General features: G+C 47.4%; 3 protein-coding genes across 9 annotated transcripts in view; 1 reads left to right on the top strand and 2 right to left on the bottom strand.

Moving 5' to 3' along the window:
• Nucleotides 1–29,642, top strand: part of LOC129384359 (uncharacterized) — a 30,752-nt gene extending 1,110 nt beyond the window's left edge. The window contains exons 2-7 of the mRNA XM_055069744.1: nt 465–497; nt 903–932; nt 2,357–2,551; nt 5,363–5,381; nt 6,371–6,468; nt 29,333–29,642. Coding sequence (XP_054925719.1) covers nt 465–497; nt 903–932; nt 2,357–2,551; nt 5,363–5,381; nt 6,371–6,468; nt 29,333–29,514 — 557 coding nt within the window. The 3' untranslated portion in view covers nt 29,515–29,642. The remainder of the gene's footprint in view (nt 1–464; nt 498–902; nt 933–2,356; nt 2,552–5,362; nt 5,382–6,370; nt 6,469–29,332) is intronic.
• Nucleotides 29,643–35,086: 5,444 nt separating this feature from the next.
• LOC126529291 (sulfotransferase ssu-1-like) lies at nt 35,087–71,337 on the bottom strand. Of its 7 annotated transcripts, XR_011896095.1 has the most exons (4): nt 70,112–70,315; nt 69,309–69,533; nt 67,057–67,140; nt 59,157–60,006 (listed from the first exon to the last, which is right to left on the bottom strand). XR_011896095.1 is itself a non-coding variant. In XM_055069743.2 (3 exons), exons 2-3 carry the CDS (start codon nt 36,868–36,870, stop codon nt 35,923–35,925), a joined length of 876 nt encoding a protein of 291 aa, XP_054925718.1. In that variant the 5' UTR covers nt 36,871–36,891; nt 70,112–70,315; the 3' UTR covers nt 35,087–35,922. The 7 variants fall into 7 exon arrangements, 2 of the variants coding, with proteins under 2 accessions (XP_054925718.1, XP_054925717.1); XM_055069743.2 differs by lacking the exons at nt 59,157–60,006; nt 67,057–67,140; nt 69,309–69,533 and adding exons at nt 35,087–36,123; nt 36,196–36,891; XR_008612093.2 differs by lacking the exon at nt 59,157–60,006 and having other exon boundaries at nt 66,274–67,140.
• On the bottom strand, nt 45,605–46,339 carry LOC126528885 (amine sulfotransferase-like). The gene has a single exon (XM_050176476.2). It carries the CDS (start codon nt 46,337–46,339, stop codon nt 45,605–45,607), a length of 735 nt encoding a protein of 244 aa, XP_050032433.2.
• Nucleotides 71,338–72,089: the final 752 nt, after the last annotated feature.

Raw genomic sequence — 72,089 nt, 5'->3', positions numbered from 1 at the left:
GCCCGCACTCATAGAATCACGATTATCGTTTTGCTAATGAAGTGTGAAAATGCTGAGTCAGACGTTGCGCAAGTTGGGCCAGTTTCTTAGACCAATTCTACAGGTTAGAACGCAGCCCAGGCTAAAATTTCGTTTTGAAGGCTTATCTGCGAAGGCACTAAAAAAGAAACAACAGCTTTTAGACAGAGTTATAGTGCACGTTAAAATATATCACGGTAATATGTGGGACATGGGCGAAGTTTGATTAATTCAGGATTTATTTATTCAGCTTAATGTATAAATTCAGGTAACAAAACCATAGGAGAAGCGGTAATGCAGGATTCTAGATTACGTTTCTTTAACCTCTATTTCTTTAAAGTGCAAACTCATACCGGTAGGCGAGCAGTTGCAGAGTTGTCGCAGCTGTGCGTAGGATGTCCTCGTGTGTTTAGCGTTTGATGCATTTCGTCCTTGTTTTCTTCCAGCTGAACTGAGCGAGATGTACCAAGCATCCCTTCGTAAGTATTTTCTTCACAACGGTCCTTGTGCAAATGCGACTGGCTCAGTGTAGGGCCAGCTACAAACTGAATTGGAAGAAGTTGTGAAAAGCCCTAAGTGCTTTAAAAAAGGCAACGTCAATATTGGCGTCTTTTACGTGACGCCCGTTATTAGGCGTATGAAATAACGCATGTTATTGTTGAACATGCAACTTTAACCCCTAGGTCTAAATTATCATTCGTGTTTTTTATGAAGCAGCCTTTCCTTAAAAAAAAAATAAAGTGGGATTTCGCAGCGTAGCGGCATTTATGTCGAGGGCTTTCAAGAAGCCTTGTGCTACTATTTGCCCTCAGCCTCTACTTTGTGGTGTGGAAATAAATTCGTACTATGCTCGCAAGTATGCATTTTCTCTATTTGTTTTGCAGGGCCACATCCTCCGTATAAACCTTTGCCAGGTGAGCTCTTTGTTCACATGAGCTTTTGCGTGTGTTCGTATTTTGGGAAGCATGTGGGCTAACGGAAGTACTACCTAAGATAATTAGACTGAACTTTATGTTGCCCCGAATAATTGGGAAGCTCTCATTTTTTTCCTCTTTCTCACACTCTGCGACCTTCCACTAGCGCACGGTGTAGAAATCCGGTCTTCTGTCCATTTGACTTTGTTTTATACCTTTTTTTTGTCGCGGATAGAAAACCAATTGTCTCGCTGACTTGTAATTTGACTTCTATATTTTTGCATACAGTAGTGTCTCTATGAACAACATCGGTCAACGAGACTTTTTGTTTGTACATTTAGGTAAAAATACTGATTCTAACGGGCTGTATTCATTTACCTTTATTTATTGCACCTAAAAATCTCTGCAAACCTTCAATAAATGAGGGGGCGGGAAAAGCCGCACAGTAGTACATGTAGATGAGCAGAATAAACACTATTTGCTGGGATGTGCCGAAATACACTTCTAACTCTGGCACGAACACGATTAGTATACTTATAGTGTGGAACTGGACAATCAAGTGTCGTTTGTAGGAAGTCTATGAGACACTTTTAACAAAAAGTAAATGTTGTAAGTTAAGGTCAGATATCTATTAGCCGGCGTACACATTATATATTTCTCAGGAACGTGTAGGCTGTATACAGACTGTCTAAATAGATTCCGGTGATGGTGCATGCCTTACCCTGCTTGCTGTTGAGCCTCACCGACCGAACATGGCCCTATGGTATTTTAGGCAAAGGTTTATGCTATCACCGCTACAGCGTGGAGAGCTCGCACTATGTGATCTGATAAGACGTGGGGCAGTGCGTGTCAGCTGGCATGGGCGCTCTTCAGGGGAGGAACGCTTCAACTGTTTTGTTCGTTTCCCTATACCTTTGTCTTCGCAATAAACGTTCATTTGATAGCCAGCGCTTACGTTGTGTGGTTCTAACCTTCGTTCAATGTGTATCTTTTGCTCTGGAAATTTTACCGATGCTTTAAGAGATCCCGCAGCACGAAGGGCTTAATCACTGGGCCTCACGTGACGTCATCGCCGACGCGCACATCGCGGGCTCTAGTGCCGAGCACGGTAGAACGCACCGTCACTCACCTCGCCTCGCCCAGAAGTTGAAGAAGTGCTTGAAGGAAGGGAATGCCCCAGCACTTTCTATTATCGTCGTTATCGGAGGATGGCGGTTTATGGGGCAGCACTTGAAGTGTCCTTCCGGGGAGATTCGAATTCATTGGATTATCTGTGAACGCTTTTCATTGCTGCTATACACACACCCTAATAATAACCAGCAAACTCCATTCCCGGGTGAACGCGCGACCAAAGATTTCAATCGTCAATGAACCGGTCAATGGTCGGTGTCCGTTCGCCCTCACTTTGTCCTCTTCTCCCCCAGATGAGACCGGCTTCGTGGACTACTTTTCGCCGCCGCCCGTTCCGCCCGACGAGCAGGGCAACTATGGGCCCTACTACTACTACCCTCCACTGTTCGCTCAGCCTCCTCCTCCCCCTCCTCCTCCACCACCTGCTCCCTCGGCTTCGCCAGTTCCCTACGGGTATACTGGAAAAAGCCGCGCCAGTAAGACTCAAGGTAAGCGATCGGAATGTTTTTTTTATTTTATTTAGCTACAAGAACTTTAGGCAGCACTGGTGGCCCGTACAATAGATGGTTCGTCATAAATGCGTTAGGACACAGTTCATTCGTAATCATGTAGAGAAAAGGGGGTGAATAATTTACCATCATTGTCCGCATTAGCAGACAATTAGTTGCTTACAAATAAAGTAGGACGCAAAGCTTTATGAAGAACAACGGGCCTGTGACGAATGCGTTCACGCAATAATCTATTCGTAATCACATAGAACGAAGTGCAAGATAATCAGCTCGGAAACCAACAACAAGAAATGCGTTACGAGAGGTTCCGGCCATGTGGAGGGTGTGATATTTGAACGATTTCTGTAATAAAACCGGGTTTCTAGCTACATAAAGGCTGAGCTTGAGAAATTCTCTGTGGCTAACCAATTCAGTTATCTGGAACCTAATAAATTATATATTTATATATATACACGTACAACATGCTGCCCTTGTAAGTGTCCTAATCGTGAGTGCACACTAGAGATGGGTTTCTCGGAGAAAGCGAAATTGTACCCGCGTTGGTCTAAGTGAACAACGAAGACAAGTTGACCACCTGTGCGGAGGTGAACTTTGCCCTCGACGACTGAAGAAGGGCAGCGCGTCTCTCCTGCTATTTCGACATCTTGCAGGTGGTGAAAATTTCCTCGCCTGGAGGGGACGCGTACCGCGGATTTTTGTGGAGACGCAATAGAGATGCACCTGTAAGAGCGGACGCTGTGCTTTTTGCTGCGAAGTTTCTCTCATCTACTTTTATTGGTAACCGGAATATAAGTCCTCTGTATTTCTTCCTCTCTTAATATCGAACCCCGTGTTTTAAATCTCTCACACAGCCCTCGGTCTCCCCCAAAAATTCGTTTGCGTAAAAGCAATTAGTTTGCAGAAAGTTAAAGAAAACATTTTGCAGTAATAATACAGGCTCGATAAACAATAGGAGAATGCAAAACGAGCTTAAGGTCATCTGCTCAACAGACGCAATGTAGTTCAAGTTATTGTGTTCCAGCAAAGCAAAGCTGTTTGGTTTAGAATGATTTGTACGCGAAGAATCAAACTATACTACAATTCAAATAATACTTTCCCATTCAAGATAAAGGATGTTGTTTATTAAAGTTTCATTGCCTGAATGTGTGTGTGTGCGTCGGAGAGAGAGATAAAAAGGAAAGGCAATGGGGTTAACCAGGCCTGAATGTGAAGAAGGTATGTGAAGAAGAAGGAATGTAATGAGTATTGGGATGGCGCATTCAGACGACTTGAAGTTGCTGAACATTTGCAAAATAGGAAAGACTGTTAGATATGAAAGAAGCTATATGGACGGGTGCATCAGTTATTAGGTAACCACACTACTCTTTGGAATGAAGGGCTGAATGGTGGAAATTTCCTCGAAGTTAGTTCTTGTTAACTCTTGCTGCAGTTTGCCCTCACTCTTCAGCAGGGAGCTGATAAGGTCGCGCCACCCGGCGTCAGTGAAAGGAGACAAACGAATTCAGACATAGCTTCCGAGATTTACATGCGCTGTGCTGTGGTTTTAGATCTTGAAGGCGGTGAATGATTGCGAAAATGGCCACAAAAGCGTAAGCATCAAATGTTTTGTGATTAGGTGGCTTGTTCTGCGCGTCCTTTGTCCATGTCTATTCAATCGCATAACAATGTTCGCATAGAAAAGGCTACCATCGCATGCTTTTGTCGTGCGTAATAATCGTGTATCTACATGGAGCTACGTCAGCTGGGACCACTTTACAAAGCACGTTTCGAAATGATTACGTATACATGAGGCTCGACTTTGTCGTCATCTTGCCTCCGAGCAACTTTGGCGCCCAAGTCAATGGCTTAATCATTTGTCCAGTAATTTCTTTTACTACGTTTGTGTTTGTCCCTATATCACGCTGCATTTGCGCAGTAGCAGCAACCACAGCTGCATTATTTCGATAGGCATCTTCTTTTTTTTTCGTCTCCAACGTTGCCAAATATCCGAGGCTAAAGACGATTAAAGATCAAATGAGTGTATACTCAATTTTTATAAACATTGCTGAGCAAGAAAGTGCAAGAATCGCACTATGAGCATACTCTAAATCACTAGGACCATGTGTCAGCAAATCTGTGTAGCATAAATTATTACTATGCCAACCATACCTAGATGCTTGTGACGCACGTAGACATAATTGCCAGGTTTCGCCGTAGCGATACAATATTACGAAAAGCACTGATTCCTTTTGGATGCGCATTTGATGCACATACATTGAAAGCATTGAATTGATGGTACTGAATGCATTTAATAAAGAGGCATTAGAGGTGGCGTTAAGAGAGATTGCATAGAAGATGGTTGGATGTGCGTAAGAAGGGTGGGCAGAAGGATCTTGGTATGCGTGCCCGTGATCGACGTGAGCTCTTCGCATGAAATGTCGCGTGGGACGCGGCCAGAAGCCGGGCCCCTGGTCAACCATCTTTGAAGTGCATTCAATTCCGACTTTAACACGGCCCTTTACAGTATTGAGATATTGCAAAAGCAGATTGGGTGGGCTATGTGCCCTGGTACACAGCACATAGTATCCCACTTTGCATGGTGGCGACTTCTATCCGGCATTGGCTTGATGATGCTGAGGACTGGAACGCCTTATGCGGCATGCCAATTAATTTTTCGTTACGCACAGCGAACACGTCCTATAGCGAGTGCTAAGCGCCCGTAATATTTGAGAGTTCAAAGGTTGCTAACTGCTGTCGTTGCCTTGCTTGGCCGTGCCACCTAAGCTGCTTATTTACTTTGTCGTTTTTCAGGCCGCCCCTCCACTGCCTCGTGAGTACCGGCGTGTTTGTGTCATATCTCGCATACCACCAGCAAGCGCTAGATTAGTGCTCCACGTTCAGAAATATCCGACGTCTGACATTCGGAACACGAAACTACGTGGATGACGCTTTGGGGTGCTTACGCGCGTAAGCATTGCGGCGTTAAACTTAATGGTGAGGTTTCTGTACGCGAAACTCGGATGCATAAGTCCGCCTCCATAGCATTCGACACTCTGAAAAAAGAAAACGTACATAAAAAACGAATTCAGCCGCATAGACCCAGGCGGCGCTCAGAGATTGCTTAAACGAATATTTTGCTTCAGATTGCCGCCACAAATTAAATCTTTCGACTCAAATAGTTATTTTTACAGCACTCCTTGCTTGTGTACAGTTGTAAGGTCCCACGCCACCAGAGAAGCTATCCCAGAATATTTTTTCAGTCGCCAGATGTAGACATCACTGTTAAATTCCTACCACCATATTCAGTAGACTGAGTAAGATTCGCCGCTAGGCCAGCTACCACAATGGAAACACCGCGTAATTTGTCCCGCGGGCTAAATAGAGAGCGCCGTTGCAAAATATAACCAAGGAGGCGAACCTGCAACTTGACTCCAGTCTATCGCCCCCATAAGCCATCCTTGCTGTTAATGCCTCCGTACTGCTTTTCTCATATGACTCGCGCACAATTTTTCACCCCAAGTCTAACTTTTATTGTTTGAAGATGCGTGCGACGCACATATAGCATCAATAATTTTCATAATTGCTTCATATTCCAGAGTTTTATCTTAGTATGCGCGACCGTATAGACAAAGTGCCATCAGGAGTAAATACACATTACAGCTGGTTTATTCAATATCGGATGTCGCCTGTAGCCTTGTCAGGATTGCACGAATTTGCCAGCGTGGTCCTTTAGGTAGCAAAGTGTACCTTAAGGCTTAGTTTGATTGGCAATGTGCTCGTGTTTTACTACTTTGCCCAAATACTTCCTAACCCTTTCAGTAATCAAGCCATGGAGAACTTCATGGTGTACGCCACGCTGGTCATCATCCTCCTGTTTCTCTTCTCCCTGGTTATCATGCTTGGGTTCGCGATGGCAGGTGAGCTGAAGAGCCGCGGTGCACTAAGTTGCACTGACACTGCAGCACTATTGCGATTGATCCGCATTTCTGTTCTCCACAGTCTCGGAGCGGCTATGAGGTATACCACTGCTGAAAATGTGGCTGTAGGCCCAATTTCTACCCCCCTGTGGCCTCATATACTGTGGGGGGCTACAAGTGTTTTTTGGCGGTTTCAGGAGCACGTGAAGAACACTACACTGTTCAGATTCCTCGCGAACGCAGCTTCCCGGTGTCCGTCAAAGCTTGTGTTGCCTATGGAGCGATACACCATCCAAAATTTTGAATGTGTACGTGCTGATGTGAAATAATTTTTTTCTAAGCTTCTAATTTTTTTTTTCGTTTAGTCGTGTTTAACTTTCCGCTCCGTGAAGCCAGAGGCTATAGGTGCAGCTTTTTGTCTTTAATAGCTGTCAACCGCTGGCCGATTGCTTGGTACGTACCTGACCTAACAATTAGTTGTAGCATTATAATTGTGTCCCTGTGTGTGTGTGTGGGGGGGGGGGGGGGGGGCGTGGCGTGTATTAGTGTGTTTGTGACTGAAATGCAGGGCTTGCGTGCGGGTGGTAGGGGCGCTGCAGCCGCGCGCATTACATTCTTCTGCTCCTCGAAAGCAAGCGCTCTTGAGCGCTCTTCACAGCGGCGCACATTCGACTGGATGCTTTGGAACGCTCTAGAGCACTCTAGCAGCGCCCAATACATTCAGCTGTAGTCGAAATGGACCGCACCCAGCACATTCGCTTGAGGCGTTCAGAGTGCCCCGCTCCAGCTCAGAGGCACCTTCGACCCGGGAGCGAGACAGAAATGACTTGTAGTTCCGGCACCTGCAGGAAGTGTATGTACCCCTGTGGTGCTGCCGGCATCGCACATTGATGGGTGCACGAGCTGATAACGACGGAAAACCACCCGCGATTGTAAGCCCCAAACGAGAGGATGAGGTATAACTCTGAGGCTGCAACATTGCTGTCGTTCCCGCTCAGACCAATGCATATGTGCATGAAAACATTAGCTCGACGGAAAATCTAATGTTTTCTGCGCACAACGCTCGTGCCATCAGAGTGTGGCCGAAGGCAGCCCTGGCTCCGGTAGGGCCGACTTAGCGGCAAGGGACTCCGTGTTCCGACTTCTCTTTTGTCTTTTTCTTTTTTTGTCGCCAAACGCACTGCCTGTCCATGGAGGCAGCCTAACCTTGCACAAAATTGGGGCGTGCACACACCCTCGATAGCTTTACATAACTATGGTGGCGCTGACTACACCTGGAGCGACACTGCGTCTGTTATCACAACAAATGCTTAAGAGTTTCCTACACTATAATTACCAGAAGGAACTTTGGCGATGCGATCGTTCACCCATCATGGGAATCGTGAATAGCACACGGATTAAATTCGTCTGATCTTCGTGCTTGGGGCTTCACAAGTTCTAGTGGCTTCGTTTGTTGCGCATTATCTGTGCCTAAATCGGCCTAAATCTCAAAGCAATTTTTTTAATGCACATGGTAATGAGCCTCTGCAAGTACGCACAATCGCTGCTAATTGCAGTGGTTCCGCTTGTCCATGCGTCCATAGCGTAATGGTTACAATGTCGGGCTTCTTTGCTAGAAGTCCTGGGTTCGAATGCAGCCGTCGGACAGTTTTAACTGTTTCTTAACTTAAAACACAGTACAAAGTCACCAAGCCATTTAAAGCCAGAAGGAAATAGTATAGGCAAATCCGTGTAATATCCAACATTCCGATGCTGCCTTATCTGCCCTGCTTGCGACTCCCGTAAACACTGGAGCCACAGATCCCTCTAGCCAATGTATGAAACTCTATGCTTCTCAGGGCCTGAAATACCTACCTAAGATAGCCTTAAAGTTCTGCGTAGAAACGCGCTTAAAGGCATGTCAACCGAGGCCCTATAGAGTAGTGCTTGATGGGAGCACTAGGCTTTTGGCGACTGCATGACCCAATACTTACTAAAGTTGGTAAGAAAAGAGCCGCACATTTTGTACTTCTAATATAGTACTATGTCTTGCGTACACTCTTCAATAAGCTCTAGAAGTAATACATATAGACAGACCACAGCAAACAGGCAACGGCAATCGAAATCGCGAGACATCGAAACCTGCGACCTTCCAATTGGTTCAAGACGAGGGAATGACCTGCTGCATTTGTCCTCGAGTTGTGTTAGAAGTTATGTCCAGATTTCTTCTTATTCCATGTGTTTATTCATTTGAATAAATGTATAAATGTACGCCGGCTTTGACTATAAGCATGCGCAGTGCTCGATGTCCCATGGAGTCGGGAATCAGTGCGGTGATGTCGTGGCATGAAGGCCCACTGTTTGGTACATACAGTTGATGACGCCAAAAAATACTGCCATTGTGGGTGGCTAGGGCGCGGCAGACGTCCAGGGTCAACGGCGTCCTGGACTGATGACGCCGACCACCTAGGCTGAAGACGTCGCCTGCTCGTTTGATAAACAAAGTCTATTACTGTTACTACTCGCAAACGACGAGGCGTTCAAAGCAATAGCAAGGATTAGCGTTGCACTCGCGGCGTCGTTCCAACGCGAGGGCGACGTATATGCTCGACGTAGCGTGAAGGTAGCTGCAGGTGTGCAGCGCGAACAGCTCCCGTCCCAAATATCAGGCGTCTCAGAATGCTTACAGCGGCGTTGCGAGCATCATACCTGGATGGTTGACGTCATCAGGCCGACGGGAAGCTGCCAGCGTTTGTCGGCTCACACTGCAACAATCAAGTAGATTTAATCGAGCGATTACCATCCGTTCCGCTTAGACCGATGTATGTGCCACTGTATCGTATGCACATAGCTGCTTAGTAGAAAAGATAACCCTCTTGCGGAAACCTTCATTCTGAGTGGTATGTTGCGCAGGTTGTGCTGCAGAAACGATTGAGCGGAACCAGACGGTGCGTCCACTTGGCATCGTAGTTTCAAGGCGTCTGCCTCGTTTAGCTCGTTCCTCAGTTTCGCGTTGCCGCTGTCCGCTTATCACTCTTATCTCGCGGAACTCCTCCTCTCTCAATGGTGGAAGCGTACTCGATGGCGCGTGCGCTAATCTAACAGATAGTGTCGCCCTCCAAGAATCACAGGCGGCGGAAAATGCAGATTTTGACTGCAGAATCGTCAAAGCTTTACCGCGGCTCAGTCACGCCTCGTCTTGCACTCGCGAGTCGGTGGCAGCGCGGGCGTTTACCGCAGTGTCGCGTTAAACACGTGTTTAAGACTACGGTATGGTTATTGTTCTGGGGGGGGGGGGGGGGGGGGGAGGGTATCGGCGCCATTGGCAGGCTCGGCGAGCTTCTGTGTGTGGCCGGCTGTGCCAGTCCATAGGGTGTCGCAGCCAACTTTAGCAAAGCTGTTCATCGAGAAATAGCGCAGACTTAAAAAAAAAATTGTGTGAAGTACAATTATAAAACATACGATGTTGGGTTGTCAATTGTCTGACGGCTAAACACCCTAGGTCTTAAGATCGTATCGTGGAACGTATTTTAACACGAAAATTTTATGCCGGGGTCCAGCATCAACTACCTGTAACAGATGTTACGTCGGCGCGAACGCGTAAAGTATGCTCTATCTTGACACTGATAGCGCCACCAACTAGACGCGGGGAAGCGAAGTACTGGATCGTGTCACCAACGAGCGCCGACAGTGAGCACTTCATAGTCTCGGCGTAACGGAGGGTCCAACGCGGTGAAGCTTGGTGTAGGTGGTGTAGGCCTTCTCTCGAGGTGACGACGCAGTTTCTGCACATAGTTTGTCTTTCGCGTCGGATTAGCCCGTGACGTCTCGTCGCCTGCAGAGCGCAGCTTCTGCAGGCATCAACATTGCTGGCACACCGGCTACTGCTTCGCTTGCGATGGCACCATCAAAGAAAACTGCTGTGCTAAGTGGCTCAGAAAGGCGACGACGTCAACGAGCGAATGTCGCTTTGGTCAGACGAGAGACGCACTAGCATGAAACAGAAAGCATTCACTCATTCCTTCCCAACTCAACCAGGTGCCCAAGACAATACGGAGCACGACATAAATGCTCTCACCTTTGCCGAAGAGACACAGCAGCAGGACGCCACGTGCCAAGCCAACTTGCAACACGTTCACCGACCATCAAATCGCGCGCATTTTTCAGGAGCGGACCGTGAGTTCACGAAGCGACTTACTAACAACCCGTTCGGTTTCGCTTGTTCGGTTTGCGAACGCCTTGGCTTTATGGCGCATTTCCGCAGTGCTCTGATGCCTGCTACGGATAGCTTTTATGAAGACACGTTTCACTTTCGTATTCTACTGATTCCCATGAAAGAGGTACCAATCATAATTTTTCTAAATGTTCCTTCTTTTTCTCTCGTTGAACAGCTTGGCTAACAATGCTGGGACACCCTGTGTACTTAGAAAGTCGGTGAACACCGGAGCATCATAGATAAGCATAGCACAATAAACAAGAACACTATAAAACGTCGTTTATCGTGAAATGTTAACGACGAAGCAGGGCCTTCTCACCCCCGGGAGATTCGACGAGCTCGAGGTCGGCAACGAAAACGCCCAGCCCTCCCCGTAGCTATCGCAAATATATTCGCCTTATACACTCGTACCCGTGGTTCGATTTTTTTTTTTTTAACCAAGTGCACGGCTTGTCGCTTGGGTATCTGAAGCCCTCTTAAACATCAGTGCAGATGGCGCGCATGCGCCATAGATACCGTGAAGGCACGACGGCGGCGGCGACGACGGCGCCGTGAGCACGAACGCGCACCGGACGTTTATATAATTGTCATCGCAATAAAACAGAAATCTGCCCGATCTCGGAGTGCCGGTCGCGGGCGTTGGTGTTAACAAGCGCCAGATACTTGGGCGTACTCCGACGACTACCACTGCTCCGGTGGCACACACGGTCACCCAGAAACCGTGGTGTCATTACAAAGGGCCACCACCACAGCACCCTCGGTATTCGTCCGGGGTGCTAATTCGGACAGTGTCACGTTCTGTGATGGCGGCATTTTTGAGCATATCAGAGAGGCCGTAGCAGCGGCCCAATAATATATTGCTCACTGACATGGCGAATTCGACAGCACGCAGTATGTGACAATGTTCTGGACGGCATAGAAATTGCGCTAATATTGCTCTGGAGCGGACTCTGGTGCTGGGATCATTCAGCTGTCGTGGGAATTACGCTCGTAGGTTCAGATCTCCTTGCGGCTTTGCTTACAACGCTTTACCATCTTTTATTGGCCTAAATTCCGAAAGTAACCCTCCATTTATCAATGTACAAGACAATAAGACTCTACGCATGCGCATAATTATTGCTAATTGCAGTGCTTCTAACGCAATATTTTGTTGAGTAGGATCAGTTTGCAAAGTCGCAAACTCCAGCGGCGGCTGAGCGCGGCTATGCGGGCCTTGTGTTGAAGCGATCAGCGCAGGTACAGAGTCTAGGCGCACCGAGAGCTGATAGTTTTGTGTGCGATGTGCTCTCGCCGCTTAGTACGCGTTGAAGCGAGAGGCTGCACAAAAGTTGATTCCCCTGCTGCTGCTGCCGCTGTTCCTACCGGCACACATAACAAATAACGTTATTATTGTTATTATTATTATTATTATTAGTAGTAGTAGTAGTAGTAGTAGTAGTAGCAATAGTAGTAGTAGCACTCATTTGTTTTTGATAAATGGGAGAGTGGATGACGGTTAAGGATGCGCAGAGGTTGTCACCAAATCTGGCATTGTCAGCCGGGCAGGGCTCACCCTGCAATCTAGACAAAAACGAAAGTTGACAGTCACTTTATCATAGGCTAGAGAGGATGAAGACAAAAGCCTGCGCTCTCCCGAGCGATTAATTATTCGAAATTTTCATTCCAATGCGTTGCTTCCTATTGTTTTCTTCCACCAAAGGTCGAGGGTTACAGTGTTACAGTTACAGTGTCGAGGGTCACAGTGTTACAGTGGTTAAAGGTCGAGGTTACAGTGTACCTTGGTTACACCAAGGTACGCGTTAGAATCGCGCTAATACTGTATTTCATATTTTGAAGAACACTTCAAAAGTCCAGCTTTTAGGTGACGTGTACGGAAAATTAACTGTGCCTAAATTAACTTTGTCGTAATTAACACCAAAGGTGGTGGGTACCGCTCCCGACCGTCAAGATGTCAATTGGAATACAAATTGAAGATATGGCCGGTCCGTCCATACCTCCAATTTCGGTTATAGGTTCGAGTGCCTTAATAAACTTCGCCTTAATTATCACCAAATGTCATGGATTCGACTGTCGACATTTATTATATCAATTGGAATCCAACTTGCAGAAGCCCATTCGTCCATATCTCCATGCTAAGCCGTGGGTTCTAGCGCTTTAATTAACACCAAATATCGTGGGTTCGACTCCCACCAAAGGACGAGGGCTCGATTCCCACCAAAAAGCGTGGGTTGGACATCTAGACCTTCACAATATATATCCAAACCCAACTTGCAGATATGGGCAAATCTGCCATATCGCCAGGTACGTTCAACTCCCACCGTAGGTCGTGGGTTCGATTCCCGACATTGGTGATGGAAATTCGAATCCAACTTGGAGATATGGCCGGTTGGCCCATATCTCCAAGTGAGTACGAGTTCCACCAAAAGTCGTGGGCTCGACTCCCTATGAATTTTGGTGCCATGGTCACAGGCGGCGTGACGCCATACATGGTATTTTTCGTTCCATGAGCCGTCTAAGGCTTTCGCCTTGGTATCCTCCATGAATAAACTCAAGATAACGACGCTCCTCCTCTCCTGGCCTCTCATTTTCGTTGCTCGTACCTACCCTCGCCACTCGCCCTCTCAGTTTGCTCTTTTCGTTTGCTGCGATCGCGCTGCTCAGCACCGCGATCAAGAGCAAGTGTTACGGTGCAGGCGCAAGTGAAAATAAAATAACTCACCGAAGATTCATAAACTCCCTACCGTGAAATTCGAGCGCAGCTCTACACGTGCTTCCATTTCTCGATATATTGGCTGCCGCGGCCAATCTGTCTCGTGCGGCACATTGCAAACGGAGCTAAGTGTGGTGCGACTGCCTCGCTAATCAGGGGAGGCCACGCGCGTGGGACGAGTGGGCGTGATTCTAAGCAGCCGCCGAAAACAGACCTCCGCTCATTAAGCGCTGAGTTTCCATATATGGTATCGGTGGATGCGGTCGACGCATGCCATCGGTGAACAGACGAACGTGCGCTACTGTGGCGCCATCTCGTAGCGGCCGTCGCTGCAGAGCCCTTCTTGCGCGGCACAACGCTTTTCTTCTCAGGCTTTCGCCATGCCCTCCTCCTCCGCTTTTTGCTTCATGGTACCGCTGTACCCTCCTCTTCCGTGTTGCGTCTCGCGCTCTCTTTGCTATCGCCGTCTTTAATCCCCCTCCGCGTTCGCTCTATCATCGTTCGCTGTGCTCGTTCGCTCGGTTACGCCAAGGGACGCCGACGCTAAACGCAGGAACGGCCACCTAAGAGCTGCGCTTTAAATACAGCCCCGGTTACACACAATCAAAGCATTTTTTAAAGACACTACTCTCAATTCTCAGAATGGAATAGCACCCATAGGCTTGCGCATAACCCGCGTTCGCGAAGCGAACGCAAGTTTTGCGCAATTCAATCCGGAAATTCTGAAACTCAATGAACTGGAACGTCACTAACTTTTATTGCGATAGCAATTGTATGGACGCTCCTGGCGCATTTCTGCCATCGCCGTCGCCGTGAGGTTCTGCATAAAGTCACCGTCACCGCGTGCCGTATACTGTATGTGCGAGTGAAGCATGCGAGGGCGAGCCCCCGAACGCGGTTCTGACTCGCGTGCGAGGAACGCGGCCCCGTTGCGTGCCCTCTCCTGTCGCGCGTGAGGCACGGAGGTCAGGCGAGGGAGGGGGGGGGGGGGGCGTTCTTTGGCGGCTGCTAGGGTGCCTCGGTGTCCTCCTCGCCAGCGGCTCCGTACGTAGTGGAGACAACCAGAGCGTCTACTACGGCGTTGGGCACGCGAATTGCGGAAACTGCAAAGACGCCTTTGATGGACGCAGTAAGGACGCGTTGCCGGCGCTCGTGTGTCCTGAAAGCAATCTGCGACGTGGCTGAAGGGCGCGCCCGCACAGGCCTAATCTTCAAAGCGATCTGCGACGTTTGCAGAGTGAGCGTAATGCCGGTAGCTTCGTATGCGCTGTGCTTTCGACGTTTCGTTCTCGTTGAAGCGAGAGATGCACGAAGGTCAATTCGCTTTCTGCTGCCGCGATTCCTCACTGCATCGTTTTGACAGCGAATTTCCGCGCTCATCGAGCGAGATGCGTTCATGTTTACCTATGCACACGTCACACCGTGCTTGTTAATTTAGTTAAAACACGTGGGCGGGCTAGTTGGTTTGAATGCATGACAGAATGTGTAAGCGCGACTAAAGAAAGACCTAGAAAGAAGGAGACACACAAAGTGCGTATTTTTGTGTGTATGTGTGCACGTTTCTTTCTATGTCCTCGTTCAGCCACGCTTACATATTCTATCATTGTTAATTTAGTTAGTGAGCAAATGTTTACAAGTTTATACGGCCGATCAAACTACTATCTTTACCTCGTACAGCTATCTACGAATTTGCTACCTCAATCGGTGTTTTCCCTTTCGGGTGGAACTGCTCCTTTTTTGGTGCCATCTCTTGATCAGGCTTGATTTTCGGCCTCATGGTACATGTTGCTAGCTGCTACTAGAAGGCGGTGATGATCCTTGTATTTAGTGGGAGGTACCCATAAGCGGCCACTGCTGATCTGATGAGGGCGACGAGCCTTCTTTGATGTTCGTTGGCTTACATGTTGGCCATTGCTCGCTGCCCTTGTAATAAATAGCATCTGTAAATAGTTCAGCTACTGCGCGTTCACGTAACAATGTAATGCTTTCGCATAAAATTCGTTTGGAGTGTCCATAGAATTGTTATTGCAGTAGTAAATCAAGATGAAGATTTATTGCACACGGAACCGTTGTACAACGAAGTGAAACGTCACTAACTTTTTGGTGTCATTGCTCGATCACGGCACATGTTTTGCCTCAGAGGCTCTACAATACTTTCGAATTAGAACTCGTTTGGAGTGTCCATAGAACTCTTATTGGAATAGCAAAACAAGATGAAGATTTATTGTACGCGGTGCTGTTGTAGAACGAAGTGAAACGTCACTAACTGGTTGGTGTCATCGCTTGATCACGGAACATGTTTGCCTCAGAGGCTACACAATCTTTTCGCATTAAAATTCGTTTGGGGTGTCCATAGAATTGTTATCGAAATATTAAAACAAGACGAAGATTTATTGTGCACGGTACCATTGCACACTACCATGAGCATCGCGGAAACGTCACTGTGTCTTTTTGGTACCATCGCTTGACCACGCCAGATTATAACGCGGCAGCGTTAAGCGTCCCATGTATCAGAAAATCCGGCGTCGGTGGCGGCGACGTTTTCGGTTTGAGAAAAAGCACCCCGATCCAGGCAGACACTCCGCGTGGTGCATAGGCGTTACTGAACTAATTGAATTTCTCAAGCTGAAATGCGTCAGGAAACCTGTAAAGTACGACTTACACACAACTGCCAGAAAGGATGGCGTTGGATTTTAATTTGAATATGCCACAAAACATACGCGGAAACTCAAACACAGACCCCTTTTCCAGCTGCCGATGAGGTCTGTTTTAGTTGGAGCGACGCGCCTCAGAAAGCTCGCCTTCGTTCATTGCCTTCTGCGGCAGCGCTTCCAGGAAAGCATTACGCTTGCATAAGCGGAAGTTGCTGGGAAGTGTGAGAATCAGTCAGGAACCTTTAAATACTATCGCGTTCCACTGTGAAAAGTGTAGCTTAAGCGTCCTCCGCTTTCTGCCTCATTGGACAAGCAATGCTTTCCCATTCAAATTCGCTCGGGGTGCCTATGTAATTATTATCACAATAAATTTGTCTTGTCCGATATGCCGCGAAGGCAGTCTTCGGAGCAGGGCTATGACATACCAAGTTGTATAGCCTACACAGTGTCTCAAGCTACCTACTTAGATTATTTTGTAAGATTTTTTTACTTCATTATAATTTGCAAGAAATGTCTATTTCATGCAATGCAGTTGCACACCTAGCATACACTTTTTATCCAACTTGCGCAAAAAAATGCGCACCATCTATTGCTGGCTCTTAAGAAATTTGGACGACAAAGCCATTCAAGCCTTAGTGACAGAGATAAATGAAGTGTGGGAGGAGGGCGTTGTACCGGAGAGTTGCAAGAAGACCACAGTGGTCCTAATACCCAAGCCAGGTAAATCACCCAGCTTGGAGAACCTCCGTCCTATCTCCCTTACTTATTGCATTAGCAAAGTAGCAGAACATGCAGTGGATAACAGGATATCGAGAGATATCGAGCGGAACGAACTATTCCCGTATAATATGGTTGGTTTCAGGCCCTTGCTTTCAACGCAGGATGTCATGCTCCTGCTCAAAACATATAGATAATCGGCTCTCAAAGCAAATATCTAAAAGGGGTCATTGCACTGGATCTAACCAAAGCCTTCGATACAACACGACTATATCCTTAAGGAGATATCGGCCTTGAACTTAGGCGTTAAATTCTTCTCTTTCGTTGCATCCTTCCTCGAGAGCAGGACGGTGGCCATAAAGTTGAGGCAATCAGTCTCGGAATCTTTCACACTCCGAAGAAGGGGTACTCCCCAAGAGGTCGTTATTTCACCCCTTCTGTTTAATATAGCAATGCGCAAGTTGTCGGCAAGCCTTGCAGCAATTCCCTACGTAGGCCGTGCATTATATGCTGACGATATTACAATCTGGTGTCCTGGAGGATCGGGACTGGCACTCTCGCCTGGAAAGTCGGAACTCCTGCTGTACAGACAGGCTAGGCGAGGTGCTAGGTGACTCGCCCCACTCAATCAGGTGCCCATTAGCGTTCGTACTAGACATGGGCACACCATCCCGAGAGTAGACTATCAAAATCCTAGGGCTTTCAATAGACTCAAAGGGCAGCCCATCTCACCATGAGAACAGTCTTAGATTAATTATGAGAGTGTCCAACAAGAAAGGCGGCATAGGCGAGGATATACTCCTTAGGGCTCACCATGCTTTCCCCGTGAGCAATGTCACTTACATAGTCGCGGCCCTCAATCGGACCAAAACGTAAATAGATAAATTAGACACGCTCACGCGATAAAGTGTCAAAACGGTGATCGGCGTGTCAATCACGGCTAGCCCAGTGAAACTCATGACGATCGGATTACACAAAACAACTTCGGAGTTAATAGAAGCACAAAGATCAGCAGAAATTATTATATAATAAACTCCAAAGTAGGCAGAAGACTGCTGGATGCGGCAGGCCTCCGTCCTAGCTTCAATCAGGGATAGACCGCGCAACTTGATATTGAAACAAGGAACTCCTTTATTGTAAACCCTTTTCCAAGAAATGTCCACCCCCAAAACAATAAAGGTCGAAGGTTAGCGATGTCTAGGGCTTTATTAAAGAACATATCCGGAACGGAGCCCTTTGTTGACGCGGCGCGACACGCCAGTGCCAACAAGTTTTCCGTAGCAATAGTAAGTGACAGGGTATAACTCCTCTCGGCAGCCTCGCTGAAGACCTCCTAAGTCGACATGGCGGAACAGGCTGCTATAGCTCTTGCATTACTTGACTCAAAACGCACTACGGTGTACACGGACTTCCGAGCAGCCGTTGGAGCGTTCGCATCGGGATTGATAGCCAGAGAAGCAGCCAGGATTCTGAACGGCAAACACCCCTCTGACATTGTTCACCACATAATCTGTTTCCCAGCTCACATGGGACCATACGTATTACCGGGTCACCTGAACCCCAATGAGATAGCCCATGACCGTTCGCGAGGTTTCATATGCCGCGACGAGATGGTGTCACGGTTGACTTCGGGAGAGCTCGTCCAAAGTGGCACTCTAATTACTTTTCACGAAATCACATCTAATTACAGAGAGAATAGGCACAGTTTTTCCTTCCCCCATCATAAGTTGAACAGACCACAAGCTAGCACGCTCCGCATGCTCCACCTGGGGTCCTACCCCTCTAGGGGCTTTCTGAACATGCTCCACCCGGACATTGATCCACTGTCTCCAGAGTGTGGCACTGAATTTTGCTCATTAAGGCACATGCCCTGGCAGTGCCCTGTGTTACGGGATCTTAACCGAGAAGAAAACTGGACGAAGGCCATCACACACCCGAAACAAGACGTCCAGCTCCTGGCCGTCCAGAGGGCCCGTGAACGAGCGGAGAGGCACGGCCTCTCTGTTCTGACATGAGACTAGCCAACGACTGTGCAGGGACCTACCTAGCAGGCCCCCTGCCTAGCTCCTAAGGACCTCAATAAAGTCGTTTACTACTACTACTACTACTACTACTACTACTACTAATACTACTACTACTACTACTACTACTACTACTACTACTACTACTACTACTACTACTACTACTACTACTACTACTACTACTACCATCTCTTGCTAACACGATGTAAAATAAAGTCAGGGAGACTTGGGTATCGGTATGTTTATGAACTCGAAAACATTGCGACGTCTCTCCAACGAGGCCTCGGCCTCGTTCGTGTACTTAGGGAACCCCCATGGGAAACGGGCGCAGCTATACACTGAGAAGTCGAAGTCGAAAGTACTTACCGAAATCACCGCACCGACTGGCAGCGCCACCACGCGCGGCCCTATACACGGTGTCCCAACTATCAAGCACCAAGATTCAAAAATATGTAAATGCGACGTATCTGAACGGACCAAGGTATTGTTGTTCGCCGCCACTTGGAAATACTCAGATTATTTTATGCATTCCGCCAGATTACATGATTAGCCTTAATTAGTTAATTGCGCGAATACACGCCGAAAGTGCGCGCGACAGGCCGCTCCACCAACTTTGCGTGTATTCGCGGGCTGCTTTCGCGCTCGCAAATGTACTTTTATGTACCACGTTGTGATCAAAAGAAAGCTGTATCGAGAGTTTTTCACGTTGCCCTACAATTTTGCCATTGACACTTATCATCTGACAATAATGTTCGAGAAATCTATGAAATATTTAAGACTAATTATTGAATTAGGCGGAATGCTAAAAATATTCTGACTATCTACAAGCGACGGCAAACAACATTACCTTAGTTCCGTCCACCTACATAGCATTTGGGATATTTTCAAATCTTGGTACGCGATAGTTGGGCAAATAATAGTTGGGAGACCCTCCATATAGACAGGCCACACAGTTGCCGCTCCCCGGCAAGTGCAGCTTATTCAACCGTAACCTTTGCCGGGAAACGCTTGCGGCGAACGCTGTGCGCGAAGGCAAGCATTATGGTTCTTTTTTCCTTTCACGCGGACAGCGGGAGCCGCTGTTGCCGTGGCTGCACGGACGTGAGCGCTATCTGGCGGCGCTTCAACGTGGATTCATCGCTTTCCTCCTTGCTCTCTCTTTGCTATCCAGTCTTCGGCTTTTCTCCTCACCCTGTCGCCATACTCCTCTCCTCCGCTTTCCGCTTCCTCCTTTCACTGTTGCCTCCTCTTCCACTTTCCTTCTTGCACTCTCTTCGCTATCAAGTCCTTGGCATTTCTCCTCGCCCTTTCGCCATACTCTTCTCCTCCGCTTTCCGCTTCCTGCTTTCACTGCTGCCTCTTCTGCTTTCCTCCTTGCACTCTCTCCGCTGTCCAGTCTTCGGCTTTCATCTTCCCCCTTTCTCCATACTCTTCTCCTCCGCTTTCCGCTTCCTGCTTTCACTGTTACCTCCTCTTCTGCTTTCCTCATCGCGCTCTCTTCGCTGTCGCCTTCTTTCATTCCCCGCTGCGCTCCGCATTCGCTTGGTTAAGCCGACGAGGCACGCCGACACTCAAGGCAGGAACGGACGCCTAAGAGCTACGCTCTAAAACACTTCGGCGTTTTCGTTAGACGTCACGATAGAAAAAGTCCTATCTTCGCGTTGCCATCGCGCGAGCACGCTCAACGCATCAGGTCAGATTCCATCAGTCGGCGAGATGGCCTGCAGAGTAATCGCATCTCATCAACGTTTTGCAATCGTGAAGAGCAACGCACCGACATGTGCGGTAGATCTTATCATTACGCAATTATTTTGCAGCGCTCAACGTTTTGATTTTTACCCTCTCATGAGCGTGGACGCCGAGCGACACAACGGCGATCGACGCTGGTAGAAACAGTGAATGTGGACAGGCCTCACTGATATTTGTTCTCGCTTCAAGAAGCACGGCGATTTTGGAAACTTATCATGTTGAACAAAATATTCCGTCATGACTTCAACAATTCTCAATGATGATGCATGCGCATGCAGTTTCATTGCCTTCCTCATTTAGAAAAAAAAATATAATTACTTCGGAAATTAGGCCAATCAATGTCGGCGACAAATAAGCACGTAAGTTACAGCATGGAAGGAAGGAGTGGGCATGGTGCCACACATGTCGTGTACGTGTCATTACAGCGTAACATGAAAAGGCTCCCCTCATTTTTACACCGAGGCTGTTTGTGCTACAACAGAAAGCTTGTGAATGGTATGCGTGTTTTCGTGGTGACCTGGGGATAAGTTATGCCATGTGCCAATTTAAGTTCAAAACGACTGGAGGACACTATATATGGCAGTGTCTGCAGAAAGTGAAGTGTGTGAGGTAATTAGCGGCTCAACGAAAAGTGATAAGCTGCATTAGCTGCGAAGTATCAAACTCATCGGAAATTTTCCCAATTTCCAGAGAAAAACAAAATCTGAAACGACTTTATTTATATTGAGATGATGGTAATGTGACGAAGCTACGGTCGTCGTGCTGGGCTGTCCGGAAAGTAACAAGGTCAGGAAACGAAGAGTAAATAGCGGCAAGATACTTATCGAAGTTGTCAGCCTCACATTCAGTCATCGGCACAGGAAGGCGAGATGGGCAGTCAGTGTCAGTGTGGCGGCCGCCAACCTTGTAGCATACCACAAAGTCAATCTTGTAAACGCTTGGCCCATCACGCTAGGCACCCAGACGGGTCTCGTAGGTCAACCAACGAGCAAGAGGAGTGGTGGCCGGTGACGCCAGAGAAGCGACGGCGGTAGGCGTATCGAAGAAACTTGTGAACCGCGAAAACGACTGCAAGACACTCTTGTTCTGTAATTCTACAGCTGCGCTGTGCCATGCTCAATAGACTGCTTCCATCTGTGACTACATGTTCAGCATTGTCATGGCATTGATTGGGCACTGCGCCGAGACCGTTTGCGCTGGCATCGGTGCAGATCTCTGGAGGAGCACAGGGATGGATGTGGCGTAGCACCGGCCCTGAAGTCAGCATAAACTTCAGGTCTGAAAATGCTGATTTACAATCCGGTGTCCAGTAGAAAAAATACCTCCTTTTGCACGAAGTCGGTCAGCAAATATACCTTATCCGCAAAAGTGGGAACAAAACGCCGAAGTATGACAACAGGCCCAGGAAACTTCGCAGATCCCGGAGAGACTGCGCCTGCTTAATGTTACCGACAGCGACAAATTTCTTCGTGTTTGGCCTAACCCCAAGCTTGCCGACAAGGTGTCCTAGAACCGGTGCTTGGTGTGCTCCAAAACGATAGTTCTTTCATTTCAATGTAAGCGCAGCTTTCTCCACACAGGTTTGGACAACGTCAAGGCGATCGTTGGTAAATTGTCCAGACAAAAATAGCCACGTTGTCAGGTAACATAAACAAATCCCTAATCTTAGGCCCCACAGAACTGTGTTCATATAGCTTTCGAATGTTACAGGGGCATTGCACAAGCCGCACGGCATAAGAGTAAATTCAAACAATCCGTCTGGTGTAACAAAAACTGTCATTTGTTAACCAACCGAATCCATGAGAATTTGTCAATGACAAGATTGCAAATCCACGGAAGAAAAATAAGATACGGAATGCAGTTAGTCGATGACATCATGGAACGAGGAGGCGTGTACAGATCTTTTTTTGGTTATGGAGTATACAACATAGAATCTGCACGAACCGTCCTTTTTTTTCGCCAGAATGAGAGGCGCAGCCCAAGGACTTGGGAATTTTTGTATAAGTCCGCTACTTAAAACATCGCGGACTTCCTGCTAGGTTACTCTGCGCTCCGAAGGAGAAACTCAGTAGGTTTCGTAGGCCTACTGAGTAGTAGGCCTCATCGCACAGGACAGTAAGCCACAACGTGTGTAGAATGAGCAAGGACTGCGAAGTCGGCCTTGAACACCTCGCCAGCAAAAGAGGCAGACACCGTGCACAAAGAAACTAGGCGCAACTACTCGCCGCTGACACAGCCCAAAAGCTAGCAGGTTTGTGTGATCAAAACATCGGTTTTCCTCCAAGTCGTTGTTAGGTAAAAACAAAACTCTACACCGAAACCATTTCTCCTGTATATATCAAAACCATCGTGAGAACATCGTCCATAAACACATGAACCTTGCTTCGAAGCGTTGAAACTGCTAGAAGCATACTTGCGTGTAATGTGGTATGTCCAGCGACCTCCCCTCCATCGGCCGCTCCGTCTAGTTTCCCGGTGGTGGGGATGAGAGCCACGGCCTGGACCGTGGCGGTGAGGATCGTCACTGGCGCTTAGTAGATGGCAGGCGCATCACTATGCAGTCTCTGCTTGTACATGTTCTGCTGGAAGGTTGGAGTCGAAGGCCAAAAGCTGTGGTCGGGTCATTGGCTGCGCCGTGGAAATGTCGGCGGTTGCTTAAGAAGCGTCGCAGATGGTCGACGTCGAGTATACGCCAGAACTGGGTGATGTGTCCCCGAGCGCCTGCACTGGAAGCATACGGGGCGCTCACGAGGAGTGGTTAAAATTGATGCGTTTTTTTAGGGTAGTCGACACACACACTTCACATTTATGAACTAAAGGAAACCATCGGCTGAAGTACCTGTCGCGGAGCGCATAAAGTTGCTCTGCGGAAGACGCCACTGGAAGAACTGGGGGCCTGAACCCTGGTACGTGGTTAGGATGGTCGTGATCATCGAAACTCGTGGCAATAATAGTTCTAGACACTGGTTCCCACAGCCTGTATCCACCTTGCACGGGAACGCCAGAATGCCGTCGTAGTTCCCCGGGCACGATTGAACGGATGTTTGACGAAATATTGCAAGGCGGCGAAGTGTGACTCATATCAAGGGCGGCGATGGTCGTGACAATTTGGTCAGCGGAACGAACTTCGATGCCACTTGAAGCGTTTTCATAGCCTCGGAGGTTCGACAATATTTAGTCACGTCAACTACGCACTCGAGACTCTCCTTCCCAGTAAGGAAGTGATAAACATCCCCGGCGATACCTATCGGAATGTCGCCCACATTGTCCTCTTCAGTCATGCGGGCTGCGCTGACTCTCACAACTTCAGTGCCGCTTCAATGTACGTTCTGCGTGTCCCACCGGTAACCTGAGCACTCTGTTGACAACATCTGTTGCGCGCGTTTCTTATTCTTCATGGCTGGCTGGCTCTCGAACGCACCTCATAATTTCGTCCACAAATCGTTGCCAGGTTGGCAACGCGCCTTCGTGGTTCTCATACCAAACCAACGCGCTGAAAACGAGGAACGACCCAACGTAAGATAACTAGGTAGTAGCATTCCAGCCGTTATATTAGCTCACCCGATAGCGGCTGAGCCACTAGCTCACGTCGTCGCTGAGATTCGCGGCTCCCGGTAGTGGTACGCAGACGCCCTTGCAGAAGGCTGCTGGTCGACTCCCATTAGATCTCAATTATCTTGAAATAGTGCTGGCAGGTTGGCGAGTCGGTGCCTACGGCGAAGCTCGTACGGTTGTGATTCAGTCGTTAGTTGGCGGTGTTTCTCCGGAGTAGCCATGTAGTGGCTTACCCCGGAACTCTACCACGTCTGTGACGATGGGTGGCGTTTACTTACAGGATTGAAGATGATAGCTCTTAAGGGGGGCTATCTACGTAGGCGCTCACCATACACTCTAACCTGGACCTCTTCTTCGGCCTTCTGTTAGCACGTTTCAATACACGTGGCGTGCCAACTATCTTGCACTGAGATCTAAAGCTATGCAAATGCCACGTAGTTCTTTCAGATATTGATATTTTTATTTTGCATTGCACCTAATTGCGCAATTATTCGTAATTATTCATCTTCTCAAATATTATAACTATATGAAAAGTACCACTGCCTATACATTTTTTTGTTGCTCAATACGGGCTACATTTTTCTTTTTTCTTTTTTTTTTTTTTTGCGAGCGTGAGACAAGCTCGCGAATAAACGCAATATTGCTGCGTGACTGGCCGCTCGAGGCAATGTGCTTTAATTACGGGCACGGGAGAATGACAATTGATAATCCTAAGAAGCAAAGCTACGCTGGAAATAGCGGTTATATCGATATATCATGTATATGTTGTTGGTGATTTTCTTTTTAAAGCGAAAGCTTTTCTGGCCGCGCACTTGCGATTTCGCCGTGGCGGTGCTCCGAGGAGGCACATGACCTCACAACGCGAGCCTCGCCGCGGATATTTCTCTCTCTCTCTCTCGCTCCCTAGTCACTACTGCGCATGCGCCACTAGTAGCAGCGAGCCACAGGTGTTCCACCGCTGCGCAGCGCCGAGCCTTCCCGCCACCGCCGTTTGGTGTGACGCCACACCGCGTTCCTCGTCGTTGCGCTCGCCTCCGCTCGTTTCGTCAGCTGCGTCGCTTGCCTGATAACATGTCGGAGGATTGAAAAGGAGAGCTCGAGTGCGCCGCAACCACAGTTGAGGCGGCAGTATGTACGGCGACAATTCTGATAAGCAGGAGGAAGCCTGGAATCGACATCGGAACGAGATGAAGAGGAAACGAATCGCCCAGGAAACAGATGAACAGCGCGCCGAACGACTGGCTAAACGCAGCAACATAGCTAGACAACCAGACTAACCTGGACTTGCAATCAATATTAACGAAGGCTAACCAGCTTTCGCTACGTAAATCCTGGCATAGACGAGCTAAGTCACTGCCAGTTTTTTCAGTTAGCCTATCGATGTAGTAAAATTCAAGACTTTAGCGGGCTTCGAAGTGGCGGTAGCAATTTTTTTTTGTTAGTTTTATTCAGATAGATGATATACGGACGCTCAAAGCGCGCCAGTTCTTCATCGCCGTCAGTGCCGCTTTTGCGGCTGTCGCCACCGTGCTGTCAGGTTGTTGATGGCGTATGGGCGCCCCGCTCGTATATAGACGCTTGAGGGTCTCCACAGACGCGTATATAGTGTATTCGAGGCCAAAAAAAAAAAGAAAGACGCAGAAGGTGAGACGCACCATCCAGCAGCCGTCAACACGGCTGCCCAGCAGCCGTGTTGTGTGCCCCACACTCTCGTTCATACCCATACCACGGCAAATAGTAAAGGTCGGGTGAACACTATTCTAATACTTGAATTGGGCACTGACTGCACCAACGCTTTTCCGTTGGTTTCATTTTTGAGTACAACTCTCGTGCGCCCGTTCCTGCACCCAATGCTTCCAGCAAGCGTCGGCGTCTCTCGCAACCGAGCGAACGAGCACAGCGAAGGATGAAAGAGCCGACGAGGAGTGAAGCGGGGGTTGAAAGACGGCGACAGCGAATGTCAGCTTGCGCTACTTGCAACATGAGCAGTCCTTTTTTCGGACCGCTGTATCTGTGTTTGAAGACACAGTCAGCTTGCTATATTTAACGAGCGCGGGAGATGGGGAGCTCGGGATAAGGGTATTGCCGTCAGCCGCGCCCAACAAACGGTGTGCTGTAGGGCATGAGATCGCTGGATTATCGAATGCTGGAACTACTGACTCTCCATGCAGAGCTAGCCAACATAGCGTTGCAGCCTCAGTAGCTTATCGCCATTAAAATTCTAATTAAACCACTTACAGGTATCGCTGTCGAAATTAATTGTGCAATCGCGACTTATCGTAGATATGTTCGTCAATATCGCAGAGCTTCATGCAATAATTACTAAAGGTACCAGCGTGGAAATAATGGGAAGTACATGGACTAGCCTAAGCTTCGTCCTTCTAGCTTCAAACGGCTTCGTGACTTTGTAAACTGGTCATTTTCAACAAAGTACTGCGTAATAAGTAATTAAAGAAACGTTATTAAAGCTGTCCGACAGCAGGATTCGAGCAAAGAATGTCAAGTACAAAAGCCCGACGTGGAAACCATTACGACAAACTACATAAGACGTCCTTATGAATTCTCAAGGCCAGTGCCTTGAGATGCTTTGCGCGTTTCGATTTAGCCAACTCGCAAGATGAACCGTTGCAATTAGTAGTGATTGCGCATGTTCGCAGCGTCTTCTCCACTTCGAAAATTGTACATTGCTGTGAAACTAACGACAATGAAGGCATATAAAGCGTAATAAACAAAGCCACACGAACGTCTGAATCCACAAGCACGAAGGTCAGACAAATCCATGTGCTTCCCATCATTCCCACGGTGGCTGAACGATTGCAGCGCCAGAGTTTCCTCGAGTAATTATTGTATAGGAAACTCTATGGTGAAAATGGCCGTGGTCGCACATGCGGAGCCATTTCAACACCAATAAAACACTGACGAATTTTTTCTGAAGCCATGTGTAACTTATCACTTTATCGATTTATTTTCATTCTGTTTCTAAATTAGAGCCACACTATTACTTGTTTCCCGACAGAAGCAGAAATAGGAGATACCGCATTTGCACGATTCTACCGTGCCCCCGATTGTAACGTGCAGTTAATTTAGCGCATAAATATCCAAAATATCACAAAAGATAGCTTGGTGCCGATTCTACCGCGCACACCAAGTAAAAAAAAAAACCTCGGTCGACACAAACCGCGTTGGAATTTTATTGCGGAACATACAAAGACACACAGACACGCACACAGCTGAACTTCAGCAGCTAGTGGCTATGGTAGTCCGACGACACCTACTTTCCGCTGTGTGGCGACCACAGAAACTTTTCTTCAGCTTCATCTAATGCACTAGAAAGGCCACATTTCATTTACAGCAAACTGGAAATTGGCGACCACAAACCAAGGCATCTAAAAAGAAATAAAAATGGTTCGATGACAGTGTGGCTATAGCTACCTTGCACTGAGCTTTTATCGTTTATAAAGTATCGGTTTTGTTTTTGGTTTAGAGTAGAATTAGTTGCGATTTGAACGCGCATGTAAATTTCAAGCCAATTTTTATTCAAAAAGAAAAGGTACGCGCTAGAATCGCGCTAATACTGTATTTTATATTTTGAAGAAATGAGTCCAGCATTTAGGTGACGTGTACGGAAAATTGACCCTTTGTAGGTTGCTTGTGCGGTCTGAAAACAGTTGCTGAGTGTTCGCTTGATCCGAATTTTTATGCGTTATACCCGGCATTTAGTTTCTCACCCCTCCCTATTTTCATGCGTCATAACACGTTCCTAGGTGGCTTCAGCAATGTCCTCCGTGAACTAAGCAGGACACTTTGTTTATATTTGGCCAAAATAAAGCGCGCGATACAGGCAATAGGTAGGCAAACTTCAAAGGCAGGTGTCTATCTATGACCTTTGCAGTAAGTTACCCATGCAAGCGATGCGGAGCATTATGAGTGTTTTATGAGCAACGGAGAATATATTGGATTGCCCGAGGAGAACTGCGAACTCCATCAATATCCAATCTAGCGGAAACTGAAGGGGAAGCGAGAGAACTGCAGGGAGGGAGGACACCATGGTAAATTTTTTGACGACGTAACATGTGTATTGTCGAATTACTGCCTTTTTAAAAACTGTCAACAATAAAGGATCCGAAGTAATACATGCGGGCAAGGTTTGAAACGAACAGTCATACACGGGCAAGATTTTAAAATACGCGATATAATTGCAGGAAACTGAAACTATTATCGCAACTGCTCGAAAGAAACATCTCCGCTAGAAAGAGGGTAGTATTTCTCCAAGGTTGCAGGCAATTCTGTTTTTTTCTTCTTGTTAATATTGCAAGTCATGTTGATTGTACGAGGGACGTTCCTAAAGTAAGTTTCGTAATTGATTTTCACACGGAAACATTATGGCCAACAAGAAAAACGCACCATTGCATCGTGAACTATACACCTAGCACCGTTCGGCAGTGCGGCTTTCAATGCAGGGAACCGTTCATACCGGATAACAGGGCACGCTTTCATTGGCGACCACGTTGTCAGCGCACGTCTGTCCGCGTCATCTTGGTGTGTACTCGAATAAACAAGCGCACGCCAGTCTGCTGCTACCCTCTCTCTTCTTCGCCGCTCAGCGCATGCGTGATTCCTCCACCGCTTCTTCCGTCGTTGAACGAGCAAAGGCCGTAGATTCTTATGGCGATCGTTTGTTTCACCTAGTGTACCGTCTTCTCTTCAAAAAAGAAAAAAAGTGACGAAACTTACTTTCCCAAATACCCTCGTACATCGTTGCTTATAACCTCGAGAATACTATTACCCAAACTAGCGATGCGCAGTACACTTATATACCGAGTACAATTCCTTGTTCAGTAATTTAAATATTTTGTAGCAAATGTGCGTTTTTTGTATGAGCTGTGCCGCTGCTACCGGGCGGGATCGGCGACCTCTGTCAAACACGCATTGCCTCTTGTCACTGCATCATCATGAGTTTTTACATAGTTGAGAAATAAATCAATGCAAATTTCAAATCGCTTTTCAGGCCCGCGTGGTTGATAAACAGGTATATATATGTTAAAGATAAAGATAACTGACAGACGATATATATACATATATATATATATTGTCTGATCAATGTATTCGCATCTCATCTTCCTCATCTGTACGTATCATCGTTGCAGCCGCGACTTCTTTGTCGTGGTAGCACGGAATCTTCGAGAACAATGAAGTTTTCCCGAAGTTTCTCATTTGTTTCGAAATTCTCAACTTGCTGGACATTCGTCCCAACTTCGCGCAGGTAAATATTTGCCTCTGGGGAAAGGCCGCCCGACGGAGCACGTTCCGGCCGGCTACTCGACGCGTCCATCCGATAACCCTGGGCCCATGTGGTGGGCCCCCGTGGCGCAACCCTCGAACAGCAAGGCGTCGGCGTCTCTTCCGCGCCGTCTCGAGAGGGACGACGGTGACGGCGCAACTTGATGCCCGCTGTGCCTTGTTCTCTGCGTGCCCTATTTAATTTATTTAGGCTTATCGCTTTGATGAATAGAACCTCCCATACTCTTTGCTATAGCACTCCTTTTTTATGTGCATCCCCGTGATTTCCTGAAGTCTGTCTCATTCCCTCGCGGATTTCTCTTTTCTATTCTCGCGCACATCTTGTGCCGATTAAAAAGAAGGCTTCACGGCGCAATCACACGCATACGATAGCGCGCCTGAAATTAGTCAAGCTATAGCCAACAGCTGGCATGGACGTCCGATTTACCACTCCATTTTAAGAAAATAACGCGGAATACATCACACAATGTTTATTCTGAACTTCGTTTTTGTGCTTGCTCTTCCGCAGTTTAGCAAGTGCCAAATAATCCCAAGTTCATAGCTACGCTGAATCGCCATTCGCTTTAGAACTAAGCGTTGTATTAGTTGTTCATTCGTTCTAACTAAACTAATTAACCAAGCGGAATGTGAGCGCGAAGCTGTCCCAAGCAACAAAGGACGTAATGAGGAAACGACAAATTCCAAAAATGTCTTAGTCAGGGGATTGGACAGAACGCGCTTAACTGTCAAAGCTGAAAACCAAGGCGAAAGGAAGTAATATTGAATATTACAACGTCAGAAAAAATGAGGAAGCAATAAGAAGATGGAGGCCGCATGAAATAACTGAGAAGAAAACTTGTCATAGGACAGGGCAAGATGTATGCCCTAAAGGTAAGCAGGTAATGTCGTCAGCAGTGCCTATGATTCAGTAAAGGCAACGGCGGACTTTAATACTAACTGTACAGTTAGTTGCCAGAGCAGCCACGCCACCTTGACTTGAAGTAATCACAAACAGGATACAAACACTGATTATGAACTTAGAAGGGCTTTGCAAGACATGTCCCAGAGAAAGGCGGCAGGAGAAGATTGTACAACAGTCGATTTGATCAAACATAGAGAGGATATTATACTTTACAAGCTTGCGACCCTTTGTACGCAATGCCTCCTCCTCTTACGTGTACCATAGGGTTGGAATGATGAAAGCGTTGTACTAAACAGCAAGAAAAGGTGATGTTGAAGATTGAAGAATTGAACTATTGGCCCGTTAGCTTGCTCTCAGTATTGTATAAAGCATTCATCAAGGGAATCTTCAATAGAATGAGGGCAACACTTCAATCAACTCGGAGAGCAGTCTGGCTTCAAGAAGGGGTATTCTAAAATGGATCATATCTAGATGTCATCAATAAGGTAAGCTATAAATCTGTGGAGTACAATCAGGCACTGAATACGGCTTCCATAGAGTATGAAAAAGACCTTTGATTCAGTAGACATACCAGATGTTTGGGTGGCATTGCGTACACAGTTTGACGGCAAGGAACATCAAAGAGTTTTACGCAGTTTGACGGCAAGGAACATAACGGACAGAAATAGTTACGGTTCGTTCAGCACCGTGATCTAAGATGACTATATAGGTTACCTGTATCTAGACGCGAGCGTAGAGGTCTACGTTCTCCACGAGGTCTAGTAGAGTCTGCAAAGTCCTGCTCCACAGTGCTCTTGGACCTGCACTAAACAGGCGGTCGTGAAGGCTCGCCATCCTGAAGTTGAGGCGTCCGTATGTGACGTCATACGGCTCCTTCCGTCGTTGTGAGCTAAGCATTCCAGAAGCATTTGAACCAAGCTATCATCTTACGCGCATCTTAGGTGCAGCGGTGGCGTAGAGGTAGAACATCCGCCTCGCGTGCAAGAGGACCGTGGTTCGAATCCCAGTGCCACGCCATTTTGCACCAGATTAAAAAAAATCCGCGTGTTGATAAAATTGCATAAACAGGCCTGGAGTGTGGCGTGATCCCGGTGACCAGAACCGGTAACGCACTCCCTCACCAGAGCAGGATTGGCCACCCCGGTGCAGTACTTGGACACAACCTTCTATATGAACGTAACAGATATGAACGAAAATCTTATGGGCATCATTAAGGAGTGTGCAGTAGAAGTCGGTGGTAACTCCATTAGACAGGATGCCAGTAAGCTATCGCAAGAGACGAAAGATCTGATCAAGAAATGCCAATGTATGAATGCCTCTAACCCTACAGCTAGAATAGAACTGGCAGAACTTTCCAAGTTAATCAACAAGTATAAGACAGCTTACGTAAGGAAGCATAATGTGGTTAGAATTGAACATACCCTCAGGAACGGAGGAAGCCAAACAGCAGTGAAGAAGTAACTAGGAATAGGCAAGAATCAGACGTATGCGTTAACAGACAAAGCCGACAATATCATTACTAATATGGATGAGATCGTTCAAGTGGCTGAGGAGTTCTATGAACATTTCTACAGTACCAGTGGCACCCACGACGATAATGGAAGAGAGAATAGTCTAGAGGAATTTGAAATCCCACAAGTAACGCCGGAAGAAGTAAAGAAAGCCTTGGGAGCTATGCAAAGGGAGAAAACAGCTGGCGAGGCTCAGGTAACAGTAGATTTGTTGAAGGATGGTGGGCAGATTGTTCTAGAAGAACTGGCCACCCTGTATACGCAATGCCTCATGACTTCAAATGTAACGGAATCTTGGAAGAACGCTAAAATAATCCTTATCCATAAGAAAGGGGACGCCAAAGGCTTGAAAATTATAGACCGATCAGCTTACTGTCCGTTGCCTACAAAGTATTTACTAAGGTAATTGCAAATAGAATCAGGAAACCCCTAGACTTCTGTCAAGCAAAGGACCAGGCAGGATTGCGTAAAGGCTACTCAACAATAGACCATATTCACACTATCAATCAGGTGATAGAGAAATGTGCAGAATATAACCAACCATTATATGTAGCTTTCATTGATTACGAGAAAGCGTTTGATTCAGTCGAAACCTCAGCAGTCATGCAGGCATTACGGAATCAAGGTGCAGACGAGTCGTATGTAAAAATACTGAAAGATATCTAAAGCGGTTCAACAGCCACCGTAGTCCTCCATAAAGAAAGCAACAAAATCTCAATAAAGAAAGGCGTCGGGCAGGGAGATACGATCTCTCCAAGGCTATTCACAGCGTGTTTACAGGAGGTATTCAGAGACCTGGATTGGGAATAATTGGGGATAAGAGTCAATGGAGAATACTTTAGTAACTTGCGATGGATTCGCTGATGATATTGCCTTGTTTAGTAACTCAGGGGACCAATTGCAATGCAGGCTCACTGACGTGGAGAGGCAAAGCAAAAGAGTGAGTCTCAAAATTAATCTACAGAAAACTAAAGTAATGTTTAACAGTATCGGAAGAGAACAGCAGTTTACGATAGGTAGCGAGGCAATGGAAGTGGTAAGGGAATACATCTACCTAGGACAGGTAGTGACCACGGGTCCGGATCATGAGGCTGAAATAATCAGAAGGATAAGAATGGGCTGTGGTGCGCTTGGCAGGCACTCTCAGATCATGAACAGCAGGTTGCCATTATCCCTTAAGAGAAAAGTGTATAACAGCTCTGTCTTCGCAGTACTCACGTACGGGGCAGAAACCTGGAGGCTTACGAAAAGGGTTCTACTTAAATTGAGGACGACGCAACGAGCTATGGAAAGAAGAATGATAGGTGTAACGTTAAGGGATAAGAAAAGGACAGATTGGGTGAAGGAACAAACGCGAGGTAATAACATCTTAGTTGAAATCAAGAAAAAGAAATTGGCATGGGCAGGACATGTAATGAGGAGGGAAGATAACCGATGGTCATTAAGGGTTACAGACTGGATTCCAAGGGAAGGGAAGCGTAGCAGGGGGCAGCAGAAAGTTAGGTGGGCGGATGAGATTAAGAAGTTTGCAGGGACAACATGGCCTCAATTAGTACATGACCGGGGTAGTTGGAGAAGTATGGGAGAAGCCTTTGCCCAGCAGTGGGCGTAACCAGGCTGATGATGATTATGATGATGATGATGATCTTACTGGCAGTGAAGGCATATGCAGGAGGTATTCCGATCCTGCCGAAATAGTCCTTCGGCTGTTTGTACACGTCCTAGTCTCAGCTTGAGCAGGAGCGAGCGTTTCTGGAGCGAGGAGACTATGCCCAACAATGGTTGCAGGGGAAGGTTGTTGGCGATCTCGGAGTCCGGATGCTGAGTAATGAGAGACGGGCGGTTGACGAGCCGGGTTTCTTATGGACAACGTGCGTACAGGCCTGTATGAAATCGTTCGGTTCAGTCAGGTCGTTATCTTTGTCCGCCTACGTGCCAGTAAACGCGGCTCAGTTATCTTCGTAGCCTTATGCTACAAGCACCTTCCCAACTTCCCAGCAAATAAGTTTTGGAATAAGTCTGTGCAGCAGATCTCTTTTCTTTTTCGTTTTTGCAAGTTTGATCGACCGTACAATGCACTGCCTTCGACACTAGCGTAATCCCATATTAACCTGCATAAGGAGCGTATCACATGCCGTGTATTCATGTCTGGTTCACATTCGCACTAGTACGCAATAACACAGACAACTCACCTTGCTGTAATATTCAGTTTCGAGCAAAGCAGATGCCCGAAAAGAGTTATAGAAACAGAAGGGAAAAAAACGCCAAATCGCGAAGTTAGGTACGGAGGGATCGCACTTTTTTTTTTTTTTGCTCTAAGGTTTACGTAATATTTTGTCCTGCAGTACTATGAAATAGTCAAGGCTGCCTTTATTATAGCGATATCAGTTGTATGGACACTGCAGGCGCATTTCTGCTGTCCTCGTCGCACGCCACATGCTGTATGCGCGAGAGAAATCTTGCGAGGGTCAGCCGACGATCGCAGCTCGCAGATCGCATCACGCGCGCGAGGAGAAAAACAGAAGAAAACGCGCTGTCATTCGCCGCGTGCGAGGCATCGCGGAGTAGGGGAGGGACGGTGGGGGGGGGGGGCGTTCTATTGCGGCTGCTGTAGCGTACGGTCTGCAGCCGCCGCAGCGATCTTGAAAGCGATCTGAGATGTGTACAAAGTGCACCGAGTGTGAGGGTAGCTTCGTATGCGCTGTGCTTTCGACGCTTTGTCAGCGTTCAAGCGAGACGCAGTACGACGGCCAATTCGCTCGCTGCTACTGCCACGCTTCCTGACTCCAGCGTTTTGACAGCGGGTTTTAGCGGTCGTCGAGTGACATGTCTTCATGCTTACGTGTGCGCGCATGACACCGTGTTTGGTTATTCACTTAGTAGGCGCATGCGTACAAGTTTATGCAGCCGATAAAGATGCTATCCTTACTACGTACAGCTGTCTGCGAATTTTCTATCGCAATCAATGGTTCCCTTTCGATCAAAACTAGGACTTTTTTGCTTTATCTACGAAAAAAGCAAGACAAAGTTCTTTTTTTTTTTACACTCTGGCAAATGTTATCCCCGACTCTAATATGGAAGCGTCTAGAACGCCAAAACTCTTCCACAAGTTAACTTACTGACATCAAAATTTCATAGAACTGCCTTCAACCAATCAAGGCTGTCGATGAAAAATCTCAGGAGTGTAATTTTGCACTGACGTGATCTTGTGGCTACATTTGAAGCGAACAATACGACTTAAAGAAGAAATAATTCGAGGCTTGGCTTGATATATTCCACGATGAACGTTCTAAGAAGCACCAGGAAAAGCCGATCCACATTTATTCTATTCTAATAGCACAGCCAGTACTGTTCAGAGAAAATGGAACACGATTATGAACACTACAAAATAAAGTAAACATATTAACTTGTGCCATGAAATTGCCGCGTGTGTTCTCAGCGCAGCGAAACGACGTCACATGATCCAACCTTCTACGCAAGATCGATTGCAGCACCGCGTCTTCCAGGGCTCTTCCTCGCGCTCAATGCCAGCTTTCTAGTGGAAACGGGCCGGCATTGTCGCTGTGTTTGTCAACCGGACAGGTGATCGGTCGTTCTTGCTATTCTTTTTTTTTTTTCTGAACTCTTATGTTTCGTCGAAGTGCTGGGACCTGATTAGGTGGGTTTAGTGTCACTTTTGTCACTAATATCGTTTTTGTCGATGTTGCAGCGTGAACTGGCGGTCGCCGCCTTTCGGTTGAATACTCGAGAGAGTTGCGCGATTTACACGTGGCACGTGAAGAAATACCGTGTGCACAAAAATATTAAAAGAGCATTCACCTCTAAAAAATTTCTTTATTACAAGTGGATGTTCTCGCTTGTTTCCTGTGTTTATTTACCGTGTTGTAAACACTGTTGTTTACAGTGTTTATTCCATTCCGTATGCGCTTTGAAATCTGTCAGATGAATTTATCATAAAGTGATTAAATTCTTCCGCTAAGTGTCTTCTTGAGTACGGTGTTTCCGCATGGAGTGGGTATAAAGGTTGCACGAGAATGAGGCAATTAGGCAGCCGCCGTTTAGTGGAAAAACCAAGCAAAATCGAATTTCTTGACTTATGCCCTTCGTTACAAGCGTCAAAGCTTTACTTGCAATGGTGGCCTACGTAGCTGCTTCGACAACTTCGGCAAATATGTCTTTCCACAGCTCTTGCACGAATGCCGCCTTGGGAGTTGAGTTTATCTTCTCTAACGTCATTCTCAGCGCGGCCTTACTGAATGCGTCTCTCCAGTTCCCGATCTTCGCCTTCCTAACAGCAGACACTGTCTCTTCCATGTCTTCCGCCCTTCTCAAAGCAGTCTCCTGCGAGACATTCGGGTTCGTGAATACCATCTTAATGAACTGCTCCTTGGGAATACTTATAAGGGCACTCACATAGGGGACGCTGCATTTTCTGACGACATCGCCGAGGAGTTCCGGATTTCTACGAAGCCATTCACCGTAGTCGCCATCCAAAAAGTCTGCCAGCCGCAGGACAACGCCACCGCAGTCCGTCACCATCTCTTCGTATGTCACAAAGAAAAAGTTCGGGTCCGTTCTTCTCACGTAGCCAGCATGCACGTGCTCAAAGTACGGGCCAACACCGACACGCCCATCGAGAAACATGGACACATAGTCATCAAAGGACATTCGCTCACTCAGTTCACGCAGCTTCATGGCGAGACAATACGAAGACCAGCAAACGTCCCACGGGTTCCGAGCGACGTAAACGTACTTGGCCTCCGCCATGATTGCAAGCTTTCCTGGCCGCATGTGCGTCAGTATGAGCCGCGGCGTTGACTTCACTAAGTCCATTCGCTTGCCGAGAAGCTCGAGCACCACATACCTTTTCAAGAAATCATTGTGCGAGTTGGCGCTGTTGCCTTTGTAAACGATGAGTTGTATCATGTGCTGCATCCAGCGGGTTCCCGAAGACGGGTAGCTCACCTCAATGACGTCACCTGGGCGGGGCTTGAAAGCGAGGGCTTCGCGAATGATGTCCGGGTTGAAGTTAATGTTGTAGAGGTCGCCGTCGATGTCCTGCGTAAAGGGGCGTTTGCTGCATACCATACCGCTCTTGAAGCTTGCTGCCTGAAAGAAAAAAAAAGAGGATGACGGTGACAAGGAATTTTCTTGAGGATGGATACTTTCGACATTTCTGCAGGAGGGCAATTCTAGAACGGGGTTTAAAAAATGTTATTTTCACGTTTATTGCTCGAACCTGCATAAGTGTCAAGGCAAAAATAAGTGACTGAGTAACCAATCGCATTGATCACGTTTCCCCTGGGTGAACTGCATTCCAACGTCTCCTCCCAGCCTGCCAACCCTATCGAGATTTCTCCGCTCAGTGAAAGGAAACCGCGTATACCCTTCCAGCGTTCACCACTCTCTACTTGTCAGAGCTATTCCGGTGTTGCATGTAAAAAGTGCGATAATGAGATACGTGGGAAGAAGCATGTTGCAACAGCGGTGTTTTCCTTAAATGACAAGAGTTGTTTGCGGCTGAGATATGGTGCCGGTGGAATTACTTTAGAAGTAGTGAAAGATTACCACATAGAGAAAAGACAATTCTTCGATGTTAGACTCACAGTTTTCGCATCCACAGTCATTAAGTATGGCGTATCTCGTGGCTGTACTATAAGACCTTTGCATTTCACAATCTAATAAACGACTGCAATATTCTTCAGTCCGCTAAGTCATTCACGTACGTTCGTTATACAAGCATACTTTATTAGTATATCATTCGCCCAGCGTGAGATTGAAAAAAGGCCTTATTTACGTTTATGCATATGCACGTGACACATGTATTCACGTAGTCAAATACGTAGTCAAGTGTATTCAACAATAGCGAAATCAGCACAAAGCGCCCTGGCATCATGTCATGCGCAGTCATCTGATATACAAGTCTGCACCATAAAAAGGTCTGCTTAATCTTGCGGTACAGAAACAGTATTAATCTTGACGTACAGAAAGAGCACTGTAGAGACATCGCAATAACCAATACAATAACGGGGGTACTTAATTTAGCACGAGCTCAACTTCATAACTGGACTTTGTTGCGACTGTTTGCGGCACGCACCTGGCACGTGTGTGGACTGTGCTGTCCTAAATTCCTGTAACATCATGTACACGTCCGCTCTCTTAGCGGCCCCCGCCTTCCCTGGAGCTGTCATAGCAGAAATAGGCAGTCTAGCACCCCAACAAACGGAAAATCGGAGCCGCAAACATCAGCCATCCTGCTTCAAAGAGTTGTCGTCTGCTACTGCCACCGAAGAATGATGAAAGAAGGAATGAGGAATGATGAATGAGGACATAACCAAGATGGGTGTAACGCTAAGGGATAAGAAAAGAGCAGATTGGGTGAGGGAACAGACGCGAGTTAATGACATCTTAGTTGAAATCAAGAAAACAAAAGGGGCATGGGCAGGACATGTAATGAGGAGTGAAGAGAGAGAGAGAAGAGAAGAAGGAAAGGCAGGGAGGTTAACCAGACTGAGTCCAGTTTGCTATCCTACACGTGGGGAGGGGAATGGGGAGTGAAAGAGAGAGAGAGAACTTAGGTGTAGGATGTATATAGTCGGGCACTCAAGTCTGCTGCCTTCAGGTAGTGAAAAAGCGCTCGAACTGCTTTCTGGGCTAATGAACTGTGAGGCCAGGCTCCCAAGATCTTCACTTCCGTAAATGGCCTGTCATCCAGTCTATTCAAGGCACACTGGAGAGTCTCACGTTGATTATCGAAGCAAGAACACTGGCACAGAAGCTCTGATTCACCAATGTGCGCTAAGTGCAAGTGTTAATGAGGAGTGAAAATAACCGATGATCATTAAGGCTTACGGACTGGATTCCAAGGGAAGGGAAGCGTAGCAGGGGGCTGCAGAAAGTTAGGTGGGCGGATGAGATTAAGAAATTTGCAGGGGCAACGTGGCCACAATTAGAACATGACCGGGGTAGTTGGAGAAGTATGGGAGAGGCCTTTGCCCTACAGTAAACGTAACCAGGCTGATGATGATGATGATGATGATGATGATGATGATGATGATGATGATGATGATGATGATGACGGCCACGCAAGCGTGTTTTCCAACGCACCCGCTGGGTGACCATCACTGGCGTCTCTGTAGGCGTCGCGCTACGCGTGTACACAGAAAATGCCACCGAGCCAGCTGGGTAGGATGCACGGCTTGGCGGTCGTGTGTGGAAGGCAAATCATAAGACAAACGAGAAGCTTCAGTGAAGATGGAACGGACCAGTGCAGGCAATTACCACTTGCCATCAAAAGTAATGGTAGTACTGCTAGATTTACAGTGGGAGTATTTGCTAAAAGCTGTTATCTGGAAAGAGCGTTGAATGCTAGACAAATGGGGAGAAGCATTTGCTGCTTATTCCACATTAGCCGTCTCAGCGATTATGGTAAGTACCAAAGGCATGGTGCCATGCAAGATTATGAGTTCTAGAGAAGAATGTATTTAATGTATTTGGAAAAGGTTCTGTAAAAATGGAAGAAACAATTTCATCTGTGAGACAAACCTTGCTGGCGAACTGCAGGTTAATCTGAATTATGTGAGTTCATTATAATGCGACTGAAGCACAGAACACTCATGTTTCCTGCATCCAGTTCCTGATTGAATGCGGCCGGCAATCGAACCGTCGACCTCGAGTGCAGGAGTGCAACGCCATATCAGCTAAACAATGAAACAGCGTGGTTCGTAGGGACATTGTTGACACATGCCCCACAACAAATCAGACTGAACCTAAGCGTCCTATGCACCGCCTTCCGTAACCTTCCAAGAGGTTCCCAGATTCATAAGTAAACCTTGAAAGCAATCAGGGGTAGAAGAATTATTTATTTATTTATTTTATTTACAGATACTGCTATCCCATGATTTGGCACATTGCAGGAGCGGTACAGAAGATGATGCATAAACAATATTAGGAAAGTGCATGATTACAACTGTGAGTGCAAAGATTTGCATAGAAAACAGTACAGTATCGAAAGAAAATACATGATTAGCCAATTCTCGCACAAATTGACAAGATGACAGGCATTCCTCTAAGCAGGTATTGTACCAGCGAGCAGAACATTTTCCCTGTGACGCAGCGTCCATGGTTGCTTCAGAGTGCTCATTTGTGGCTTTTCTGAAAGTTTCTTGAAGTTTGCTTTTTCGACACAATTTCTTCTTTTTTTTTAATGCAAATTATTTGCATGAATATTGTAAAAGCTGGTCATAAATCGTCAAGCTTTTCCATTGCGACAGACTCCTTTAGAGCTTAAAAATAATAAAGAAAAATATGCTTACTTGATTTACGAACCAAACTGCCCTAACTATAATAGCCATCATGACGTGCTTCAGGTTGCTAAGAAACTACCAAAACTGCCCCTTGGTAGAACCTTATCCAGTTTTGTAGTATGTCGTAACTAAACTAAAAAAACAAAGGAAAGGCATTCTACAGAAGGACATAATACATGCAAGAGTCAAGCGCCGTTAAGGAAAAATGTATAAATCACACGGAATTGCGCACAGACTGCCCGCACAAAGATTTTTAGACGCATGAACAGGGAATGAGAATTGGGAAACGTGTATTTGGTCACCGCATTTTGCTGAAGTCTTTCCAGCAGAAGTTTAGGCCATATTGACGGCACTCGAACAGTTATCACTGACAAGCACGAAATTACAGTTATATGCACTGATACAGTTAGTACATTGAAAGCTGTCCCATTACAATATGAGCGCTAACACCTCCAATAATACAAACATGTTCTTTTTCAAAAGGAAGAAAGATCCACCGTTTTTGGTGTGGCACAAGCCACGTTGTGATAAGAGGCAATGATGAGGCGGGTGAACGCGGTATCTAGGGCACCACATCGATACGTCGAGAAAATACCGACACGAATACAGGACAGCCCTCAAACGACTGATAAGCTTTTGGTTTGATAATGCCAATACATGTGTGACTCCAGGACGCGTAACAAGCCACAGCTAATTAAACCTGTGTTCGGCAAACCTGTGTTCGCCGAGATTCAATTGCGCGACCTCGTGCTCAGCTGCCCAACACCATAGCCACTAAGTAAACTCAGCTTAATTGGCGGCGAGGAGTTACGGAGTCGCCATCTATCGGAAGCGCCTCGCTGGCGTATTATGAGGGATCACGTGGCGCGCTCCTCATAGGTTTTGCTGTCAGCGCTCACTGAAAACACCATGCGCGAGCTCTCCCGGACATTTCTGTAAGTACTTTCGAAACGAGAGAAGTTTCTTAGTGTCTAAATAATAATCTTAGGCAAACTGAAGGCACAGAATCGTTTACAGACGCTATCTCTTTACCGAATGCGTACAGTGAACGCCACTGCGCGCGGTCGCCGCGATGGAGTCTCCCGAACCGGCTTCTTGCGTGAAAGGTAGGTAAACGCCGAGAGCAAACTATGTGAAATATGTTCTTGTAGTGTTTGTATAACTAAATGGAGCGTAATAGAACGAAGCCTCAATGCAGCGATCGCGCAGATTCGCAGCGACCGACTGCGCGTCTGCATGCTTGTCCGCGCACTGTTTTGCTTTCTCCGCGCGCGCGTTTTCTCACCGTGCCATGAGCTTTAGGCCGCAGAATATGAGCATTTGACAGTATACAAGCAACCATTATTGCGTGGGCGCTATCAGAACTGTTCAAAAATAATTTCATTGTAGAGACTTCCACGCCTACGGGGACTGTAATGTGCCGTCGCGACGATGCAATCTTTTTTTCTTCTAAATTTTTGACCTTTCAATATTATTTCTCGAGTTGCGTCGCACTGTATGTTTATCGCTGTTCTCAGCGTGCAATTTCCCGCTGCTCCTTTTTTTGTAATCCAGTGCATTAATTCATAACACAAACATGACCATATGCCATGCTTTTTTTAAATGTGCTTCTTACCGCTGCCTTTCCACGCAACTGAACTTCTCAGTATCTATAGCATCGACAAGTTCATAGACCAAACCGTCATGACACTAGTCGGGCAGCGGACTCGGGCGAGCGTCTCAGTGCGCGTTTTCAGAACATCGCAGACCGGGCGCCATAGCAGAAATCTTCCTCGCGTCTGTGGTTGCTGCATACCCGAGTTGTAGCCGATGACTGTTTGCCGGTTTTATGTGTCGCGAGCCGAGCTTCACGCAGCTTCTTGTCCTGCGGCTACGTGTGAATAAGGCTGACACCGGCCTCCGTTACGTGCGTCTGGCCCTGCGGCACCGAGCAGTAGCCTACCATGTTGCGCGCCTTCAAAAGCAGCCACTACCTATTGTAGTGCTTTGAAGCGTTGTAAAGGAGACACTCGAAGCGGGAAAAATTTGCCACTAAATGAGGACCGCAGCGTAAGAGCGAATTTAAACTCGTTTACAGCTCGCTTCGGCGCTCCCGAAGCAGCCGACGCGGCCGCTATGTCCACGTGATCCCTCCTAGCACGTCACGCCGACGGTGGCGCCAGCTTTTCCAGTGGTGGAGCTCGAGGCCAATACCATTTCAATGCTGGTGACATAACGTGAACAAGACGGGATAATAAATTATCGTCACAATGCTGCGGTAGCTTCACTAGGTCGCATTTTTATGCACAGCCGGCGCAGGCTACGGCGAGAAATGACCTTCACCAGTGGTGCTATGCATGTGTCGCAAAAAACAAATATGGGAGGCTTCGCCGACACGGCCCGCGAATTACTGCTAGTGATACTAGCATTCCAGAGGTTTAGTGTAGTATATGCAGATGGGACGACTTTTTCGCATAGAAGACGAGTCGCCTTCGTGAATCCATCTTACCCCGCACTTCCATCTGCCCGCACAAACGAGGAACAAACGGTCCACCTGTTGCTACTTGAAATGCAAGCTATGCTATCAAGTCACTTAGTACGTCAGACCGCACCACACCAGGGCAAACACACGCTAAATCACGTATAGGACTGCGTAACACCTCAAACAAGTTACAAGAACACTACAGATTCCACAAGTCCGCGCATCTCACTTCTGAGGTGCAGTAGGTAGACGGGCACGGTCGGAGTCGTTTCAGCCACGTGGCAGATAATCTGTCTCGACCTCGTGCCACATCTGAGACACCTGTATTTCTACCATCCGATTCCCGCGCCCTGTACCAAGCATTGAAATCAAACCTCCAACAGGTCACATGCGCCTTAATCCCCAAGGCTGTCTGCCTTCTTTCCCGCAACCTTACGCGGGCGCAGGATACATATCGTCGAAGACTTCGGGCTGTGATGGTCTTTACACCATGTAATACCTCAACATGTGGTTCAACAAAACTCGACCAGTCAACGTGATCCAAGTGCTCGGCTGCTGAGGAAACGGCGGTGGCTCAACGCCGGGTCTGACTGTGCCCTGGATCCTTGGTGATTAGGCTTCAGATGAACGCATATTGGACTCACCATCTCGTCTGCTCGCACAAGTGGGCTGAAAATGAGCCAGAAGATATTCCCAACCAATCCAGACGGCGCTCCTTTGTGTTGACGTGCTGCACGTTAGTCAGCTACGACTTCTATCAACCTGCCTCATCGGCCCGGCTAGCCTGCCTTTAGAATCGGCATCGTAATCACAAAGAGAGACAGAAGGGAGGAAGAAAAGGCTGGGAACATCGTACTCATAAGCGGGCTTGCGCAGTCGCTAGTTTCTGACGTCATTCCAGAATAACGTTGGCGAAAATAAAGAATGAGAAAGCTCACAAATCAGTTGGAGCACCGAAAGCTTCAACCTCCCTTTTCAAATAAAAGGAAAAACGCAAAATTGCTGCGCAAACCTATATAGGCATACGGCTGACATTTGCTTTGCGTACGCGCCAGGGACAAAACGCAATGACATCCGCTCCAAGCATAACTTCGGTGCATGCTCTAGTATAACAAATGTAACCCCAGCGTTACCAGCTGCATCGCGCACACCTGCGACAAGTAGGGGCTGGCTAAGACCTAGTTTTATGGACGCAGTTCCTTTATATTATTTTGAACTTAATAACTCGCTGCGTGTAGTGCCAGAATTGCAATTTTCTCTAATTCGATGCTGTGCACTTTCTCTGCGCGCATTCCTACTAAGAACGCATCTCAGTAATAAGGGCAATGGGGCGAGCCTAGATTGAACTGTATTGTTTACCGCTGCGAAACTACACCATTGGCTATTAGGAATGGCATAACCAATACAAAGCTTCGGATTGATTTCCACCACCCGCAGTTATATTACGCGCACCCAAAGCATGGTACGCTGGTGTTTTGGGGAGTATACGATGACAAGAACTGAAACGTGAGAAGATCATCGGCACTAAAACAAGAAAGAAAGTGCTGCAGGAACTCCTCTAGGAGCTATCTAAGTATACGTAAGCATTGTGCTAATTCCTCATCTCCACGTCAGCCGGTGTCATTAAGAATGTTATGAAAGTTTATTCCCTCTCTATAAACGACAGCGCTGCGGCGACACGAACTGCTGCGGACAGCGGCGCAAGGTGAATCGATGACGCAAGCAAACTGCTGCGGGTGGCGGCGCCAGGTGCGCTGATGACCTTCCGATCATGATAAGCCGTTATCGCTCTTTACCGCCTTATGCATCAGCGTCCAACCATTATGAACCGAGATCAGCCGTACTCCTGCAGCGGCTGTGTATGGCGTGGTCGCGCAGGCCCTATCTCGAAGGCGATCTACGCCGAGTGCTTATAGCTTCCTGTGCGCTATGATCTCTCAGCTTTGTTCGCGTTGAAATGGGAGGCAGCACGAAGGTGATTTCGCTCGCTCGCTCGCTCGCTCGCTGCTGTGGGTCCTATATTGAAAACGATCGTCTTATGTGTCGGACGCATGGACGGTATTGTGGCTATAGGGATATTAAAGGCAACATTCATAAAGGCACCGTTCTTGTTGCTATGGTGCCAAGCCCAACGCCACGGGATAATTGCCGGTCGCGGCGGCCGTGACTCGATAAGGGGTGAAATGCAAGAACACCGTGTGCCACGCATTGGGTGCACGTTGAAGAACCCCAGGGGATGAAAAACATCCCGAGTCCCCCATTCCCGCGTGCTTCATAATCCTGTCGCACTGTTGGCACGTCGCACACGAGAATCTAGAAGACAAATATGAAATATTTGGCAGGCCCCTTTGCATAGCTGGATTGACTTTTCATTGCTTTCTCTTGGCTTGCTCACAGAGAGCGGAGAAAGCCGGGCCCAACAGTGAAGTAGAGAACGCCTGGAAGAGAAAGGCGTCCAGGCGACAGGCGCCTACAATGCTTGCGCGACAGCGTGGCTACAGTTCTTTCTTGCCTCGTTTATCCAAATTTGACTTTTCTCTTCCCTCTAAAACATCGATCATAAGCAAAGTGGGCGCAGTCACTATTGCACTGTGTTCTGGGTATGATACACTCGTACAGCACAGCACAACGTACGAAAGAGAAACATACATACATAATGCACACACACACACACACACACACACACACACATATATATATATATATATATATATATATATATATATATATATATATATATATATATATATATATATATATATATATATATATATATATATATATATATATATATACTCAGGGTTGTCTGCGTGAGCGTGAGCAGGCGTTTGGTGTGTTGCTACACCATGTACCCGAGCACACGAGGGTTAGACCATCCCGCGTCTAACCGTGCGCGGCTTGGCCGTGTCCGGGGAAAAGGGGATCCTGGGGGTTGTGCCAATGTGAGCTGTCTGGACCTTTACGCCCCTCGGCGGCGGTAACACACCCCTCTTCCCTCAGCTTCACGTAGGCGCCATCCCCGGACTGACCCACCCGGGGGAAATCGGTAGTAGCCTTATTGCCTATAACCATATTTGGTTGTAGTGACTGCGTACGGCTGGCGTCGTGCACGCTTGTACACAACCTTTGCCACATCCCCTGGTAGGCTGAGGAGTTCCGTATTTCTGGGAAGAGATTTGCCGTAGTCGCCATCCAAGAAGTCTGCCAGCCGCAGGACAACGCTCTCGCAGTCCCTCACCATCTCTTCGTATGTCACAAAGAAAAAGTTCGGGTCCTTTCTTCTCACGTAGCCAGCATGCACGTGCTCAAAGTACGGGCCAACGCCGACGCGCCCGTCAAGAAACATGGACACGAAGTCGTCAAAGGACATTCGCTCAATCAGTTCACGCAGCTTCATGCTGATACTGTAGGAAGAGCAGGAAACGTCCCACGGGTTCCAAGCGACGTAGCCGTACTTCGCGTCCGCTATCGTTACAAGCTTTCCTGGAAGGATGTTCGTCAGTATAAGCTGCGGCGTTGACGTCACTACGTCGGCTAGTTTTCCAAGATGCTCGAGAAATAGCGACCTTGCACGGAACTCGTCGTACGAGTTGGTGCTGTTGCCCTTGTAAGAGATGAGTTGTATCACGTGACGCATCCAGCGGGTTCCTGAAGATAGGTAGCTCACCTCAATGACGCCACCTGGGCGGAGCTTGAAAGCGAGGGCTTCGCAGATCATTTCCGAGTTGAAGTGAAAATTGTAGAGGTCGCCATCGATGTCCTGCATAAGTGGTCGCTTGCTGCACAGCATTTTCGTCTTTAAACTTGGTGACTGAAAAAATATGGATGAAAAAGACAGCAACTTATGACTTCAATAGTGTTTATTCTCTACATGCCAGCAAAGTTAAAATGCTCGAAGAGACTGCTATAGTGGCAGCTCTTGGGTATGAAATAAATTCTTCTAAGCACTCGTGTTTGGTGCCTACATACACTGATTTAACCCAGTCATTCTTGCATTCAGGATGGGTTTCACAATCCCAACCGCCAACTTGTATGACATCATCTGCTGCAATTTAAAATTTTATGTTGATTCCAGTTCTTCCTTCTGTATCGGCTTTCATTTGGTATAAAAAATATGTGCGTATGTGTGGGAGCGCGTGCGCTAGTTCGTGAGTGTTCGTGTGTTTGCGGACGTGAGTGCATGTGCGCGTACGTGTCTTTGTGCATTTGTGTGTGCGTGTGCATGCCCACTCGTGTGTGAATTATTATTCGATCCACTGTCCACTGTGGCTATCATTATGGCAGTTGCCCACTCGATTTGTTTCGGGTGATGCAATTGTGTATGCAGTACCGTCGCCACTTTGTACCATGTGATCACGCAAGCGCAAAATGGCGTGGCGGCAGCGAACTGGAACAGAGCATGTGTAGATAGGACAAGGAATTGCATACAGGAAGTCGCCAGATTAACATTGAAACGAGAAACTTCCTCTCACTCCATGATCCTCCATCTATTAAACGTAAGAGAGACCCCGATGCTAACACTTTACAGCTCAAGGCTGATGTGCACAGTCATGACCTGCAAGTTTGTTTGTTTGTTTGTTTGTTTGTTTTTTCGTGTCGTAAGGACATAACCTTTCCTCATAGCATGGCGGAACAACTGTTTCCATAAATTATTCACTTCAACAGAACGCGTTCATTTTTTCTCTCCATGATTCTCGGGTCGTTCGGCTGATGTCTATGTGCACCTTTTTCAACGTAGACTATGCTAAATTAATAATGACGTCGTAGTTATTCTACCAGTTGCGACAATCTATTTCAAATCTGAGCACGACTCCATACGATTCAACGCTACCCTTAGAAAAATAATTTTGCTTGGTACTCAGCTACACCGGAACAGACATTCTATTGAAGTCAACAGTAAATCAATAGAAAGAGTACAGTACCTTTATAACAATTTCTGCAAGAGAAATCTGAATGCCTGGGGCATATTTCAAGAAGATGTCTATAATTTACGTTACCAGCTCACCTTCTCGCAGTGCTCGGCTTGGACTAAGCCAAACCGTGCTCGTAACAAAGTTAAGCGGTATTCTTTTAGTCGATGTGTGCATGGCTACTCCAAACGAAACAAAAAGAAAACAAAAATCGAACGCAACGCTATTCGCCCCTTTGTGGTGAGCGTGTTTAAACCATTGGCGAGGTCGCGAAGGCACCGCACTTTCAGAGGGCTAAAGATATTTGTTAAAAAATAAATGCACGAATTCACAAGAAGAACAAAACACTGAACAGCTTCAACCCGATTTTCGAATCGACGGGCACACTGCAAACACGTACCGGTTGTACCTTTCCCGCTGCGCGCCAGATATGGGAACGCAAATGTGCAGGCCAAAGTAACAGTGGAAAAACAAGTGCTCACCAGGTAACCTAAGCGCGCGCTCCCACATGATAACACCGCATCAATCCCAGGTGAATCTGGATGAGAGGTTAACATATATAACGCAATTTGTCTATGGGACGAAGAGGGTTTAATGGCCACTGGTTCGTTAATTACCCGCCTAGATTATCTCCTTCAATTCAATGTCACCGTGCAATTTCTAATATGGGCAATAGAGCGAGCTAGTATACAGAGCGTTGCACTTTTCAGTGCTGATGAATAAGAAAGAGCAATAGAGAAAGCCTCTTTCTTTTTCTTAGCAGACACTAGATTAGATAAGCGTTCGTCATAAGCACTCTTACACAGCGCAGTCTGAAGCGACGCACTTACGTGGCAGAGCAAGAGTGCGTTCCGCTGAACAGGGCTGGTCGATGCATGTTGAGAGGAGTTGAACAGCGCCAAGTATGGACGGTAGCCCCGCTTCTATGGCGTGACGTTGCTAAGCTCGAAGTGCCGATGCCGAGCGAAATGCACACAACTTTTTAAAAATGCTTTGCTTTTACGTTCACCTGACTTTCGTTTTCTATGAGGATAAATTGCACATCCAACGTGATGGTGTGCGAATGGGAATCCGCTACCGTGACTTAGCGACTATGATGTTACCTTGCTAAGCACGAGGTCGCGGCGTCAAATATCGGCTGCGGCGGCCGCATTTCAATGGGGGAGAATTGCAAGAACACCGCGTCCTGTTCATTGTGACCCTCGTGGTCAAAATAATCCGAAGTCCCCCCCCCGCCCCTGCGGCGTACCTCATAATCAAATTGTGGTTGTGGCACGCAGAACCCCAGATTTCAATTGAAATCAGTGCGCGAATGGAATGTGGCTTTTAGCGCCTGTACTTTTCGTTTCTGCTTCTTGGAGCCGCACGTTTTACGCTAATGACGCCTCGGGAGTTGAGCGTCATTGTACTGTAATTTCTTCTTGAGGTCGTCCTTGCTAAAGACGTCCTTGCATTTCCTGATGTGTGCATATTTAGCGAAATTTGTAGCTTGTACGAAGACTGACCAATAATATCTAGACGAAACTTTAAGGAAAGCCGCAAAACGTTTACTAATACGGCCCGACGTGTCGAGATTGCCTTGGTTCCTTCTTCAAATAAGCTTTTTGAGACACGCTAAATTTCGGTAAGTGTGACGTTTCGAGTGACCAGTGAGGTTTGAGGTGAGAGAGAGAGAGACATCATTGAAGTGAGGTGAGAGAGAGAGACATCATTTATGTAGCAATCGGCCGAGAGGTCGGTGTGAGGTTAATATACCTTCGCCTGCTACACTGCGACAAAAGTCAGGCGAGCGAAAGAGGCTTATGAGGCATTTCGATACTGAAAGAAGGCGTAAAATATTAGTTATCTAAAATGTCAATTGCGTGTTTTCCGTGCCACTAAACCACGATATAATTATGAGGCACGCCGTAGTATAGGTCGACTCCGGATTAATTTCGACTACCTGGAGTTCTTTAACGTGCTCCCCAATGCATGGCATACGGGCGTTCTTGCGTTTCGCCCCCATCGAAATGCGGCCGCCATGACCGGGATTCTATCCCGGTCATGGCGCCACAACGACGGGTTAATGGTGATTTGTCAGTTGCGCCTATTTCTGCCACGTTTCAAGCGCTGCTCTGCGCAGGAATTTATCTACTGCACTGATGACTGCGATACGATCCATAGTTTTACCAGCACCTTAATACGAGGCTCCGATTAACTGTCGATCAGTGACTTCAAAACTCACGTCGAAGGCCACGAGATATGCAAGAGTATTGAAAAAAATCGGTGTTCCTTGAAGAACGCCTATATGCAGCTGCACAGCAGGAATTTAAAAAAGAAGTTATGAATCACGTCGCTTGAGAAATATATTATGCGCATTCAAACTCAAGGATGAATACCAATAATGCAATTGAGCATTCCTATCTCAATCTGCGTTACGAGATATCCGCAGCCTTTATAGGAACCTCCTGTGTTGCCGTTTCAACAAGCGGCACATCACTGACTTCTGCATCACGTAGGGAAAAGATACAAAAACATATGTGACTATGGCACTGATTAGAGGGACAACTGCTCCCTTCTTTGAGCTTTTCGTTATTTTTTTTTACTTGTCATAATGCCAAAAAAGACTTCCTTCAAGAGAGTCTATCTGCCTGTGCATCATCGCCTTCAGGGGTTGCGGCTTTCTCTATCGTCTCCAATATAGATTTACTACATGATTTATTTCAGTTAACTTGTGCGTTATGCCGTTTATAGAACGTGCTCGATTAAAGTGGAGCACCACACCCTGCCCCGAAAGTATTTCTTCTGTGTGATTCACAGATAAGCAGAAGATTAGGAGGGCATTCGCACAAAAGCGCAAGCCGCAGTCCTGCCAACTCTCCTTATTAGTCATCGCTTCCAATACCAAAATGATAGTGTGTTCGCAACGAACCTAAATGTGATTATCATGCTTCATATCATATTGACCACAAATAAAAACGGGGACAGCGGAAGAGAACACAAACAACAAGGGTGGTAAACAACACGGGTGGTAGCGATATGGAGTAAACACCAACTAGGCCAAACTGACGTTCTTCTGGAGGTTATCATACTGATGTTGAGCAGTTGGTCGAGAAGAAAATATCGCCCGTGTTTACTCAACAATTATGAGCGTTTCGCAATTATTTATGTGGTTACCGCAGGCCTTGAGTAGCCACTGTATATACGTATATGCTGCCACTTCGGCAAATAATTTATGAATATCTTAGCGAGAGTACTCGGAGCGTGAGCAGAACATTTCAGATCCGCATCTTGGTTTCCACAGGCCATCTATACAGTTTCTTGCTAAACAAGCACAGCATGCATTTATTTAACAATATTACGCTACAAGCGACACCGTGCGGATGGAAAAGAAGATTACTTTCACACTAAAAAATGGCCGCAAATCTGTGCTGTAACTCAAATGGCCTCTACTGCAAACTGCAAATATACATATGCGTCCAGGACAAAATTCGGCAGACACACTTAAGTGGGCTTACGATTGGGAATGCGAAAACATAATAGTGCCTTTAGTGAAATGTTTTCATTTTATACACTCATTTTTAGCAGACGCAGCGTGGTAGCCTCTCCACCTTATATTCCCAGACGTTTACACTACCCCCAACTGTCGATGCTGTGGCATTCACCCGGCTCAGCACAGTACACACACAGTACAACAATGCCCAACACAGTACACACACATTAACACCACGACCCTCTCGTCGAGGTTGCGCAAGGCTCTGCGGAGCTCCGCCCTCGACGACCAAACCTGGGCGACCCAGCACGCCCGTGAGGCGGTGGCGAGGCAAGCCCTCGACGTCCCCTCTTGGGAGGCTTAGGCCCGGCCATCATAGAGTGCTGCTTCTATAATAAATGTTTATCCCCCATACACTCATTTTATACACTCATGACGTGCGCCGCCTGTTCCTTACTGGCTGCGCCGTCACGTGCCCAAGGACGCACGCACCAGGCCACACCTTTAGTCAGCCAGAACCGTGGAGCCGCCCCGAAGACCTGCGTTCCTTTCCCACCCAGACCCAAATGTACCAATCTTTTCAAAGCCGTTGGTTTACTTCGTTTACAGGAACCTTTCTGAAAAATTTGAAGTCAATCCGAGCGTTTCTGTTTAGGTGTTGCTACTCTTTGCGATGTCGGCCATTTTTTGGCGCCATCGCTCCGTCATGCCGCAAACCACGCCGGATTTTCGCGCAATGTGGCACGTAAGGCTTTCGCATTTAAACTTAGCCCCGCGGTTTCACGCGCCCAAAAAGACGATGTCACCTTGGTGGTGACGTTGAAGAACACAGTAGCAATACTGTGAAGGGCAAAACTAACTTTTATTGGGCCAACCTGTGCCCACAAAAACAGGCTACACTTATAGCACAACGACAGCGGCGAACACGGTCGGCGATCGTCGAAAATCTGATCAGCGGGTCAAGTTCGTCGGCTTTTATAGATCAGTCGTCGAACGTTCCAGAGTGGGACCCGCATGCCTTCCACAAAGTTCTACGCCATTCGCGTCGCGCATACATGTGATCAGATTACACAAGTTCGGTCACAGACAGCGGATGGAAGCATCGATAACATTCCGGAAACTTGTGTGTGCTGCGCTGTGCGATAACATTTGTTAGGCGATGAAACGTGTCGCCCGATAAAGACAAACAAGTACACGTGTCAATATGATTATGAAACACGCCGTGGTGGGAGATTCCAGACCAATTCTCAACAACCGGGGTTCATCATTACCATGCGTCCAGGGCACGGTACACGAGCATTCTTACATTTCACCTCCATATGAATGTGGCTGCGACGTTGTACCGAGTAGCGCAATGCCATAACCGCTAAACCACCACCGCGGGCGCGTGCACACCCACACACAAAAGGAAATATGCGAAGAACAGACGCAACTTAAATAACTGTGGCTCATGTTTAGATGTCCTTAATCTAATCACGGGTGTCCTAGGTAAAACTGGATGTGGTTTCCCATACCGAGGCCACAGTTGTGCTAAGAAAGATGCAATGCCACAGTAAGAATATTTTCACAGATAACGACGCTGACATTCATGAGGATTATAGTGAAGAAGCCGCTCGATCGAGACCCCTTCAAACCAGTTCCTATCCGAACCTACTGCTTCGACACAACTCCTATTCGACCTCCTAAGCAAATAGATGTGCGGGATGCGGCCCCCCAAACTACGATACCCGCCGTGGTTGCTCAGCGGCTATGGGGTTGGGCTGCTCAGCACGAGGTCGCGGGATCGAATCCCGGCCACGGCGGCCGCATTTCGATGGGGGCGAAATTTGAAAACACCCGTGTGCTTATATTTAGGTGCATGTTAAAGAACCCCAGGTGGTCGGAATTTTCGGAGCCCTCCACTACGGCATGCCTCATAACCAGAAAGTGGTTTTCGCACGTAAAACCCCCTATTTTAATTCCTTTAGCTACGACATTTGGTATAGACACGTCTACTTGTTTATCCTTCTTTTTCCGGCGTCCGCATTTCACCCGCTTACAACTTAAGGTTATCGCTCAGCGCAAGACGTGGCTGCACGTTTTAGACCTTTCTCGAGCGTCATCGTTGATGCCGCTACGCGCGTGTGGTATTCCATTGTTTGAACAAGGTGCGTGGGTGCTTCGTGCCGTGACACCCGTCACCTACGACATCGCCCCTGACGCTCCATCTGCTTCCCAGTCCAGTGATATCGTGCACGTCACACGACTGAAGCAGTACCACCCTCCCAGTGATGACATTTAGATGCTCCTGGACGTCGCTTCTGCCGCCGCGGGATTATGCTACACGCGTGTGGTATTTGATTGTATGAACGAGGCGCGTGAGCTGCCTCACTCGAGAAAAGAGGAAGAAGAACGAACTGGGCTCGCGCTGTGAATCAACCGGCCAGAGCTGCAACCGCTGTTGTAAATATAACCTGTAAATAGTTGCTCGTCTTACTGACTCGTCCTTCGCGTAACAATACTAGCCCTTTTCTGTGCTCTAGCCGAACCTAGTGTAATCAGGTCGGGCGCGCGACGCGAATAGTGCTGTAGTTTCTGTAAGGTGTGAGAGCACCAGGGATTACGCTAGAAACCTTCGACGAGTCATGTATAATAGCTGACAAACTGGACCCGCGCATCAGATTTTTTTTTTGTTTATTTGTTAGTTGCACACTTGCGCTTTCTTTCTTTTTTTTTTTTTTTGGGGGGGGGGGGGGGGCAATGATTTTCGTCGACCGACACATGTGCTCGCCACTACCGTTCTGCCGAAGTGTAGCTTGTTTTTGTGGGCTCAGGTTCGCCCAATAAAGATTTCGTTTTGTCACTGGCCGGTTTCTCTACAGTCAATTGTTCACCGTCACGCCAACGTGGCAATATCCCAATGGAGTGCCACTGTCCGCCAAAAGGCATCGCTCCACTAAGCTCCTACATTCCGACCTGTCTGCAATGGGAGGCCTACTGGTGCGGCGGTGAGACTCGGGGCCTTGCGGGAGCTCATTCGGCCGGATCACGACGTAGTGACGGTCACTCGGGCCCTGAGATAGGGGCTGCGTTCACAGCGAGCGAGAACTGAATCAACGCTGATTCTGTTTCTCTATTCTGCTAGAGTCTTAGGTATCTATCTACACGACGATGTAAGTGAAAGCAGTACGCTCGACTGACGAGTTCGGTTCCCAAGTACGGTGCAGGAAGCATAAATGAAACCGCATGGGAGGAGGAGGAAAGAACTTTATTGTGTGCCCTGCGAGTTGGTGGGGAGGGCCAAAGGCCCCGCCTAGGTGACAGCCAGGAGTTCTTGGGTCCTGGCGGCATCCTCGGCCCGCTGGACGGCCCATAGTTGATCTTCGAGGGCGGGGCTGAGCAGCGCGGTTTCCCAGCGCGTGCGAAGGCTGCTGCTAGAGGCCGCGTTTTCTTTATTGTTATTTATCCCTCGGCATTCGCATAATATATGCTCCAGAGTGGCTCTGGATTCACATGTTTTGCATTTGTCCGTAGGATATACATTCGGATATATGATGTGCGAGAGCGCAGGATTCGGATACGTCCTAGTTTGTAACTGCCGCCATGCGACAGACTGCTTTTTTGTCAATTTTTCGTGAGGTCGCGGAAATATGCGCCTCTGTAACTTATAATGTTTTGTAATGTCATTATATGTTGTCATTCTGTCCTCCAACTCCCACTCATTTACCGCACCGTCACGTCCGGAGGGTGTCGGGGCGTCACTTGCGACTGCGGCTCTGTTCGTAAGCCCGCGAGCCGCGTCGTGTGCCGCCTCGTTGTTGCCGTCCTCCGCGAGGGTGTGAGCGGGTGTCCAGGTGATGTATATCTTTCTTTTGTAATTTTGGCCTCCTGCAAGAAGAATTCGTAGTGCCTCCAGGGAGATTCGGCCGTTGGCAAAGTTTCTTATTGCCGTCTGAGAGTCGCTGACTATCACGGTTGCGTTAGTCTGAGCTGCTGCGAGTGCTATGGCTACTTCTTCAGCTATCTCGTTACTTGTGGTGCGTATCGTCGCGCACGTCTTGCACCGTTTCTCCCTATCGATTACGGCTGCCGTAAACCCCCGTCTGAGACTGTATCGAGCCGCGTCTACGAACACTGCGTCCTTGTCGCTGCCGAATTTCTTCTGTATTTGCTTCGCTCTGTTCTTTCTTCTGTCCTTATTGTGTTCTGGGTGCATGTTCTTTGGTAAGGGAGGTATTACCAATCTTTCCTTCGTATCTCTCGGGATGTCCACCTTGACACCATGCTGTGTGTGGTAACGTATGTCTAATCTCTCTAGGATGTGTCTGCATGCTCTAGTCTTACAGAGGCGTTCATATTGTGCCGTACGTTAGCTTCAATGAGCTCGTCTATAGTGTTGTGTAGGCCTAATTGCAGCAACTTGTCCGTGCTGGTGCTGATCGGTAGTCCTATGGCTAGTTTGTATATTTTCCGAATGAGGCATTCTAGTTTGATCTTTTCCGCGACCTGCCATTTTAAGTACGGTGCTACGTACACTATTCTACTTATTACGAAGGCCTGTATTAACCTGATCGTGTTTTCCTCTTTCATCCCGCTATGTTTATTTGTTATCCTTCTGATTAGCCTCATGATTTGCGCTACAGTTCCCTCCAGTCTTCTGAGGGTTTCTCCGTTGTTGCCCTTGGCTTCAATGAGGAGCCCCAGTACCCTGATCCTATCGACCTTGGGTATGGGTTTCCCATCGGCCGTCTTTAACTGTATCTCCTCTCTATGGGTGAGCTCTTCCCTGTAGTTGCCTGGTTTGCGACCTCTGCGAGTCGGTCTGTACAGTAACAGCTCCGATTTCTCTGCCGAGCATGTTAGCCCTGTCCCCTCTAGATATTTTTCGATTGTTTCCACCGCTGTTTGAAGCGTTTGTTCTATCTGCCCGTCACTTCCGTTTCTCACCCATAGGGTGATATAGTCTGCGTATAAGGTATGATTTAGACCCTCGATTTCTTGCAGCTTGACTGGCAGCCCGATTAGGGCCAGATTGAATAGCATCGGTGATAAGACCGAGCCCTGTGGCGTACCTACGCTGCCTATCTCGATATCCTCCGAAACTAGGTCCGCATAGGATCATTAATAATAGACGGCTAGAAGAATGGTGGGGCAAAGAAATGAGAAGCACTGTTATGAATAACTAACTTATTACAATCTTATGGATGAGTCCAAAGCGACAAATCAGAATTTCACCTAGAGCATTAACAACCTGACCTCTACAGTAGAGAATTACTCGAGTGTTGCATATAATGTCACTCAGGTAGGGTAAAATTCCAGTAGAGTGGAAAACAGCGAATTTACTAACGCTGTTCAAAAGTGGTTCTTGAAGAGCTCTCTGAACTGCTTGAATTTTATCATGACGTAGTTTTATGCATTGATAATGAAAATCAGATTGATTGCCGATTTTTTTGCATTTCTGCAAAGCATATCATAAAGCATCTCATTCATATTGTTTCAGAAATTATTTAATGTAAACACGAACACAGTGGTAGTCAGTTTTATTGCAGATGCCTTGGTACACAGGAACCAAAGAGTTATGTTGAAGGGTACGTGCTCGCAGGAAGTAAATGTCCGCCTGGTGTACCACGGAGCTCAGTTTTGGGCCATCTCCATTTTTTCGTCTTCATCAACGATATATCCGATGGCCTGTCCTGTCAGTACGATTGTACGCAGATGATTGCGTTTTGCATTCAAATGTATGCGTACTGTGCGCGTCTGGGTGCAGACTTGAAGCGAATGGAAGAATGGCGTATCACCAATCGCATGTTTTTAAACACAAAAAGAAATGTACGAGTGTCCTTTACAAATAAGAGTAACAAACCTGCCAGTAAGTACGTCCTGAGCAGCCAAGAACTAACAAATATGCCAACAGTCAAATACTTGGACGTCTGGTAGTCCCAGGACTGCTCATGGTCTGATTACATTGCACTCCATTCAGACATCAGGTACAACGCTTTAAAGGCTAGAGAAGTGGCTCTGTTTGTACTTCAAAATATCCCGACGTTTCTTGAACGCAATTGTGCGAAAAACTTCTTTATACAGGATCAGCATTGAATGAAGAGAGTCTAAATCCTTAGAAACAAACAGACTGGTGTATACGGCTCCTAATGCGTTGTCTTAGCTCAATTTGCTTTTCATTGTTTTTCTTAGCAAGTTTTCTCATTCGCAGACCGGCCACGTCAATGCGTTTGACGCACCACGATACATGGACGGAACCCGCAGAATGATAAATTTTCGTGTGATCAAACTTCTTGCACAGCGTTGGTCCTGATGACCGAAACGTAGCGTAATAATTTAGTTCGATGGGCGGGGTTCTCTGTTGGAGATTTTAAAGCCTAATTTACAACCTCTCCGTAAAGAGCTAAAGCAGGTCGCATATAAAGCTTATGTGCCGCCCATCTTGAAATTCGCGCATCGTGTTCCTTTTTCACAGTCTACACATCAAGGATCTTGAAACCCGCCGTGGTTGCTCAGTGGCTATGGTGTTAGGTTGCTGAGCACGAGGTCGCGGGATCGAATCCCGGCCACGGCGGCCCCATTCCGATGGGGACGAAATGCGAAAACACCCGTGTACTTAGATTTAGGTGCACGTTAAAGAACCCCAGGTGGTCGAAATTTCCGGAGTCCTGGTTTTGGTCCTGGTTTTTTGGCATGTAAGACACCATAATGAAAAAAAAATTAATGATCTTGAAAGTATGCAGACTGTCGCTGCGAGGTTTGTCCGGGTGGAATACAACTGCTATTCAAGCAATGTCAATGTGAAGGAAGGTCTAGGCTGAGCTTCTCTGGCGCAGCGGCGGAAGAATCTGCGCATTAAGCTTTTTCATTTATTGTAACACAATAAATCGGGAATGTATCCCAGGACGTATCTTTACACCCCGAATTATGTTTCACCACGCAAGGGTCGTGCTTGTAAGGTCAGGCAGTAAGCACTCAAAACCCGTCAAGTATTCATATTTTCACAGGGGCCATTGAAGAGTGGAATCATTTGTCAGCGTAATTGGTGGATTGCAAGAATGTCGACTCGTTTTACGAGCAGTCGCACCCCCCCCCCCGCAATAGTTACATAGTGCCGCTGCGGGACTCTCTGAATAAAGAATAAAGAACGTGCTATGAAGCAAGCTTTTGGTGTTTAATAATGCAGCCTGGGGTACAAAGATACATAACGATTCATGTACAACACACAGTCGTACGTTAAGCTAGGTAGAATGCGCCAAAGGGAATGTACCTATCATCATCATCATATTCGAGAGAGAGTTGTGCAGAGGAGTTCCCATGCAAAATATTCACGGCAAAGCTGGCGACACCATGTTTTCTGCGAAGCATAGAAACACAACTTCTCCAGGGCAGCGCTAAAATATGTCAGTACATGCTTACAACTTATTGACGCTAAGGCGGCAAATGACTGGTTGAGTGAAAAAAAACCGGCGTCCGGCGTCTGTAGCAGCGAAACGGCCCCTAAATTTCCATTGGCTGCGACGCCACGGCACGAGCACGCCTCGACGCAGCAGAACGGGCGACAGCGAACACCTGCTGCGGCATTAGCGCACCAGGTGTTGCGTGAGGGGAGATTGCATCGCCGTGACGTCACGTCACCCTCGATACCGCTCGCGGAAACCTGTGTTATCCGCTCGTCCCTTGTCCACGGTAACTCTAGCTTATGTTCTAACTGCTCTTATAATAGGTAAGGCCAAATGAGAGCATGTTTCTACGGGTGGGCAGCGCAACCCGCACGAAAGATGAAAGGAAGTACACAATATGAACGCAGACTAACAACAGGTTTATTTTTTCAAACTAGAAACTATAATATACAGAAAATGTAAACACGTGTAAAGTGACGTTTACAAGGGTGTTAGGCTATCTTGTCATTCAAAAGGTGTGACCAAGGTGCGATCAGGAATGAAACAGGTTCTAATCTGGCGGCGAACTGCATAGTTTGCTTATGCAAACCTATGTTCGAACAAACGGAAATAGTGTATAAAAATATGAATAAAATCAACCGCGAGATTGTGGAAGCCTACTTTATTCATGTAAACTCAGGCGCATGCGTCAGCCTGACTTCTATCACTCTGCAGGATAAAGAAACAGACTTTTTTAATGGCAAGATAGCCTAACACCCTTGTGAACGTCACTCTACACGTGTTTACATTTTCTGTATATTATAGTCCCTTGTTTGAAAAAATACACCAGTTGTTAGCCGGCGCTCGTATTGCGTACTTCCTCTCGTCCTTCGTCCGGGTTGCGCTGCCCGCCCATAGGAACATGTTTAATCACCAACTCGCCCAGCTTGCCGTGTTAATTCAAATGAGAGCGCGCCAAGCGTCCCAATGCGCTCACTTGGCTGCGAGGAGCTCGTAACTCGCAGAACCGTTCAGCAGCGTTCAATTCAACATTAACGCAACTTCACAACTCATAAGTGCTTCTAATAGGCGACCTCGGATTTTTTAGCTCGTGTTCTAATCCCTGCGCTGTTAACACGGTTGCCACCTCCTCCAAACCTACATGCTTCCGACATCTGTAAAAGAAGAAGATAAACCTGCCAATTACGGAAAAAATATATGTTACGTCATGAGGGCTCACTTGGTTTTTCAACAGTGGTGGTGCTGTCGTTTGTGGTGCATGTTGGCGGCATTTTCTTGTTTACGGGGACCCTGTCTTCGGAAATAGCGAAAATTTTTAGACCTTATTGGAATAGCTGCTCGACTTACTACTACTACTCGACTTACTTAACTACTACTACTACTTCACATATGCTTCTGTTGCCCCTTTGTATGTGTAGCTGTGGTTAGGCTATCGCGTTCCGGTCGCACTAGAATACGACGAATACAGCGTTTAATGGTCCTCCTGCCTTGAGGCTCCCGTGCGCATATGCACGGACATGCGATGGAGTAGCGGATGAAGTGCGTCGTGACCATGGCAAGAAAAGCGTCAAGTGGCGATGACGCTGCATGTTCGAACGAAAGCTCCGCCCGTGGCTACGACAGGCGGCGCTTATGCTACGGCAGGACGGTCGTTGTCGGAACGTCCACTTCTTCCTCGGTGGTTTTTTCGGCACTGCGAGAGGCAAAGGGTCCCACATTACCACGCGACACAATTGCATCCGAGTTGTAAAGATGTGCGAGGAACAAATACGCGGCCTCCGATCTCGGAGGCTACAGAGCTGGGCCGAAACCGTTCCGCGCCAATGAGGGGAATGCCGCGATCATCGAGAAACTATGGTTATCGAGGTTGTGCCAGGATTTTCAAATAATTTCTCGTGGATCCCCTGACGATCCACATGGGAGCTTCTTTTATTGTTTCTTAGAATTAAGCTGCTTGCTGCCTTCCCTGTTGTTAAGGTTGCAAAGGGTTTGATAGTCACAATTCGTCGAGTCTATTCCGCAATTTCTAGCGCACAAATAAACCGCAAGGTTTATGGGGCTGGCAAGGACAGACAATTTCTGCTAAGTAACCTTGGACCACATAAGCTTGGCTAAGTAAACTTGGATATTGGCCTACACGTGCTGCCACGCACACGTACTGCGAAATAAAACGAGCCCCAGAGACGTTAACTAAGAAAGGATCCACGAGCGCGCGTGAAGACAAAAAGAGGAAGTTCAGGCAAAGTCACGTGGTACTGATCATTGTCCCGTCGGAGGAACGGCATACGGAAGGCACACGCAGACATTAGTGAAACTTCGGACTCTGAGCAGTCACTCAACACTGTGAAAAAAGCTGGGTGCTAGGAGTGTTCTTGTCACCCATTCCTCATGACAGGCGCGTTGAACTGATATTTCCGATCACCGTGAATTGCAATGCAAACGGAACAGTTTCCGGAAGGAAGGTAATGCCACCGAAATTTGCGTAAATAACACAGTACCGCTTCCTATACAGCGATCTAGCAGTACAGCAACCCGTAATTCAGGTTGTCTAAATATGTTCACACCCTTTGGGGCTTTTCTTGTTTGCCTGCAATTGTCGTCATCAATTTTGCATAGAACACCTAACGTTCTGCGTTCACTACTTTGCTATTAGGAAGGCTACGTCACTCTGATACGCGCAATGCGTTCATGCCCAAAAGGACCGCACGCACGGCGTTCAAGAAATGAAAGACACGGAATATGGATCAAGCTTATCATGCAAGATACGTGAAGATTATTGTTGGAGGCATATAGATCAGCGAGAACTCCCGCAGTCTCACTGGAAGCAAATATACATCTTTGGACTAAGACACACCAAAATCGTACTGAGCCGCCTCTATTCGAACTTAGACGCACCAGACTAATTCTGCTAAGCCTGGCTGCATTCAGGTTTACTGAAATTCTAATCAGTCGGGCTCACTCTGAGGACTAACTAAAATTTTACTCAGTAGGGCTAGCTCGCACTTAGGCTTATGAAAATGCTACTCCGTCGGGTTCAATTTGCACTCAGGCTAGCAAAACCTTTACGCAGCTGGGCAAACTCATACTTTCTCTTACATAAATTTTATTCAGCCGGGCTCACTAGGACTAAGACTCAAAAAAACTTCAACTTAGGATATAACTCAACAGTAATCGCTCGGCTACCTTCCCAGACGAGTCCCAGGGTGAAGTTTCATGTACCCATATGCAATAACACGGGCTGCAATTACGTCAGTTTGAAACACAGCGCCGTAGACTCTCACTGATGTGCACTCACACTGATTGACGTTACCGGCCACCTTCACGGATCTCAACGGGTGGGAAGTGGTTTCACTGAAACCCTGAAACTGAAACCACTGAAACTGAAACCGCTGAAGCTCACACTAACCAGCACTCCTTCGCAATCACACTCGCGTGTATTCAACAAGTCAGTAGCGCTCACACACACGTATTCGCTACACTAGCATATTTAAGTGTCCAGGCTTATATTTTGGGTATTTGATACGAATAATTTTTATTTTTTGCGTCAGAAAGCTACATTGTGGCCGTTGGAAGCGGCAATGTAGTCGTACGCATTCTACTGGTGACCTGATGGGGTCAATTTTGGAACGGGACCTCTGGTAACCAGTACAATTTGCTACAATCTGAAATCTTTTGACGTAAATTTAAATTTCTTAGCTTGAAGACACTTTTGGAAAAAGCTTTCTCGTCTTGCCAACCACTCCTGCCATTTAGAAAGAACACCAGAGAGTGCTTGCCGTGTACGTCGGCTAATTAAACGTTTATCTCACTGTCAACAAAACCGCTACCTCTCTTACATAAAAAAAGCCAGGTGCTTTGAATGGACCGTGCTCTCAGTCAATAAACATTGACACCAATTGAGATATCGAACCCGAATATCGGGATTAACATTCCATGGCAACACACGGAAAACGAAACACGCGTAGTAGGGCACTCCGGTCTAGTTATTTCTACCAACTGAGGATTGCCTAACGCGTACATAAATGTAAATATACGAGCATTTTGGCGTTCTGCGCCAATCCGAATGCTGCCGCAACGGCCGGGTAGTCGAACCCTACGACCTCGTGCTCACCTGCAGAAAGCCATGGCCACTGAGGCAAGGCGGTGAGTGACACTGCTTGAACCAAAAGCACTTGGTTATTTGCTCACTTTCATACTCGCCCTTGAAGCGACGCAGAAGCGTGGCCCCTTCCAGCTGTCTATAGCGCCCTCCAGTAATATCCGGCACGACTGTACAGAAGGGTGACGAAACAGGTTTGCCAGGGCAAACCGAAATGTACATTACACGGCTCGATAGCGATACCAGTTATATGGACGCTCCAGGTGGATTTCTGACGTCGTCGTCACCATTATGTTCCGTATAAAATCCAAGGGCGATAACATCGTCGCGGCGCGATGTATACTGTAGTGCGATTGAAAGCGTGGCTCCATGGTGGCTCCATCTTTCGTGCGCAAAGAGGAAAGCGGGGACGAAGCGCGCTGTCTTCCTTCGTGCGCAAAGCACCGGCGGGAGTAGCAAAGCACCGCTGGAGTAGCCAGCGGTGCTGGAACCGCCGCTGGAGTACTCCAGCGGCGGCTGCGTATGGTGCGCGGCCATGGGGGCCCTACCTTGAAAGTGATCTGCGATGGGGACAGAGTGCGCCAAGCACACATAACTTTGTGTGCACTGTGTTCTCGCCGTTTAGTTCGCGTTGAAGCGAGAGACAGCACGATGGTCAATTCGCTCGCAGCTGCTGCAGCGCTTCCTCACTCCAGCGTTCTGACAGCGAGGTTGCGCGGTCATCGAGTGATATGTGTTCGTTTGCTTGTGCGCGCGTGACACCATGCTTGCCAATTGGTAAGAGAATGTTTACAACAGCCAATAAACCTACTATTCTTGCTTCGTATAGCCATTTCTTTATGGCAAGTTGACAGCCGTCATGACAACCATGAACAATTCGACGTATCTTTTCATCGGTCCATCTACCTAAGCCTAATTCTACTTAGTTCATTCTTTCTATGTCGTCTCTCTTCAAGGTTGCCGCTCTCTCTCTCTCTATGCACCTCATCGTTTTCAGCTGTATATAATTGTCATCATCCCAATCTCCAGCTTCGCAGGTGCTATGTGCGGCCTCACCTACTATAATCGTGGTTTCATGCGGTGGAGGTTCTCGATCCCCGTGCCGCACCAGCTCCCTGTTCTTCCTGGAGCTGGGCTCAGGCCACCGGCTGCACCCGGTGGCCTCTGCTTTTACTAAAGCTACAGCTCCAGCAACCCCAAGCGCGCCAATTTGGACTGTCAGTAATCGCCAGCGTGATCGCCAGGTCTTCGGAAAGACTCCGTGGTGACGACACTGAGTCGACAACTGATGACATTGATGACAACTGCAACAAAGACAGCGGTTATAACAAGCGGGACGACCATCAAAAGTTAGTAAACGCCGCATTCTACCTCACCCGCGTCGCGAAAATTTGGCTTGTCAAACCCGAAAGTGATATTGCCGATTGGGCTGCATTCACGCAGAAGATCCGACAGGTCTTCGGCACCACTGCTGGCCGATCTGACGCCGCCAAAAAGAAGCTGGCTGACCGCTGCAAACACGAAGGCGAGTAGCATATTTCGTACAGTGAAGTACTGGCGCTTTGCCGGCGCGCCATGTTGCAACATGATGGAAGCAGACGCATTCGACACATTTTGATGAGAATCAGACCCGTCGCATTTAACGCCCTGGTGGTTCAAAACCCCATTTTGGTTACCGACACCACCACTGCATGCGAGTGGCTTGACGAGCTTCACTCCCTTCGGTTGCCGCGTCCGTACAACATAGCGCGTCTTCCCGGTGAGGTTGTCGACTTTCTGTCCATCCATGTTTGTTGCAGACCGTCCGTAGCAAACACACTGTTTCGCCGTGTTCTCTGAGACACGCGCTGTCTTACTGGCTCGGACGCACGCACTTCCGAATAGGACACGTGGTCAAGAATATTTTAGGGAGCATGCTGTAACATAAAACCTCGGCAGAACCTACCTCACGGTGACTGTCGACAGCAACGCGTTTACCATTGAATCAATATAGCGACACAACGTATTGTCACAGTCGAAATGAGTTACGTATGAGGCCTCTATTGCAGCAGGACTCCTTTTTCGCGCTTCCCGAGGAACACGCGGCGCCACCTAGCGCCGCCGCCACAAAACCTTCATGTGGCCTCCGAAATGCGTGGCACACCGATACGTGCGAACGCTGAAAAACGCCTCATATTGTTTTGGGCTCCACTCTCACGACCCTTTCTGGACACGCTCAGCCATCTAGTGGCACTGCCTAGAACTCCGCGCGTGGCCTCCAAGACTAGAAGCGTACCGCACCGGTGCCTGTGAACACTGACATTTGTTCCCTCGCTTGCTGCACACTCAGTGGCACGTACTCATTGACCCAAGTTGGTGAAAGGTTCACTGAAGAGCGGCACCTACCCAGTAAATTAATGGCGCTGCTCGCTAAAGCATTGGTGTAAAAGACGTTCATTGAAAAGTGGCACATACCCAGTGCATTAGTGGCGCAGCCTGCTAATGTGTCGGGTTGCTGTTCCTGAGGAACCCTTGTGACATGGGTTCGATTCCGCTCAGTGTCAAAGTTAAGGCGTCATTCTTTCGTCATTGTAGAGCGGCATAATCCTAGTGGCACATACCGATAGTTACCTAAGGCGGCGTCAGATACTTTCATTGAAGAGCAGCACACACCACTTAGCGTCAAAGATGGTCATTGAAGACCAGCACAGACCGAGCGTCCCATGCCCACTGCTCCAAGTCGGTGTCAAGAGTTTCATTGAACTGCAATGCCTATCCAGTCCTGCATCCACAATGACCCATGTCCGAGTCAATGAGGTTCGCTGAAGAGCACACTACACATTGCCACATACTCATTTACCCCAGTTGGTCCGACAATTGGCTTCTAACCTGTTCCCTCGGCACAGCAGCCCCATGTGTTACCCCTCGACCATGGACTACCCAGTGACCAAGGCAGGAGGGAAAACGGCTACATACATACGCATCTAGTCCCATAAAGTGCGTGAAGCATCATAAGAATGCGAACGCTTCAAAAACGAGTGTAACAAACGCGGTGCTGCCTTCAACTGGAATTTATTAGAAGGATAGCGCAATATTCTGCCAAAATCCAAGATGACAAGCAGAAGCAAGAGATGACGTTGTCATCAACGTGGTATAGGTACGTCTGCAGGGTACCAGAATTTTTTTATTCGATAAGGACAAAGACTGTTCCCGACGAGGGCAACGACGCTTCGTTGTTGTCGAACAGCACAGCCTTGCACATTCGCACACGTGCTTTAACCACGGCTATGTCGGGTGGTATACGCCCCACGTAAATGAGAATTGCCTCACGAGCGCCAACCTCTTCCCTGGCGCTTGAAAAAAACAAAGAAAAAGCTCAGTGCCGTTACACTCTAAAGAACGCTGACCAGCGAAGCTGTGTATGTGAACCCCTTAATGACAAACTGCACCTCCTCCGCGGGTCGGCCCGGTATTGCATTATCTATGGGACGGGCCCAAGTAGGGGGAGTGCTTAACGTTTGTTTCACCTGCACCGCAGGTCGGCCCGGCATTGCTCGATAGCTATACTGCAATGCACTATAGGCATTATAGGCCCTAGAGTGCAAGGCATTATAGTGCAATGCTCTATAGCTATGGGCATTGCACTATAGCTGTATTGTTATAGCTATATTTTCGTCATTTTAGAAGAACGCATATGAGCTTGAATGGTCGTCCTTCAAAGCGTGGAAGGGCCGATGAATTTTTTTCTGTTCAAGGTGCGTGAGCCAGCAAGGCATGGCCGGCGGCTATTTTGTTTCGGCAAAACATAAGTTGGCAGAAAAATGTGGTTTATTCACTGTTTTTATTAGAAACCCATTAAATACACAAAGCAGTAATGTACAGCTGAGTAGGTCATTATTCAGTACGCATAGGCGCATTCTGTGCTACAATCATACACACATAATACAGCGTCCTACAATTTCTCATAGACATAAGAGTGCTACAGAAGCCGTGTTTGTTTGCTGTGCACAACTCAACTCCACAAAAGCAATTTTTTTCGCAATAGTCATTTGTGAATAATAAAAAGATTATCAAGAGCAGGAGATCCACATTTTTCGCATACCGATAAAAACAACTTCCTCTCTTAGTCCATACAACCGGTTTACTTGCTAGACCAGAAAAGATGCATTACCTTGTAAATTTTTGCATAGGTCTCCTTGTGTTAATGTGTCGATAAATATTTAGCAAATTATATTCACGCCTGTAGTTCTTTCATATTTGGTATTGCTTAGCGCTACAACACGTAAGACCACTAGAGCTTCACTCACATCTGTAACATTGCAAACAAGGTATCATTACTAAATTCCTCACGAATATATCGCAGATGTTTCTTAAAATTTGTAATGCACTTCGTTTGTTCTATTCTCGTCTAGGCACAAATGGCACACTTCCAAGACAATACCAGATAGTACAGAGTTTTTTTTTTTTTCGAGAAACAGTAAATACATGAGAAGCAGAGAAGCATGTGTCAATCGGCGGTTCATCATCCGTAGAGGTTGGGCAAGGACAGAGTGATGCACAAAGGTATTACTGAACGCGTAGATTCAGGACCTGGAGAAATATTTTCTAAGAGCAACGCAAGTCGTAATCTTTCGGCAGCTCTTTAACTTTGCTGACTTGTGATACCTTTTTATATCATTCCTCAGCCAGTGGCTGACGCCTGCGGCCTCTGGTGAGTACATTTTCCGCCTCTCTGCGCCGGTGTAGAACCTGCAAAGACAGATACATCATTAAAACATCTTGATGGGATAGTTGGCAAATTTTCGCCATAGTGGCACATTGTGGAAATGAACACTACACACAGCCACACAGCACAAGGGCAGCGTCCTGTCTATGCTTGAGTTTCGCGTTCCATCGTAAAGTGAATTCCATTGGCAACACATTGCGTGTCATATGACATCGCTTCACACTTATGAAAACACGACTTGAAAAGCCTGTTAATTATCAAATATGTAGTTCACATGACAGAAAACAGAACTGTTTTCGTAATATACTACTTTCACCCATGCAGGTCACTCCTGATTGTAATTGCAGGATTTCAAGTAGAACAATATATCCTAAAATTAATAAGCAAGGTTCCAAGTTTTAGCGCTATTCATGTGGCATGTTATGCATCGCTGTTTTCTCAATAGCTGGCTGAGAATAATAGGCATCAGTTTTTTAGAGCCAGTTTTTATGATCCGTGACAGATTTTCATTCGTCTTTTTAAGGATTGGGTAATTGAGAGTTTTAAGGCGAAAGCATTAAGTGGCTCGCTGCAATGGTTCATATCAGAAATAGGCGGCGTCTAGTTCACCGATGCAAAAAAATATGATCGTCAGGAATGGTAAGGTGGAAGCTTGGGCGAGTTGGTGATTCAATGTCGACATCTGTGCACAGCGCAAAAGACGAGGACTGAAGGAAGAACACAACACAGCGCCTGTGTTGTGTTCCTTCAGTCCTCGTCTTTTGCGCTGTGCACAGATGTCGACATCAGGAATGGCTCATAACCACGTAAGCAGGCAGAGATGCAATGCCTGAATATGAAGAAACGAAAGAAAGAACGAACGAAAGAAAAGATGAAAGAAAGAACGAAAGAAGGAAAGAAAGAAAGGAACGAAGGAAGGAAGGAAGACGGAAAGAAATAAAAAAAATATGGCGTTTTACGTGCCAAAACCACTTTCTGATTATGAGGCACGCCGTAGTGAAGGACTCCGGAAATTTTTACTACCTGGGGTTCTTTAACGTGCACCTAAATATAAGTACACGGGTGTTTTCGCATTTCGCCCCCATCGAAATGCAGCCGCCGTGGCCGGGATTCGATCCCGCGACCACGTGCTCAGCAGCCTAACACCATAGCCACTGAGCAACGACGGCGGGTTGGAAAGAAACAGAGAACGAAATAACCTCGAGGCAATGCATTAGGTGCTCGCGTGTGTCGTTGAGGAGGTCGAACTACAGCGCCATACGTTTACTTCACAGTGCCGGCTGGTTAGGTCTCGCAAGAAGTCTGACCCCTTTGATCGTATAATTTAATGCATTACCACAAGTGCAACAGGCTTTCGCCTTCATGTGTTACAGGAGTGCAAAATGCTGCCGAATTTTTATTCAGTTTGGCTTCCTTTTTCTACAAAATACCCATAAGAGGAAAACTAACGTCCGATAGCTTAGAGCTGCTGGGCAACAAAAAGTTGGAATTTTCGCTCCGGAATATTTTTCCGCTATGAAACGACAAACCAAACTTGGGGAGAATCCGCCGCGGTCACTTAGTGGCTATGGTAATGGGCTGCTAAGCACGAGGTCGCGGGATTGAATCCCGGCCACGGTGGCCGCATTTCGGTGGGGGTGAAATGCGAAAACACCCGTGCACTTAGATTTAGGTGCACGTTGAAGAACCTCAGGTGGTCTAAATTTCCGGAGTTCCCCACTACGGCGTGCCTCATAATCAGATCGTGGTTCTGGCACGCAAAACCCCATAATTTAATTTTTAACTAAACTAGGGGAGAACGCGGCCGCGCGCGGCAAGAACGGGCTTCGTCGTACCGTAGGTTGTAGCGCCAAGCGCAGCGCAACAATTTACGAATTTGAATTCACCCATTGTCAACGAAAGCTGCACGGCTATTTCGCTCGGCCTATAATCGGGAACATCGCGCACCGCAGACGAGCGAGCGATAAACTGACAAGCACGCGCTTTCTGGGCGAACAAATTTCGCTGCGTAACGTAACATGCAATCGGGTGCTGTATCATGAGACGACGGCATGGAAAAAGACGGCGCTCACCATGCTCGTGGCACTTGCACCATTTCTCTATGCTTGCACCATGCCCTGTCAATTTCCGTGCGAAAATAACCAATTACAGAAGCACAGATTGGAAAGCACTAATAACTTGTCTTCCTTACCTTCATCGAGCAGGGACCACTCTTCCACTCCAGCAGTCGGCACAAGTCTTCATTTGTCCGGGTTAGCGCATAGCCTCTTTCTGTGAAGTGGTCCGAGCAGAGGCGGTAGCCGTTGCACATTTGCTCCCATGGCAACCCCGCCAGGACTCCTCATTTAGCGTAATTTCGTCATATGTCACATCTGAAGGGTGGGCAAAATGCCGCGTGGTCGAGAATAAAGGACACCTAAAAGCGAAACCAAATTTGAGACTTCGAAGAAGCGACGAAAAAATCATGTCCTTCTAGACACAGGTTGAACATTGCAGTGCACCTCGATCATCGCGCAGGTAACTCGATCGAACGTCTTCTTGTAGTTAAAAACGCAAACAGTTTCTGCTACGTAACTGATCTTTTTTTTTCGTCTGCCGTGTTCGTGAACATTCAAAGGTGCTAACGTTAAGAGAAAAGAAACTGACCGTCGGAATGCCCTCCGGCATAACCAGTTTGTGCAGCAAGTATAAATACTTTGTGAGGATATAAACAAAGTTTTCTACTCGTGGAAAAAATGAAGAGCAACCGCAAACATATACCGTAGCGAAATTCCAGTCTGCGTGTCAGCTAGCATGAATCGGTTCATGCGCAACTGTCAACAAGTAGCTTCAGTTCGTTACAAACACCGCAGAAGAATGTGCCGTGCCAAACAAAAAAAAGAAATAGATGTCCACTCGAAAACAACCGCGGAAGATCTTTCGTTTCCTTCTACAGCTGTTTAGATATGGATAACGCTTGTTTCTTCATAACGACTGCAGGAAAAGTGTGCTTACCTCTGGTCCGCTGGGTGACGAAAAAATTGGACGAAAAAATTTCGCCCTGCTCTTCCTTCCCGAGACGCCGCACCACACCGCCGCGCAGCCCGCCTTGTGTCCTTTCCTCAGTTTTTTGCGACATTGCCGAAACTTTCGTGGGCACAGAAAGAAACGTGTTTAACTGCAGAGCGTACGCAAAGAACGTGCATAGAAACCGGCAGGAGCAGATGAACAGAATGGCAGCCGAAGCGATAAGAACGAAAGCGCTGCCCGTTGGGGGGCGCAACAACCACAACCGCAGCAACCGCAACCGTCATAAATATATACGACGCCGAAAAAGAAAATAGCCAAAGCACATTTTATTTCTAAACACAATTGCATCACTTTACTTTATTGCTACGTAGGTTGAAAACAGAGAGCCACGTATGCAAAAATTAGTGAATTTTCCTTTGGCTTCCAGTGTCATGGCGACGCGTTATTTCCAATACCGAAACTAGCCTCATTGTTCAGCCACTGCCTTAATCACGTATACGAACTTATTTCTCGTGTCTGCTTATCAATTTCGGTTCTTTTTTTCGGTATATATTCTGCTAATCTTTTAATCAACTCCAGTCGGAAGCAAGGCCCTGTTCATTGTACGTTCTTCCTCTATACATGTTCGCAGCGCGTATTGAAAGTTTACTACGAATTGCCAACTTGCCCCAAGTTCACCCCCTCTTAATGTGGGCAAATTACTACTTCAGACATGCATATCTACGAACAGCTTGTACAGGTTGGGGCGTACGTTCAGATAACTGTTCCCATAGCATCCCACCTTGCCTCGGGGTTACCTGTTGGCGTCAGGGTCTTCACCAGCGCCGTCTTCGCCAAGCGTGCCGGCCTGGGGTCCGGTTGCCTCCTGATCAGAGACGTCGCTCTCGATGGCCAACTGGCGCTCTTTTAAGGCCATGTCATGTTCGGCATCTTTATCTGCACGTCGTATCATTTCGTCTGAGCAACGAAACTCGGAGTGCAGCAGCGTTCGATTCTGTCTTCATTGCGATAGCATAATTGTCATGATGAACGCTCGAGGAGAGTTTGCACTGTCATGTGCAGAGTCCTTCAGCACAACACTAAACCTTGCTATCACTTTCAATGATTTGTCTTCGGCCAAAACCGCTATCTATCTATCTATCTATCTATCTATCTATCTATCTATCTATCTATCTATCTATCTATCTATCTATCTATCTATCTATCTATCTATCTATTGTTACGTTTCGCCTACAACGCGCGGTAATGCCGGCGCGGATGCAACGGACGCCGGGGCTTTGTTCAAAGCGGCGGACATTTTGGCCCGTCCGACGCCGCCGCAACGCCTACCCGCCAAGCGTGTCCAGGCGTGTTTCAGTGCCACGTGTCTTCGTGTGTGCGTGTGTGTGTGTGTGCCCTCGCTTGTCAAAGCGCGGCAGCCGGGGAGCGGAGTTCCCCGAATGAGGAGCCTGGACGTCTCTCGGCTCAACTGTTCGCGCCGTCGTGTGGGTGAGGGTTGGCGATGCGTCACTACACTCGGTTCAGCAGGTCTCTCGGCTCGACAGTTCGCGCCGTCGTGGGGTCATGCTCCGCCGTCCCGTGACCTTCATCCCGTGACCTTCATCCCGTGACCTTCTCTTTTGGACCGCGACGCCGAGGGTATAAGAGCAGCTGCCCCCGGACGCCAGGAGAGAGGCTCCGATTTGTACTGTTGAGTTACGTGCTCTCCCGTCTCTCCACTTCGGTCAACCTGACCGGCCGCTCTTTTGCTATGTTAGAATAAACAAGTTGTTCTGTTACCAGTCTTCTCATGCTTTGCCGGGACCTTCGGATGCTTCCAGTGCCCCAGGCCGCCAGGCCAACGCTACCCTTGGGGCTTGCGACCCATTGGCAATAACGGGCGTCAGCACCGAGACCCCAACAACTCGTGCCAGCGGTGCGATTCCAACATCTGGTTGCCAGCGGTGAGATCGCGACAACGGAG

Source organism: Dermacentor andersoni, chromosome 8, assembly GCF_023375885.2.
Source record: "Dermacentor andersoni chromosome 8, qqDerAnde1_hic_scaffold, whole genome shotgun sequence".
Taxonomy (NCBI): domain Eukaryota; kingdom Metazoa; phylum Arthropoda; class Arachnida; order Ixodida; family Ixodidae; genus Dermacentor; species Dermacentor andersoni.
This window is presented reverse-complemented; position numbering and strand designations above follow the sequence as displayed.

Coding starts and splice junctions, on each gene's coding strand:
- LOC126529291 (XM_055069742.2), bottom strand. CDS start 36,870: ATGGTATGCAGCAAACGCCCCTTTACGCAGGACATCGACGGCGACCTC.
- LOC126528885 (XM_050176476.2), bottom strand. CDS start 46,339: ATGCTGTGCAGCAAGCGACCACTTATGCAGGACATCGATGGCGACCTC.